Below are 72,089 nucleotides of genomic sequence, written 5' to 3'. Positions count from 1 at the left end.
TTGGAATGAATGGTGAAAAAAAACGTAGGGATCTTACAATTTCAGAGGCGTTTTTGTAGAAATACTACGTCTCAAGTTGTGGACCAACGTAGGTATTACACGTTTAGATGTGAGACTGGGTTGGATAGTCATACATATTACTCTTCAAAATGAGCAAGATCAGTCAAAAATCCGCCATAAATCTAAATCAGGGGTGCCCAACCAGTCGATCGCGATCGACCGGTCGATCGCGGGGAGATTCCCAGTCGATCGCGAGATGTGTCTAAAAATAGAACAACAATATTCAGTTTTATCGTTAATGTCCTATAACATAATCTTCCTGTGCCAGAATAATGCACTTGGCAGGCGTGACCCCATGTGTCGGGGCGTGGCTGGTGGGCAGTGCACTAGTTCGCTAACGTTGTCCAGTCCGTGTCAACACACAGGAGTGACAGTCCGCACACACACAAGACCGCAATTATGGCAGAAGCAAAAAAGCCCAAAATATATCATTTTCACTCCGAGTGGAAGGATGATTATTTTTGTATCTATTCCAATTCAAAGTCCATCTGTCTCATCTGCAATGCGAGCGTGGCTTTACCGAAGAAGGGTAATTTAGGAGTGGCATTTCAAAACAGTGCACAAACGCTACGAGACGGAATTCCCTCCTAATTCTGCCCTACGCTCCCAAAAGGGGAGGGGCCTGAAAGGAAGGCTAAATGCACAGCAGTCCATTTTCACCAGGCCCAACAACAAGAGCAAGTCTGCTACCAGAGCATCTTAACGTGTCAGTCACGTTCTTGCGAAACACATGAAGTCTTTCAAAGACGGCGAAGTTGTGAAAGAAGCATTCCTGGAGGCTGCCGACGCGCTTTTTGGGGACAGTAAAAATAACAGCAGCATTTCAACAGGTTTTTGATATGATAAAAACTCAAGTTAGATACCGTTATTAATCAGCTGTAAATTTGAGTTTGTTTGAACTTATTAATTATAATTATTGTACACAATGGTATAAGAATGCAAACTTAAATTGATTATAGTCTATCATCAATTCAGGTTAAGAAACTAGTGTTGCTTGAATCCTATTTTAAAGGCATTTCTTTTTATAATCTACTAAAATGCAACATGTTTGATTCTATTAATTTTGTCTTTTTTATTGTGTAGCTTCAGATCTGAGTTGTCTTATTAGTAAGCCTAATTTATACTTTTGTAGCAACACTATTTTTTATATAATGGCAGTTTTATACAAGTAGAAGTGTGTATTTACCTGGTAGTAGGCTGTCAGTAATGGCTACGCCTCTCTATTTGGACTGGTAGATCTCGGCAGACTGGCAACTTTAAAAGTAGCTCTCGGTTCAAAAAAGGTTGGGCACCCCTGATCTAAATGGAAATAAATGCTCATGCCTCATTGGATAGGTTCAAACTTGCTAAGATCAACAGAAATGTGTAACTTTCTAACAGAAATTAACGAAATTGTGAACACATGCTCTGGGGTCGAGTATAAAATGAGATCTCATGTATCGTGGTGATTTAATAATGTGGACGCGGCCTATTACGTTTTATGACTTTACCATGATCTAGAATACGCTACAAACGCTAAACTGCGTACACACATCACAACTCATGACCTTTAATAGAACGTACAGAAAATGTGTACATTTGTTTTGAATAACATTAGAAACGGGCAAAAGCAAACAAATACCAACTCTTTCTAGAGAGGAGGTCGGAAATACAAAATAATTCAGATGGAATTTCAATGAAAATGAAAAATCTGTAGCTCAAACGACAAGCTGTGGGACATCTGAGAGGAGGGGTATTAATGTGTCCTGTGATGTTCTTGTTGTGATGAGCATGGTGTTGTGTGAAGGTGGAGGCTCTGCTATGGATCAGTGTGAGGACAGAGAGGAGGGAGCCCCCCCTCTCTGTGTGGACATGACAGCCAGACCAAAGCTCAGACGTGAGATCTCCAACTGTCCATGACTCTTCTCCATGTCACAGCTCAGCACTCATTATTCACTCAAAGCTCTGTGTGTTGTGTTTCAGCCCAGAGGACACACACTCTGCTGGACTTGGACCTGGACCTGGACCTGGACCTGGACCGGAACCTGAACCTGGATCTGGACCTGGACCTGAACCTGAACCTGGACCTGAACCTGGACCTTTGAAAAACAAAGAAAGTATTTTTTGCATAAACCCATGTTATTTCAGATGTAAGATTATTTAATATTTGTGTTGGTATCTTTTGGATCTCTGCAGGGAGAAAATATGGCGACACTGAAAAAGATCCTCTTCAGAACTTTAGAACAATTGGGGAAAGAGGACTTTCAAGAATTCAAGTGGCACCTGCAGCAGGAGGTCCTAGGATTTGAAGGAATCCCAAAGAGTCGACTAGAGGATGCATGTCGGACACAAACTGTGGACCACATGTTTCTGAACTACGGCATTAACACTATTAAAGTGACCAGAAACGTTTTGAAAGAGATTAATCAGAATCTTCTGGAGGAGAAATTATCAGAAATTCCATCAGAACCGACAGGTAGGTCATTAGTTAAAAAGGATTGTTACAAACAGGGAACCTGAGTTCAGATAAATCACAATGATAACATGGATTGGATGTGTCCTCCTGATATACCACACAGAGAAACACCACCTGTACATGGTGTCAGGGTTCAGGTTCCCCCACGACCCTGAAAGCTCAGTGGTCAGGGTCAATAGTTTCTAGCAGGGTCACTTTTTAGATCAGCTACTAAAAAGCAACCCTATTAGGCAGACCAGGTCCTCATCCTGCAGTCAGGCACTGGGGTCTACCAACCCAGTCTCACAAAAAAACGTGTTATAACTACGTTGGTCCACAACGTAGGACGTAGTATTTCTACAAAAACGCCTCTGAAATTGTAAGATCCCTACATTTTTTTCACCATTCATTCCAATGGCTGGCGTCTATGTCACGTGATCTTCAACTTTCTCCCTGCAGAAAAAAAAAACATGGCCGAGCTTCGCTTTATTCTCAGTGGAAAATGCCTATTTTAATAATAATAATAATAATAATCCTTATATTTATTATAGCGCTTTATCAAAGACTCTCAAAGCGCTTTACAAATACACATTAAACATACAGATCATACATGTAATGGTCATCTACTGTGGACAATACCCACAGGAGCAAATTCGGGTGAAGTGTCTTGCCCAACGACACAACGGCCTGACGCAGTGGGGCGGGAGCAAGTTTCGAACTGGAGTTCCCCAACGCCCCCTTGATCTGATGATCAAACGCACAGACCACTGCGCCACTCCGCCATTTTAAAGTTAGTTTGGCCATTAAAAAGCGTTTTGATGTCATTTGATGCGAGAAATATGAGTTGTAGTTCTAAAAGACGTTTTCGTATTTCCCATAATAAGAAGTGGCCAGTATTAAACTGTGTACGTCCCTGGAGGTTTAGGGGATAGGAAACACTCAAATGTAAAACATATAATTAATAAATAGGTGAAAATGGCTTGTGCCCATAATGGGCATTACCCACACGCCAGCTAAGGTCAGAAGAGCTTTATTTAACAGCTGGTATTATGTCTGTGACCCCTCCTGTTGTTCATTGATAAGCCTGAAACATGCACTTGTCAAGGTTCAGAGGCACATTTTGCAAATATGGCAGTAGCCATCGATCATCTTAAGATAAGATATACTTTATTGATCCCAAGTTGGAAACATTTGCGTTACATCAGCATGTGTATACAGAGTTGGAAATATGCAGTGGTGTTTATTTGTAAATCATTTAGTATAATCACACAAATTCTGTGTTTTATATTTAATAATTCTGTGTTCTTATTTATTGAATGTTCAATACCTGACAAGGCCGGAGATGAAAAACTTTGGTCGCAGGTTCCTCAACAGTGCATTACAAGACATCTATCAATATGTGTGTACCTCCACCATTAAACTGTCATATTCTGCACATTTCTTACACTATCTACATACATCTTATATAAGAGTATAATACATATGTATAATATCAGTTAAAATAAGTGCTTCAACATAGTTAACATTGCTGGAGGTATGCACAAAGTTTTACATTCATTGCATAACTACACAGTTTGTGTATTATGTCAATAAACCTTAGAAAATCTTGAAATCTTGAAAGGGATGTGCAAAATAGTCATTATATACAGTCTTTAATTAACTATTAGTAGAGAATAACGAGTAATGAATATACTTTATAGGGATCCTATTAATATCTAATAATAAAAATAATGAAATTCAATAACATGCTTTAACCACTAGGTGTCCCTTTATATCAGCTGTGCACCTTTATGGTGTAAATACAGCCTATCTACCAATTGGATCAAATATAAAAGTCAGCCGAATTAGTGTTGATACTGCAAGGAGACGTATTGTGTGAAAAGAAATGTGAGATATTGTTTAATGGCTGATATATTTAAGATCCACGTCACGTTTTCAGTTTTGGCGGCAGTTCCTCATGTTTGTCTAGAAGTCTTCTCATCAGGGCTCTATAAATAGAGAACTACGGCAGATATGTAATATTTAATGCAGCCGAACCGTGTATTACAATGCCGTTATGTGATGACCTCCAAAGAGAAAAGCAAGCACACTCGGAATAAAGTGTTTTCGGTCTGTTTCCGGTATTTGTTTATGACGATGTGATGTGAGATGTGAGACTGGAATTGCACAGGGGGAAAATAACGTACCTCAATGGCCCTGAAGCTCAGTGTTCAGGGTCAATAGTTCTAGCAGGGTCACTTTTTAGATCAACTACTTGAAGAAAAAAAGCAACCCTATTAGGCAGACCAGGTCATCATCCTGCAGTCAGGCACTGGGGTCTACACACCACTGGGTCTAAGGGTCCAATCAATGCCAGTTGGGTTGTAGGTGAAGGAGAGGAACATGGTATACAAACTTCAAACAACCGTCACCCCTCTGCTGGGGACGGATCCGGTGCCGGCTGTGGGAGGTGGAGCAGGACCAACACTAGACAAAGTTGGGCTCACCTCTACACATTGAACCAGCTCTGGAAAGAAACTCCTGGATAGGGATTAGACTCTTTCCTTTTCCAGAGTTACCCAGGTCACCTTTGAGGTTCATTGAGATGAAAGCTGTCCCTGTTCTCTCTGCCGATGCATCGACCAACAGTTCAGAGTAACTTGCTCTCTTGCAGTCTCTGGGTCAGGGCACCAGCTGGGGATACGTTCAGTAGTTAGGCTGGGGCTCCACATTTGCAAGGAGGGGTCAATAGAGTTTTCCATCCACCCTGTCTTATGGACGAAGGGAAAGATTATTACTGTGACCCCCAGGGCGTCTTGTTGATATTAGGCTATTGCAGGATTATGCAGTATTGGGCCAATTACTAAGAGCAATCCACTTCCTGTATAACTGGAGTGAGAGCTGAGTCCACATCCTCAGAGGTCGATCTGCCAGGGTCGTGCCTCGTCTTCCGGCAGCAGGAATAAGAGTCGTCAGGTTTAAGGCCATGGTTCTCTGGGGACCACAGATTGTTTATTCTGGTTTCAAAAATATTTTTTTTCAAGGGCACATTTTTGGAAAGCAACAAGATGCAGTGTCTTGATCCAAGGAAAATAATCTACTGTCTTGTCAGAAATGTGTACAATTATGAACCAAACTTGTGATGGTTATTTTATATTAATTGTAGTATTGTCTCAATTGAGAGATTTCTTTTTCCGTTCATTCAGCGCTTCATTCAGAGATTCTCACTCAGTGCCAAGGGAACCTCAAATTCAACCTGAAGAAAAAAATTGAGAAAATCATAAAAACGGGTAATTCAAGACCTCTAAATGAAATCTACACAGAGATCTACATCACCATGGGAGAAACAACAGCTGAAGAGCATGAGATCAGACAGATTGAAACAGCATCCAGGAAACCAGACAGACCAGAAACAACCATCAGACAAGAAGACCTCTTTAAAGCCTCACCTGGAAGAGATGCACGACTCAGAGTGTTGACAAAGGGAGTGGCTGGCATCGGGAAAACAGTCTTAACACAGAAGTTCACTCTGGACTGGGCTGAAGGCAAAGCCAACCAGGACATCCAGTTCACATTTCCCTTACCTTTCAGAGAGCTGAATAGGCTGAAGAAAAAATTACAGCTTGGTGGAACTTGTTCATCTCTTCTTCTCTGAAACCAGAGAAGCAGGAATCTGCAGGTTTGATCAGTTCTCGGTTTTGTTCATCTTTGACGGTCTGGATGAGTGTCGACTTCCTCTGGACTTCCTCAACACTGAGATCCTGACTGATGTCACAGAGTCCACCTCAGTGGATGTGCTGCTGACAAACCTCATCAGGGGGAAGCTGCTTCCCTCTGCTCGCCTCTGGATAACCACACGACCTGCAGCAGCCAATCAGATCCCTCCTGAGTGTGTGGACATGGTGACAGAGGTCCGAGGGTTCACTGACCCACAGAAGGAGGATTACTTCAGGAAGAGATTCAGAGATCAGGAGCTGGCCAGCACCATCATCTCCCACATCAAGACCTCACGAAGCCTTCACATCATGTGCCACATCCCAGTCTTCTGCTGGATCTCTGCTTCAGTTCTGGAGAAAGTGTTGAAAACCAGAGAGGGAGGAGAGCTGCCCAAGACCCTGACTGAGATGTACATCCACTTCCTGGTGGTTCAGTCCAAAGTGAAGAACGTCAAGTATCGTGGAAAAAGGGAAACAGATTTCCACTGGAGTCCAGAGAGCAGGAAGATGATGGAGGCTCTGGGAAAACTGGCCTTTGAGCAGCTGCAGAAAGGCAACCTGATCTTCTATGAGTCCGACCTGACAGAGTGTGACATCGATATCACAGAAGCCTCAGTGTACTCAGGAGTGTTCACACAGGTCTTTAGAGAGGAGGGTGAACTGTACAAGGACACGGTGTTCTGCTTTGTCCATCTGAGCGTTCAGGAGTTTCTGGCTGCTCTTCATGTCCATCTGACCTTCATCAACTCTGGAGTCAACCTGCTGCCAGAAGAATCAACAACCTCCAGGCTGCTTAAAGTGTTCAGAGACAACCATCAACTTAAACATCTCTACCAGAGTGCTGTGGACCAGGCCTTACAGAGTCCAAACGGACACCTGGACTTGTTCCTTCGCTTCCTCCTGGGTCTCTCCCTGCAGACCAATCAGAAACTCCTACATGGCCTGCTGAAAGAAACAGGAAGTAACTCAGAGATCAACCAGAAAACAGTTGAGTACATCAAGAAGAAGATAAGAAAGAACCCGTCTCCGGAGAGAAGCATCAACCTGTTCCACTGTCTGAATGAACTGAATGATAGTTCTCTAGAGGAGCAGATCCAACAGTCCCTGAGATCAGGAAGTCTCTCCACAGATAATCTGTCTCCTGCTCAGTGGTCAGCTCTGGTCTTCATCTTACTGACATCAGGAAAAGACCTGGACGTCTTTGACCTGAATAAATACTCTGCTTCAGAGAAGGCTCTTCTGAGGCTGCTGCCAGTGGTCAAAGCCTCCAGGAAAGCTCTGTAAGTGGAGATACAAACAACATTGATCAGTTTCAAAAATGATAAATAAAATAAATTGTGTTCAATGCTAATCCTTCCCCAGGCTGAGTGGCTGTAAGCTGTCAGAGAGAAGCTGTGCAACTCTGTCCTCAGTCCTCAGCTCCCAGTCCTCTAGTCTGAGAGAGCTGGACCTGAGTGACAACGACCTGCAGGATTCAGGAGTGAAGCTGCTGTCTGCTGGACTGGAGAGTCCACACTGCGAACTGGAGACTCTCAGGTCAGGATTCTGAATTTTATTTTCAGGCAGTTCAACTTTTAATCCTTTTTATCCAGCCTCAGGTTCATGTTAATAAAGTTTGTCGACATCTGTATCTTCATGCTGACATAACACTGAGTTTACTGTATTCCCTGGTTCCAGTCTGGCAGGCTGTCTGGTTACAGAGGAAGGCTGTGTTTCTCTGGCTTCAGCTCTGAGCTCCAACCCCTCCCATCTGAGAGAGCTGGACCTGAGCTACAATCATCCAGGAGACTCAGGAGAGAAGCTGCTGTCTGCTGGACTGGAGGATCCACTCTGGAGACTGAAGACACTCAGGTATGGACAGACAGACTGAAGGTGTCTCTAATATTTCAAATGTCTTGTTCTTCCTCTCATTTATGACACAGTTATTGACATTATATTTCTTTCAGTTTTTACACCCTCGTTGACGGCTGAGTCCACTCTACTCTTTAACGGACAGCGGTTCAGTTTGGATAGTTCTGACTGAGTTCGGCTAATGGCTAACAGAGCTAAACTCACAGCCGGACTCAGATTCTCTGTTCAGACGTTACAGGCTTACAACACAATCTGCCAGTTATGTGTTATAATTGTATCTTGATTATTTACTGGCCTGCTTTGACCGATGATCAGCATATTACCTAGTCGCTGATGGGAAACCACAATTTACTTTTTGTGATTCTTTATTACGTAAACTGATGATCGACACGTCCAGGTACGCATCCTTTTTTCTCCTCATAATGCCATCATGAACATCACATTCATGTTGATATCAGCAGGAGGAGAGCTGGTAAACTAAGCCGTTAGCCGTTAGCCGTTAGCCTTTGACTGTAAGCAGGTAGCTGTTAGCAGTTAGCACTTAGCTGTTAGCAGTTGAATGTGTACGGGATGCCTGTAGATCGTGTAAGTTTTCTCGAGTCCAGGAGGAAATTAAAAAGAGACAATGGAGTCTCGGAAAGTTTTAAAAAAGGGTAGCCTACTTTAATTCAGTACGTGGTGCTGGACCAACCCAGTCTCACTGGCATTTCGTGTTATAGTCACAACATGTAATCTATTGATTCGTGTTCACCAACACGATTTTTCCCCCTTTTTTTTCGTGTCACACAGAACCATTTTAAAAGCAATGTATTTCTACTGATAATGTGTTTCGTGCCTGCAGCATGTCTTTTTGTCCGTTCGGGTCTTGGAAGACCGGAAGCTGTGGGGTTCATAAAAACATGTTCTTACTCAATATCAAGCCACGATTATTGATTTTATTTTAAATCGTATAATGTCTGACTTTTTTTGTCGTCCGTGAGGAAAATAAATGGCTCAGAGCCTCAGGATACTGAAATCTGTATTTTTTAAAATATTTTTTTCCTTCTAATTTGTTATTATTTTCTGAATAACACACTGTTATTTACTCACCAATAACACACAATTATCCTTGCTTTTATTTATTTGTTTAATTCCATAATCTCGGGCTTTTTTGGCGTCTCCGTCAGGAAACTGAATTTCAAAATAAAAATAACCGGAAACAGACGTAGGCCTATAAGGGACATTTCGAGCTTCATTGCGATACACAGCCACTGAAACTGATTACCCAAGATCCTCAGCTATGGTTTAAGCTCGCTGATTGGATGTTTTAGCTGCCAATAATACCAATAGAAATACATTGCTTTTAAAAAATCGTTCTGTGTGACACGAAAAAAAGGGGAAAATCGTGTTGGTGAACACGAATCAATAGATTACATGTTGTGACTATAACACGAAATGCCGTGAGACTGGGTTGGCTGGCATACACAGAGCATGTACAGAAAGAGAGAGAGACGAGAAAATCCGTGAGCCTCTGTACGATGGACTGGCTCCTCCTCTCCACTGGCTGCTTCGATGGGCCGGCTTCCTTCCTCCGTGATTATTTATTCGCAACATACAAGAAGATAGGCTTTGTGTGTTCATTGTATAAACTCCACATGCCTTTCCTCCTCCTACTTTCAAACCGGAAATGCCGGAAATGTAACATCCGGTTTCACCTTCAAATGTATTTCATTCATTTAATATTCACGTATCAAATTGATTTTTAATTTTCTTACATGCCTCACTGCACATTATCCCGTTTATTACACAGCTACATGATAAAAAACGTACTACTCGACTCCCCGATATTACACGACGAATAGCCTACGCCTTTTTTTTACGAGTGGGAAAAAAGTCTGTCATTCAGGGCAGCATGCACTACACTATTTATAATCCAGGGGTGGTATTGCGCCTAAAAGCTGTTTGCCAGCCGCCCTTAAACAACACATGAAGAACAAGAAGAAACAACAACAAACGAACAAAATACAAGAAGAGAAAAGTTAGTATGGCGAGTTCACACAACACACAGGAGCTAGAACCACCTGCTTCTTTTAAATCCAGCTGTGTGGGAACATGTCGGGTTCCCTTGTGGACTACAATAACGATGGAGTGCGAGTGGTGGATCGGACGAGGACGGTGTGTCGCCGTTGTTCGATAGCGGTTGCGGTATGCTAATGGAAACACAAGCCAAACATGCTAAATCATATCAGAAGGCATCACCCAGATTGGCCAATCACCGGATCCCAAAGACAGCAGCAGTTCAGCAGCTGATCCCCGCTGTTTTTAAGAAGCCAAGAGACATGAGAGCCGAGAGACCAAAATAAATAACGGAAGCTTTTGGCATATGTTTTTCAACGACTTCGCGCTCTTGAAACACTTTCTTATTATTTATGATGTAAGATTTTCAAGACATTCTTTTTAGTTTTACAGCTTATTGAACCTTTTAGTTTGACATCAGCCATTATAGATAATCTGGCCATCTGAGTGTTTGTGGTTTGTTTTTAACTGTCTAATAAAGTTAATTATTCAAAATGTCAGAGTTCCTTATTTTTAAACTGAAACTTGCACTACTGTTCAAAAATAAATAACAAACCCTGGAATTATGCATTTGGGACTTTTTTTTTTCTTTTTCTTGTTGTACCGAACCCGAACCGAACTGTGACCCCCAAAACCGAGGTACGAACCGAACCGTGACTTCTGTGAACCACCCGATATGAATTCAGATGATTTGATTGACTTTAAAATGATGGTCATGGTGACGGTGACGTCACCATACCGAATGGCAGCCTAGTCTAGCTTCTCCCCCGGTAAGAGATTCATTTCGCCTCGTTTTAATTGCTAAATAAGAATGTCTCCGTTAAAATTACAAATAGTTAACGGGGCGAAGATGGGAAGAAAGGATGGACAAAGAAAAACATTGGCTCAGAGTCTACCAATGAAGAAAATACAACGAAACAACTCGCCTGCACAGGTTGATGATGAGGAAGCTAGCGCAGAGCAACATGTGGCTAGCTTAGCTAAAGTTCTGGAGGAGATACGGACTTCTGCAAAGACACAAACAACAAATAAACTAAATCAAATCCGAGCTTACCAACGTCCAACGTTAAAATAGCGGAGGCAGAAATGAGAATTGAAAACGTGGAAGGTGCTGAGCAAGATGATAAGGTAATGAATCGGCACGAAAATAAACTGACTGACGAAGAAGGAAGATCCCGACGGGAGAATATAAGGATTTATAATGTGAGGGAGCGGAGGGGTCATCTATGGTTGACTTTGTGAAGAGTTTACCTTACAAGAGTACTTGAGATCCTGCCACCACGGAAGCTCGGCATTGAAAGAGCGCACCGGGCGCTCGTACCGAGGGCCTCCGGAGACAGAGAGGACAAGCCGCGTCAATAAACTATCAAGTTTTCTCCGATACTCAACAAAAGACGATATTATACGCAAGCCATGGGGGAAAAGGTGTCTTTGAACGGGAGACAGATATTTTTCGACCAAGATTACCCACCAGCTATATTGCAAAAACGTAAAGTCTACTCCGAGGCAAAGCGAGTGCTAAGGCAGAGAAATATTCGCTTCCAGAACCCCGTTCCCTGCTAAACTACGAGTATTTGGGAGAACGGGACGAGGCTGCTACCAGACTGCTGGTGGAAGCATCCAGAGACATGAAGGGACAGAGGACAGCGTCACCATTGATCACACCGAGAGAGAGGCTGAGCAGCTGTCCGCCTGGGAGACGGTTGGGAGGAGAGGAGCGAGGGAGGAGGAATATCAGGGAGAAACTTTTTTCAGGAGTCAAGTCCCATCCGCCTGAAGACATTAGGAATACATACCCATTGATATGGCACACAACATCCATCAAGTATTTGGGCATTAACATCCCTAAAGATCTTTCAAAAGTATTCAAATGCAATTTCCTACCTGTGGAGAACATAATGAAGGAAGATATAGCAAGATGGAACCTAATTCCTTTCTTTAATATTTCTTCAATAATTGAATCTATTAAAATCAATATACTACCTAGATTATTATATCTATTCCAAACCCTACCTATAGAGATCAACCAAACTCAATTTAAGGAATGGGAAACATTTATATCAAGATATATATGGCAAGGTAAAAGACCGAGGGTTCGTCTCAATACTTTACAACTGGCCACAGAAGAAGGGGGGTGGGGTTGACCCTCTCAGAGATTACCAGATTGGGGGACCAAGTCATTGTTTTGCAAGTCCGAGTCAAGTCTCAAGTCTTTGCGCTCAAGTCCAAATCAAGTCTCAAGTCAGGATAGGCAAGTTTCAAGTCAAGTCCAAGTCTAAACTTTGACAAAACGAGTCTTAAACAAGTCATTATGTGCTTTTCACCAAATGTAATGACATCTATCAACAGAATAATACTTAATAATCAAAACTGCTCTTTATTAGTCACATTCATAATTTATAATCCATTTTCTCTCTGCTGGTAAAGTAACGTGTGTTTTTCTATTTAACCTCTTAAACCCGGCCCCCCCCGATACCGGGCGGAAAAAACACGTCACTGCAGGAGACAGCGTCTGGGGGCTTCTTAATATTTAAAAACCTATGAATGTCTTATACTCAAATAACGGGAAAAAACTCAGCAACCTGATGATATGAGCCATTTTTACTGAAACAAAACACAAGTCTCACAAGAAGCGTTAGCATTAGCCCTTAGTGAAAACAGGCTGATGCTACTTTCCGGTGCTAACTAGCAAAAACGATCTTTAAAACTTAATATGTTCTGCACAAACTACATATCAGCTGAAAGCTGATACTCCACAGATTATTTTGATATAAGTATCAACACTGTAGGACACAAACTCACTGAGCGAGCAGCCAGGACAGAGCAAGAAAAACAACAACAGTGTTCTAAACCATAACAATAATGATGTCTTACCGTTGCTGTTTTGTGAATCAAAAGTCGTGTTCAAGGGAATAAAAACGCTGCTCAAGGTTAATCCAATGTCTCTTAGTCACTTTAGAATTGTTCCTGATAATCCATCATTACATTCATGGCCGCATCGTAGGTATAAAGTTTTGCAGTCGGGGGCTTAGGCTTTCTCACGTGCTGTTTACGCAAGCCTCTCTCTCCTTGAAGTAAGTGTAAAGCGGGATTTACTAACCCCCCCTCGATTCTATTGGCTCCAACGTTTCAAAAAAGGTTGTCAATCACCCAAATCGACCAATGGGTTCCAGAGATAGGATCCTGCGTAGTGTGGTGACACGCTATTGGACATAATTCACCTTGCTTATTGTGTTGCCACACGGACCCTTTAGTGGGGAACACCTGTAGCTTTAGCTGCCATTCTGCTATGCTCATCAGGCAGAGCAGTGCATGTGTTAACCTCTCTGAAAGTAATGGATAATAAGATTGGAAACTCCATTCTTAATACACCGCCTCCGACTCTCTTTTCACGGCACTACACTGGTGACCCTGACTTTCCGAGAAAGTTTCCGGAAAATTAACGAACATGGCTGAGCGCGATGTTTTCATAAAGCTGCCGGAATTCTGGGAGCAGCACGACGCGGAGGCATGGTTCGCACACGTGGAGGCACATTTCGCCTGCCGACAGGTCCGTGACGGGGACCTAAAAATACTACCATGTGGTGTAGGCAGCGCTGGGGAGCTCCACGTCGTCCCAGGTTGGTGGGATTCATCGCAGCCCCCCCACATCATGGCAAATATGAGGCGATTAAGGCCCTTCTCCTTAAGACATTTAGCTTATCTGCTAAGGAGAGGGACCGCCAGATACTTGACATTCAAGGCCTAGGAGACAGCAAGCCATCCCAGCTAATGGAGACAATGCTAAATCTGCTAGGGGGGGGAGATCCCCGGATTTTATTCACGGAGATTTTCCTGCGTCACTTGCCTCCCCCGGGGTAGCAGACGGCGCTGGCCAACACGCCTGTCACGGAAGCCCCGTGCTTTGGCTGAGGGAAGCGGATCGTTTTTTCCTGGCTACGCAACAGCCCGGGGCAGAGACGTTAGCCGCGACGCTCAGCGGCCCACCGGCAGGTCAAGAAAGCGTGGCGGAGGCCGGACACGGCTGTGGCTAGCCGGCGTGGAGACGCCGGAGAGTGCGTTTACCACGCACGTTTCGGGACAAGGGCGAAGAGATGCATCGCTCCGTGCAGCTACAAACCCCCGGGAAACGGAGGGGCCGGCGCTCAGTAGTGGCTCTGAGCGTCGGCGGCACGTGCAGGCTCCTCTTCGTCAGCGACAAGCGTTTCGGGGAGCCTGTTTCTGTGTGACACGGGCGCTTCAACGGAGCGTAGTTCCAGCGTCGAGTGAAGACGTCGCCCGTGGGGGGCCACGGACCGCGATTGACGACGGCTAACGGCAGTCCCATTCGCACGTACGGCGTTGAGGCCTATGTGTTGTGCATCGGGAGGACAGCGTTTTCAGCTGGGATTTTTGTGACAGCGGACATTTCTTTTCCCCTCCTCGGAGCGGATTTTTTGTGTGCTCATGGACTCTTAGTGGACGTTAAGAATAGGCGTTTGGTTGATGCCTTAACGTTTTCTTCCCTCGTGTGCACACTTGGCAGCGCAGCGTACGACGGGCTGTCAGGCTCGCTGTCAGGTGCAGACACGTTTCTCAGACTGTTGGCCGAGTTTCCAGACCTGTCGCTACCCACCTTCTCTGCGCTTACCACTAAGCATGGCGTGGAACACCACGTCACTACGGGGGGCCTCCTGTCTACGCCAGGGCCCGGCGGTTGAACCCTTCTAAGCTGGCTGTAGCGAGGGCGGAGTTCGCAACCATGGAGCGCCTGGGCATTGTCCGCCACTCCGACAGTCCTTGGGCTTCCCCCCTGCACGTCGTTTCCCAAATTGAACGGCGGGTTCCGCCCGTGATGGGATTACCGCCGACTCAACGACGCCACTACGCCTGACCGCTATCCGGTGCCGCACATTCAGGACTTTTCGGCGCATCTGGCCGGTACGGGGGTGTTTTCCAAGGTGGACCTGGTGCGTGGATACCACCAGGTGCCCATGCACCCCCTGGACATTCCCAAGACAGCAGTGATAACGCCTTTTGAACTTTTTGAGTTCCTGCGGATGCCTTTTGGACTCAAGAATGCCGCTCAGACGTTCCAGCGCCTGATGGATTCGGTGCTGCGGGACCTGCCGTTTGTGTTTGTTTACCTCAACGACATACTCGTCGCCAGCGCTTCAGTGCAGGAGCACCTGTCCCACCTCCGAGCCCTTTTCACACGGCTCAACGAACACGGATTAATCATCAATCCTGCAAAGTGCCAGTTCGGGGTGGGGCACCGCGTCACCAAGGGCGGTGCGACACCTCTGCCAGCGAAGGTGGAGGCTGTTGCGGCGTTTCCTCGCCCGCTCACAGCCCGGTCGCTCCGTGAGTTTCTGGGGATGGTGACTGACTACACGTTTCATCATCGCCCGGGCCGCACACATCATCATGCGGCCGCTGTATGAAGCGTTGAAAGGCAAGACCCCCGTCCAGGAGATCGACTGGACAGCAGAGGCGGACGGTGCTTTTGCTGAGGTCAAGACCGCGTTGGCTCAGGCGGCTTTGCTGGCACACCCATCATCTACGGCTCCCATCTCCATCACCACGGACGTCAGACTACGCGGTCGGCGCAGTGCACGAGCAGTGGGTGGAGGGCACTTGGCAGCCGCTCGCCTTTTTCAGCCGCCAGCTGACGCCAAGAGAACGCAAATACAGCGCCTTTGACCGGGAGCTCCTCGGACTTTATTTGGCCGTGCGGCACTTCCGTTTCATGCTGGAAGGCCGTGAATTTACGGCGTTTGTCGACCACAAGCCGCTCACCTTCGCCATGTCAAAAGTGGCGGAGCCTTGGTCGGCACGTCAGCAGCGGCAGCTGTCCTACATATCGGAGTTCACTACGGACATTAAGCACGTGGCTGGCAAGTCGAACCTGGTTGCTGATTGCCTCTCCAGGGTCGTCATCGGTGCCGTCCAGTTGGGCCTGGACTATACTCGCATGGCGGCAGACCAGGTCACAGATCCCGGCGTCCAGGCCCTGAAGGTGGAGAGCGCGGGGCTGCGCTTGGAGGACGTGGTGTTCGGCGACGCGGGCATTACTCTCCTGTGTGACGTCTCTACGGGCCTGGCGCGGCCTATCGTCCCTGCCAGCTGGAGGCGTCCTGTGTTCGAGGCTGTGCACGGCCTGTCACACCCCGGCGTTAACCTTCGGTCCGTTTGGTAGTGGCGAAGTTCGTTTGGCAAGGACTGAAAAGGGACGTGAGGACTTGGGCCAGGGAGTGCGTGGCTTGTCAACGCGCTAAGGTGCACCGCCACACGAAGGCCCCGTTGGAGCGTTTCCTGGTGCCTGAGAGGAGGTTGATCACGTCAACATTGACCTGGTTGGTCCGTTGCCTTCCTCTCAGGGGTTTTCCTACCTCCTCACCATGGTGGACAGAATGACCCGTTGGCCGGAGGCGGTTCCGCTCGTTTCGACATCAGCCGCAGACGTTGCCCGGGCCTTCATTGCAACGTGGGTGTGTCGTTTGTGGCACCCCGTCAGACATTTCCTCAGACAGGGGCTCTCAGTTCACGTCCGAGCTCTGGAACGCTGTGGCAGGCGGTTTGGGGGTTAAGTTGCACAGGACTACCGCTTACCACCCTCAGGCTAACGGCCTCTGCGAGCGCTTTCATCGCTCCATGAAGGCGGCCCTCAAGGCCGGCCTTACGGACGGTAACTGGGTCGACAAGCCGCCCTGGGTGATGCTGGGCCTGAGGACCGCACCTAAGGAAGATCTGCAGTGTTCTACAGCGGAGATGGTCTACGGTCAGCCGCTGAGAGTTCCGGGGGATTTCCTCCCAAATGCATCGGCTCCCTGGTCGGCGTCGGCCCAGCGGGCTTTCCTGCGTGACGCCACTGAGGCCTTTGTTCCGATCCCTACTACTCAGCACGGTACTCAGGTGTCCCAGGTTCCCGCAGAGCTCCGCTCGGCGGAGCACGTGTTCATCCGGCACGATGCGCACAGAGGCCCCCTGCCCCCTTATGATGGGCCTTTCCGGGTCTTGGAGCACGGGGACAAGCACCTGGTGGTCGACCTGGGTGGCAAGGCTGAGCACGTCTCGGTGGCCCGGGGTGAAGGCTGCTCACCTGGACTTGGACCAGCCTGTGGTGCTGGCTCGACCTCCGCGACGGGGCCGCCCCCCGGCCTCATCCCTGTCACGGATTTAAGACCTGTTGTTCCGGTCCCTCCCTTCCGGGGGCCGCACAGGCGGGAGTCACTTTTCCGACTCCCGTGCTCAGGAGTCGTGGGGTCGGCGTGTCGTTCCTCCCCGCCATGCTGATTTTGTTTATGTGTGAATTCTGGGGGGGCTTGTGTGGTGACACGTTATTGGACATAATTCACCTTGATTATTGTGTGCCACACGGACCCTTTAGTGGGGAACACCTGTAGCTTTAGCTGCCATTCCTGCTAGCTCATCAGGCAGAGCAGTGCATGTGTTAACCTCTTGAAAGTAATGGATAATAAAGATTGGAACTCCATTCTTAATACACCGCCTCCGACTTCTTTTCACGGCACTACAGTAGTATGAATAATGCCAGCAGCGGCTGCTTTACGCACAGACGGAGCAGAAGCAGCCGCACAACCGCTCCAGCACAGCAGCAACGAACACAGCGAACAGAGAACACAGCGAACAGAGAACACAGCGAACAGAGAACACAGCGAACAGAGAACACAGCGAACAGAGAACACAGAGAACACAGCGAACAGAGACAACAGCAGGAAACCCTGATTAGGAACTTCAGGAAAGGTATGTACTCTCTCTGTTTGTATCTATTAGTTGTGTATTTGGTGTAATCTATAGTAATTCCACACTAAATACAAAATGGACGCCGCTTTGTTGTTGTAGCGTTATCGTTCCGTGAGAAACTAAAACAATGGCAACATCATGTTGGTGAACGTATAAATAGATTAATTGTATTTCGTGACTATAACACGGCAGTATATAAATAAAGCTGTATTGTATATCAACCCAGTATATATATATATATATATACTGTTATTCCACACACGCCAAATGGATGTTTTGTAGTTCTACAGACATTGACTATTAGCAGATTATAAATAAAGCTGTATTGTATATCAGTATATATATATATATATATATATATATATATATATATATATATATATATATACTATAGCGTGTGTGAAATAACAGTAACATATATATATATATAATATATATATATATATATATACATATAGTATAACATATATATATGTATACTGTTATTTCACACACGCTAAATGGAGGAATTATTTCTGATTTGAGTACATTTTTGAAAGAATAATCCAGTGAAGTAATCAAAGTTTTTTCCACATTTGTTTTCACAGTGATGAAGACAAGTATTAAATGGCTTCTGGATCACAGCCATCAACATCTGCCTCATCCGAGCTACGACGTGCATCAGATCAGCATACAGTTGCCCCAGAGCCATCAACATCCAAGCTACGCCGCCGGACGTCTGCACCAGTACTAACTCAGCCTCCCTCTGCATCTTCTGATTCAGTGGACAGACTGTCAGGAGGAAAGTGAAACGGGCTGGTGTGTGGAAGACTAAGGTTGTTACCGTTCCTGACGCTGTGGTGGACTACAACAGAAGCATGGGCTGCGTGGATGTGTCCGATGCTTTGATTGGGTACTACAGTGTTCACCACAAAACCATGAAATGGTACAAGACCTTTTTTTTACCATTTTCTGGACATTGCAGTGGTGAACAGCTTCCTTCTCCACAAGGAGCTGCACAAGATGAGGGGTGACCCCGGCAGGACGAAGCCACACACCCAGAAGTCCTTCAGGGAGCAGCTTGCTGCAGACATGAGGGGTGAAGTCCCTGCAGCACCACCACCACCACCCCCCCCCCCCATCATCACTCGTATGCATTCCCAAGTATTATGGGGAAGATGCCACCGCGCTCAGGAGGTGCTCTGATGCTGGCAACACAACGGTGAAGACCTATCTACTGCACTAAGTGCCTGGTGCCTCAATTCAAAAACACTAAACACATTCAGGTTGTGTACATTTTTTCTTTTTTGCCAGTATTTACAAAAAAAATGCTGTGGTGTTACGGTTTTAGTGTCGTTTTTTAGTGTTATTTTTTAAATAAATCTGCTCAAGACAAGAGACAAGTGTATCCTATGTTTCTAATTGTTATTGTGTAAGTAAACCTTCCTAGAAGTGTTAGTCGGGTGATAAACATGTAAGGGTTTTTTTTTTTAAAACATTGTATTTGGATGGAATGATTACCTAGTTATAATAAAATGATTTTTACAGTATGGTACCTAAAAAAGGTCAAATGGCACTGATGGTATCCAAATGTGCCCAAATGTAAGGTCAGTCCGCCTGGACTACTTTTAGCTAAACTCTCTAAAAAGGTCAAATTTAACTTGTTTTGCCTCAATCTTGATACAGGGTACTTATTATATTTATACTTTGGATTCCTAAAGCTTTTAGTCTACTATCCCATCATTCAAGGTTGGTTTCACTATAAGTAATGGTTTTTTTTAGGCGGGGGTAAGAATTTACCTTTTTTACTATGTTCCATCTGAATTTACTCTGACTGAGAAATATCTATATTGATTCTGACACTTCTACATCCAACTCACAGATGTAACCTTGCTTTGATAAAATAAATTATTCATATAACCCTTTTAGAAGTTAAGTTATAGTCATTTGTTTTGGGCATAGCATTTTCGAGCCTGAAACCTTAAAAACAGGCTCAGGGCTTAAGAGGTTAAGAGGGATCAGTAAGGTAAGGCTACCGTGACGGTTTGATTCAGAAGGAGTTTAATGTATAAGATCCCTGATGTTGAGGTAACCAGAATGTTTATTTCCACTGTGTACAACATGTTGTAAGGGACCCACAATCTATCTTTATGCAAGGGATAATGTGCAGCCAGGCGTCTCTATAGAGAACACCTGAATCTAGGTCCCTCTGCAGGTGGTACTTTAAGTATATTTTGATGATAATACTTTTGTACTTTTACTTGTAACATTTTAATGCAGGACTTTTTATTGTAACCAAGTATTCCTACACTCTGGTACTTTTACTCAAGTACAAGATCTGAACTTCTCCCACCTCTGACAATAAATCCTGAGTGGCTACCAAAAGGAAAAACCCCTGCTCTGAAGGTTATTTCATTTTACAAATCCTGCACTCAGCTTTGCTTTCTCCAGTATCATTGAAAAGCAGCAGACGCTGCTTCTTTTTTCGGTTTTCGCTCATTTCTTGACTTTTTCCGACGCGCTTGCATTTAAATCCGTCTCCCTGTCGCTCTGTGCAGCTGGCCTGTACCACACACATGCTGTGCCCTCCACCCTTCTTTCACATAATGGTATGATCCTAGTGTGTCCTCGCATATGATTGGCCGCATGGTGGCCCAGCTAATAAAGACCCGCCCCTGCCTGCAAGGATTCTCAGCAAGAGTAGGAGCGGCTGAAGTTTCTGCTCTCCCGACGGGAGTGCTCTTCTAGCGGCAGCTCGCGATGGGTGTTGGAGACCTCTGAATTAAATGATCACGTCACCTCAAGTCAGAAGGCTCAAGTCCAAGTCAAGTCCCGAGTCATTGGTGTTCAAGTCGAATCGCAAGTGTTTTGTGATTTTGTCAAGTCGAGTCTCAAGTCATCAAATTGGTGACTCGAGTCTGACTCGAGTCCAAGTCATGTGACTCGAGTCCACACCTCTGGAGATTACTATTTCACAACACAGATAAGAACAATGATATGCTGGTGTAACCAGGGCTCGAAATTCACTTTTTTCCTCAGTGTCCCACAACTGTCCCGAATTCTACTTTGTATTGTCCCGGATATAACCAGCAGTGTCCCAAATTTAAATGTGTATCGTCGCCCCCCCAATTATGCAGAATACATATAATTTGATACTTTTTTGTCACTTAATCATCACACCATAGACTCTGGTCCACCATGTAAGTTTAAAATATTGTTCTTTTAAACATATGAATATTAGTCTGATCTGTTGCCTCTCCTAGAGTAGAAGGGAAGAGAGTGTTTTAAGACATGTTTTCTATTGTTTCTCAATATCCAGACTAATTTATCATTGTCATGTCAAACATTGAAGAATTCTGATTTGTATTTTTCAATTCAATATGGTATGGCTGTATGGTCTCTGTGTTTTATGATCGGAACCCTCATCTGGCAATACAAGTGGTATGAATGACAGAAGTTCCATAATACAGTTTAATAAATGTATCTGTTTCAGTTCTAATTACAAGTTATCCTCACAAGTCAGTAGTACTATAGGAATATAAATTGATCTTCTATCTTCATTCATGAATGTCAATCATCTTGCTCTCACTCATTCACCCCCCCCCCCCCCCACCCCACACAACACCCCCCCCCCCCCCCCCCCCCCCCCCCCCCCCCCCCCCCCCCCCCCCCCCCCCCCCGGCACAAAACAACTGGAACATTACTTCTCTCTTACATGACACATTATTCTCATACCAGAGTTGATTCTTGACAAACTAAAATTACCTTGCGACCGCCCTTCTAATCGTCCCCCAATTGACTGACGTTCTTGACCCCAAAAAACTAAAAACACTAAAAAACGATGAAAAGCTAAATGATTAGCTAAATGCCTTACGTTTTTGCAGCTAAAGATTCTAGCCTGGTCACTGACTGGCTGACAAAGAAAATACAAAAATTATCGGCTACACCTCTTATTCTGATCAACTGTATTTCACATCATTTTCACAAACTTCAAAGAACATGACACCGCATTTTAGGACGTTTGTATGCATTGTAAGGCACACTTCAGTAGCTAGCGTTAGTTAGCGCTAGCTAACATTGACACTTAAGACAACTAACTTACCACAGTGGAAGACGATGCATCATGACCAGGACTTGGGATGTTTTCGTTTCGGGAGTCGGCAGAATTGGGGCTTGCATCAGGGGCTGTTTATTCAACCACCTCAGCATTTCTTTCTACTTTTTGTAACTGTCGTGACCGTTGCATTGGCGCGAGTCTAGCAGCAGTCAGCAGCAGAGTGGATGACGGAGAATGCATTCTATGATTGACAGCCCAATGACTTTGCAAATAACACCCATTTTGAAGTTTACTTTTAATTTTTTTTTCACTGTCCCAAAATAGTCCCAGACCAAATAGATTTGTGTCCCAGTAGGAATTGTTATGGTCCCCGGGACATCGGGACATCGTTAATTGCGAGCCCTGGGTGTAACCCAGCATATGATGCTCAATGGAAACATATAGAAGAGAGGGTGTACTCCCATAGGCAAATATAGCTGACAATAACCTACACAATTTCATAAACATTATAGAAAATGAAATGTTCTCTTAAAATGTGGAAAACAATAATAAAGAATATAAATTGGAGAATGATACTATCTTTCTCAAAATGGTGTGCATATGACTCGGATGTCATGCCTAACAGATTGGACACTAGATTTAGGGACTGGGCTCTAAAAGGTCTAACACTCTGTGCAAGCTGATGAAAGGGGGAGCATTGCTCAGTTTGGATACCCTTAAAGAGAAATACACTTTGGAGAAACAGGACTTTTATCAATACCTTCAGGTACGGCATTATGTTTATTTGAAAGTGGAAAAAGTGTAGGTTTGATAGAAATGTTGAGGAAAGCGTATAACACAGATGTTAACGGTAGAACCATATCATGTGAATACTAAGGATTGACAAACCTTAAAAAACACTCAACTACTTACATAATACAGAAGTGGGAGCAGGAAGGAGGGATACATATATCTGGAGAAGAATGGGTAACAATGTGGAGATATCAATGGAAATGTACCAGCTGGCAGAACTGGAGGGAATATACCTGGAAGAACCTGATAGGATATTGTATTCCCCCTCTCAGAAGTCCCACTATGAGAGGACCCCCCTATATGTTGGAGGAACTGTGGTGACCAGAATGCAAACCACTTCCATGTATTCTGGGACTGTCCAGGTATCAAAGACTACAGGAAGGAGATACACAACGCCTTACAAGACATTTTCAAAGACATGATACCTCTAGAGATCAAGATTTTACACTTTGTGAATTTGAGAAAGGACAAATACTCATTGAACATTCTGCTGGTTGCTGCTAAAAAGGCATTAACCAGGAGTTATCGAAGCATAGCCCGACTCTAAATGGATGGATGGACATCTCAATGGATATTTACAATATGGGAAAGATAACAGCATCTGTCAATCATACATTGGTCAATTTACTCCAACCTGTGAGAAATGGACTCACTTTGTAAAGCCCTAAAGGCCTGACTTAGTTTTCACAGATCCAGAACTCTGCTGTAAAGAAATGTCTAATTCCTAATTTAGTGGGAATGCTGATACAGCATTCCTACTTCTTCTACGCACAAAATTCTTTGTTATTCTTGGTTATTTTGTCCGTCTTCTTCTCCTACATTCCACATCAAAACGTTCAGCTCGGTCGGGAATTGAGTGTTATTACTTTTCTTATTCATAACTTTTCATTAATTCCTGAGATATATCCCATAATTCATCACATTTTTAACATTGAAGTCAATGGAGAAACTCTTCAGACTTGAAACATCTTCATGCGACTTTATCTGCTAACTGTTCCTTCATACTTTCACTCAGAAACCTCATTCCAACTTTAAATGTTACACATCTTTCTGACATTATTCATATTAAACTACTTTTTAAATCAGATTCATACTTTTAGAAATATTAAACATTGTTCAGACCTTGGTAAAGAGGCCTTCTTCAGATGTTAACATCTGTGTGTATTGTGCAGCTCGTTAAGGCTAGAGTGCGTGATCTCAAGAGTGGAGGACAGCTTGAAATTCACCTTCATATATTTTTTTAAACCTGCCATGATAATTTTTCATGAGAAACGTAGGAAAACATCTCGTAGCTTGAAAAATAATTAAACAAAATGCCTCTTGAGGGCATGAAGTGACAAAAAACTTTCAACATGTCTTCATTAAACTCCATTGTAAATTCAAGCCGATCTTTACGCACACCTTTAGTTAATTTGCCAAAAAGGCCTCATTATTAACCCGAAAGTACACAAAAAGCACACTTTAGATAATCAAGTTTCTTGAGATGCTTCACGCGTTGAAATTTTACCGATATCTGTTACAGTTCTTCAACAAAACGTTCAGATGTAAGAGGTTTATCTCTCATTCAGAACAATGGAAAGACTCTCCTCTGACTGATCACCATGGAAACCTTTGATCTCTGGACATGCACAGCTGTCGTCGTTAGCTCAAATATAAACACCTGTGTCATGGAACACGATGATGTCATAACTCCAACTGACATGCTCAGAGCAGCAGACTTCAGATAATGGTTAACACAGCTCCACCAAATCTGATGTTACGTAATGTGGTGTTACTATGGCAACGCATCCCTCGCCATAAAACATCAGCAGACTTCAGATAGAGGTTAACACAGCTCCACCAAATCTGATGTTACGTAATGTGGTGTTAATATCCCTCGCCATAATGCAGAGTTCAGATAATGGTTAATGGTGATGCCCTCAACAGCTCTACGTTAATTATCGGGTGTCTTCATATGCCGTTTCCATGCAAACGCATCCCTGCACAATGTCGCTGTAACTCCAATTGACATGGTCCGATCACCCCCAAAACTTCGCTTGTATATCACCGGTCCATGCCTCAACAGCTCTACGCCAAATCTGAGATCTCACCATATGCCGTTTCCATGGAAACACATCCCTAACCATAAAACACGATGTTGTCGTAACGTCTATGAAAAGGGTCAAAACAGCAGCAGACTTCAGATAATGGTTAATGCTCCAGCCCTCAACATGTCTATGTGCCAATAGTGAGTTTTCTCCCTCGCAATAAAACACGATATTTCTATAACTCCTATAAAAAAATTCAAAAAGTGCTCAAACTTCACAGGTGTGCTAACAGTCCAGCCATGAACACATCTACGGGACAGTTTTGAGATTTTTTCAAATGCCGTTGCCATGGCAACGCAATGCTTGCCATGAAAACACGGTTTTCTCATAACTTCAGTGAAAATGCTTGGTTACGATGCAGCCATCAACACATCTAAGCGTATTATGGGGTGTCATCAAATGCCGTTGCCATGGCGACAGATAATTCGCCATCAAGTTAGTTCAAAAGATTGCAGTTCAAATATTCTGCTGCTTTTCCAAGCCTTTTCACTTTCTTTTCTTCTCTCATCACACATTCAAGCCCCCAGTGTTCATGTATCATTTCAATCTAAATTCTTCACTTTCTTCTTATACAGTACATTTCAGCATAGCAGTTTAGTGTCAGCTTTTCAGCATAAAGCATTCCCACGAGCAATTTCTGCAGTAATTGCATTCTCTAGTTGCTCACTGTTGTTCTTTTTGTGTCATCATGTGTATATTGCCAAAAAGAACTATGAACAGATGTATGTCCTTCCTGTAAAGATGCAATGTACAATATGCTGTGACAATGTTTGACACTAAATGCCAATAAAAGTAAATAACAATCAAAAAGCTTCCTCTAAGAAGGTACGGTACCAGCAGCTAGGACTCATGTTGGATAGAACATCATCCTGACTGTGTTTCTTCCTCCAGGCTGGACCATGGTGGAGAGCAGAGGCTAAAACCAGGTCTGAGGAAGTGTAAGTGTGGATCAGTCAGCTTCTCTCTAAAGACAAAGATGATGGGGGTGGTATTTATTCATTAAAACATGAGTGGCATGCATCGCCTTTAAACTTTATAATAATAATAATAATAATAATACATGACACTTATATAGCGCTATTATAGAAAGGATCACTAACAGAGAGTAAAGCCTTCAGGTGGGTCTGATGATAAACCAGCCTGTCCTCCTACAAAAAACAACCATGATTGTTCATGCCCTTATTACAACCCAGAGACACGTTTTAAAGTGTATGTTGTTTCTCACACGACCACTAGAGGTGCTCTAGTGGTCGTGTGAGAAACAACATGCTCCCGGCCCGTGCATTGCAAACGCTCCGGAGGGACGTTTATTCACAAATAACCCTCTCTGGAAAATCCTAAATTGTGGAATAGTTTGGCCATTAAAATGCTTTTTGATTCGATTTCTGGCGAGAAGTGTATATTGTACTCTTAGAATCCACGTCCAGTGGATGTGTAGGATCTATAGTTTGATAGATATACGATGATGATTTGAGATCTTGCCAGGATAACGTGTGCAGCTTCCATGTAAAGTTAGCGTGGGTGAAAACAGTTTTTCCGGTCTCGAAGTTTTCATAATGAAACCGGATATATTCCCCTCACTGTCAAATGATTACACAGTGATATCTGCATTACTCATCCACTAAGAAACATCAGTTTATCCTTGTTAATTACACAATATTGATTGGTTTAAATTGTGTACAATGCTTTTGTGTTTTTAACCTTTGATTCAGAGAAACAAATAGTTTTTTAGGAGTTAAGACACTACAGTTTCCGAAGACACTACACTACCCAGAATCCCCAGCTATTGTTTGGGACTACAACATCCGCCTTGCTTTACAAACCCCGTGATTAGTCATCAAGCCCTGTGATTGGATGTTGGAGTGGCAGTGCGACAAGGTTACGCTGAGCGTCAAACAGCTCTATGAAATGGAATGGAACCACGGCAGACTTTCCAAAACTGGAATTGGACGGGTCCAGCCCAGGCCCCCCCCCCCCCAAGACTACACATGCTGGCTATTGTGTGTTTCGCAACATGTTCTCTATGGCACGTCTCTACTGGGAATTGTAGTTTTATAAGACGTTTTCGTATGTCCCACTATTAGAAGTTGCCAGTATTAAACTGTGTACACCCTGGAGGTTTAGGGGATACGAAACACATTGGTGTTATCACATTTAAAACATTTAATTAATAAATGGGTGAAAATTGCTTGTGTCCATAATGGGCACCCACATGACAGCTAAGGTCAGAATAACTTTATTTAACAGCTGGTATTATGTCTGTGACCCCTCCTGTTGTTCATTGATAAGCCTGAAACATGCACTTGTCAAGGTTCAGAGGCACATTTTGCAAATATGGCAGTAGCCATCGATCATCTTAAGATAAGATATACTTTATTGATCCCAAGTTGGGAAATGTTTTTGTTACAGCAGCATACTACTTTGTTCTACTCCACTACAATTCAGAGGTTAACCTGGTATTTTTACTCCACTACATTTATTTTAGTTACTTTGCAGATTCTGATTAATGTGAAATATAAACAACCCTTAAATCAGACTTTAGTTACACCTGAGTCAAATTCAGGGAAGGTGATTGTCAAGTGCCAAAATAAACTATGCAATATATTGGACGTTAAGTACTTTGTCAGACTTCATATTTATCTGTGGATAACCCCAACGTTTTTTTCTTATTCAAAAGAAGACCTTAACTTAAAGTATTCTTTAATGTTTAAATAAAGCCTTATTAGTTTGTCTGTTTTGCACATCCTCCTGTTAATATCTTTGGACGTCCTGCACTAAACTGTTTTATTGTAGAGATCACTACAGTATCTTCTTGATATTTTCTATTCTATATATCTATCATGCCTTCTACTTTCCCCACATTTTGTATGTAGGCTACTCTTAATATTTAAATGTTTTCATCAAATAAAACGTATTCAACAACAACATTCAATAACGTGCTTTAACCACTAGGCGGCGTGGGTTAAAAAACCAGTGGTGTAGTTAATAAAACATATCACACACATGACTATTAACTTTATTGTGAAATCAAAACAGAACGGTAAAGGAAAATACAGTTCCAGTCTCTCGATGTGAAGCTTATGCATTGTACCATGAACCTGTATAGACCTGTAACAGTCAACTGCATGAGGAGTTGGAAAGGTAGTAAATAATATCTTTAAAAACTACAAACAAATCCCTTTCTATCAGCTGTGCACCGTTATGGTGTAAATACAGCCTATCTACCGATTGGATCAAATATAAAAGTCAGCCGAATTAGTGTTGATACTGCAAGGAGACGTATTGTGTGAAAAGAAATAGAAGATGTTGTTTAATTGCTGATATATTTATGATCCACGTCACGTATTCAGTTTTGGCGGCAGTTCCTCATGTTTGTCTAGAAGTCTTCTGATCAGAGCTCTATAAATAGAGAACTACGGCAGATATGTAATATTTAATGCAGCCGAACCGTGTATTACAATGCCGGTATGTGATGACTTCCAAAGAGAAAAGCAAGCACACTCGGAATAAAGTATTATTTTTCCAAAAAAAAAATCCGATTTCATATCGAATAAACACCATATCCCAACATGCATTGCGGCTAAAACAATCGATGTTTTAGCCTATCAAAACCTCTGAAAAAAGAAAGGTGTCTCTCAGAATCGAAAGAGAAAAACCTATGGGAAAAACACAAAAGCATTGTACACAATTTAAACCGATAAATGTCGTATAATTAACTAGGATAAACTGATGTTTTTAGTGGATGAGTACTGCAGATATCACTGATATCATTTGATCATTGGTTTTATTCTGAAAACCTCGAGACCGGAAATACTGTTTTCAACCCGTAACTTTACATGGACCTTAAAGAACTCATTATACCCTACTGTCTTACTAGGGCATTGCGTTCCAAGAATGCAGGGTTGTTGGTTGTTCCTAGAGTCTCTAAAAGTACAATGGGAGCCAGAGCCTTTTCTTATCAAGCTCCACATTTGTGGAATCAGCTTCCAGTTTGTGTTCGGGCGGCAGACACCCTATCCGTTTTTAAGAGTGCGCTTAAGACCTTCCTTTTTGATAAAGCTTATAGTTAGGGCTGATTAGATCCAGCCCCTAGTTTAGCTGATATAGGCTTAGTTTGTCAGGGGACATCTTACTTCTTCCTTCTCTCTGTCTATACCTGTGTACTCTCATGTTCCCATTAACCCAGCTTCCCCAAATGTCTTTCTTTTTGGTGTCTATATACGCCGGGATCCGGAGTCATGGATGATCCTGCGCTCCTCTGTCCTGGATCGCGAGCCCTGGATCTTGAGTCGTGGCTGTGGTCCTGGATCATAGGCCCTGGATGGATATCCTCGTGGATTCATCTTCCTATTATACACACATGCATTTCCAAACATTTGGACTACCTATGTTGCAAATGTATTATCTTTTCAATTTACACACGGCATCTATTGCACGTCTGTCCGTCCTGGGAGAGGGATCCCTCCTCTGTTGCTCTCCCTGAGGTTTCTCCCATTTTTCCCTTTAAACTGTGGGTTTCTCCGGAAGTTTTTTCCTTGTACGATGTAAGGGTCTAAGGACAGAGGGTCTAAGGACAGAGGGTGTCGTATTGTCATACTGATATTTTGTACAAACTGTAAAGTCCACTGAGACAAATGTAACATTTGTGATATTGGGCTATATAAATAAACATTGATTGATTGATTGATGGAGGCTGCCGCATACCTCAAATCATCTTCGTAATATCTATCAAACTATAGATCCTACATATCGACTGGACGTGGATTCTAAAAGTACAATATACACTTCTCGCTAGAAATCTAATGAAAAAGCGTTTTAATGGACAAACTATCCTACAATTTAGGATTTTACAGAGAGGGTTATTTGTGAATAAACTACCATCTGTAACGTTTGCATTCAACGGGAGCACTAGAGGGCGAAAACTTTAAAACGTAATTATAGGACGTTTTAAGCGCTTGAACAAACAACATATTTGGTCGTAATAAGGGCCCGAACAATCGGCCTATTTGGTCGTATGAGTTGGAGGACTTGTTGTGATAAACTGTTGTCTGTGTCTCTCATCAGATTCCTGTGAACTCACCCTGGACTCAAACACAGCACACAGAGAACTCAAACTGTCTGAGGACAACAGGAAGGTGACACGGGTGGGAGAGGAGCCATATCCTGATCATCCAGAGAGGTTTGACTTCTGGAAACAGCTGATGTGTAGAGAAGTTCTGACTGGTCGCTGTTACTGGGAGGTCGAGTGGAGAGGAGGGGTTTGTATATCAGTGACTTACAGAGGAATCAGGAGGAGAGGAGAGAGAGAGGACTGTAGGTTTGGACAGAATGATCAGTCCTGGAGTCTGAGCTGCTCTGATAGAGGTTACTCTGTCTGGCACAATAAGAGAGAAACACTCATCTCCTCCTCCTCCTCCTCCTCCTCCTCCTCCTCCTCCTCCTCCTCCTCCTCCTCCTCCTCCTCCTCCTTCTCCTCCTTCTTCTCCTCCTCCTTCTCCCCCTCTCGTAGAGTAGCAGTGTATCTGGATCATCCTGCTGGCTCTCTCTCCTTCTACAGAGTCTCCTCTGACAGACTGACCCACCTCCACACCATCAGAACCACATTCACTGAACCTCTCTACACTGGGTTTGGGTTATGGTTAGTGTCAGGTGTCTCCTCAGCGTCTCTGTGTCCTCTGTAGGAGGAGATCACTTCCTGTCCTGGGTTTAAGGGTTGGTGTTTTAAATCTGGCTCACTGATTGTGTCTTTACTGTCAGAAGTATTTTTATCAGAGAGGCTTTTATTCTGAAGGCTGTGTCCTGAGAGAGTCTTTTATTCTGAAGGCTGTGTCCTCAGAGAGTCTTTTATTCTGAAGGCTGTGTCCTCAGAGAGTCTTTTATTCTGAAGGCTGTGTCCCCAGAGGCTTTTATTCTGAAGGCTGTGTCCCGAGAGAGACTTTTATTCTGAAGGCTGTGTCCTCAGAGAGTCTTTTATTCTGAAGGCTGTGTCCTCAGAGAGACTTTTATTCTGAAGGCTGTGTCCTCAGAGAGTCTTTTATTCTGAAGGCTGTGTCCCGAGAGAGACTTTTATTCTGAAGGCTGTGTCCCCAGAGTCTTTTATTCTGAAGGCTGTGTCCCCAGAGTCTTTTATTCTGAAGGCTGTGTCCTCAGAGTCTTTTATTCTGAAGGCTGTGTCCTCAGAGAGTCTTTTATTCTGAAGGCTGTGTCCCCAGAGAGTCTTTTATTCTGAAGGCTGTGTCCTCAGAGAGTCTTTTATTCTGAAGGCTGTGTCCTCAGAGAGTCTTTTATTCTGAAGGCTGTGTCCCCAGAGAGTCTTTTATTCTGAAGGCTGTGTCCCCAGAGAGTCTTTTATTCTGAAGGCTGTGTCCCCAGAGAGTCTTTTATTCTGAAGGCTGTGTCCCGAGAGAGTCTTTTATTCTGAAGGCTGTGTCCCAAGAGAGTCTTTTATTCTGAAGGCTGTGTCCTCAGAGAGTCTTTTATTCTGAAGGCTGTGTCCTCAGATAGTCTTTTATTCTGAAGGCTGTGTCCCCAGAGAGTCTTTTATTCTGAAGGCTGTGTCCCCAGAGAGTCTTTTATTCTGAAGGCTGTGTCCCGAGAGAGACTTTTATTCTGAAGGCTGTGTCCTCAGAGTCTTTTATTCTGAAGGCTGTGTCCCCAGAGAGTCTTTTATTCTGAAGGCTGTGTCCCCAGCGAGTCTTTTATTCTGAAGGCTGTGTCCCGAGAGAGTCTTTTATTCTGAAGGCTGTGTCCCAAGAGAGTCTTTTATTCTGAAGGCTGTGTCCTCAGAGAGTCTTTTATTCTGAAGGCTGTGTCCTCAGAGAGTCTTTTATTCTGAAGGCTGTGTCCTCAGAGAGTCTTTTATTCTGAAGGCTGTGTCCCCAGAGAGTCTTTTATTCTGAAGGCTGTGTCCTCAGAGAGTCTTTTATTCTGAAGGCTGTGTCCCCAGAGAGTCTTTTATTCTGAAGGCTGTGTCCCCAGAGAGTCTTTTATTCTGAAGGCTGTGTCCCCAGAGAGTCTTTTATTCTGAAGGCTGTGTCCCGAGAGAGTCTTTTATTCTGAAGGCTGTGTCCTCAGAGAGTCTTTTATTCTGAAGGCTGTGTCCTCAGAGAGTCTTTTATTCTGAAGGCTGTGTCCTCAGAGTCTTTTATTCTGAAGGCTGTGTCCTCAGTCTTTTATTCTGAAGGCTGTGTCCCGAGAGAGTCTTTTATTCTGAAGGCTGTGTCCCCAGCGAGTCTTTTATTCTGAAGGCTGTGTCCCGAGAGAGTCTTTTATTCTGAAGGCTGTGTCCCAAGAGAGTCTTTTATTCTGAAGGCTGTGTCCTCAGAGAGTCTTTTATTCTGAAGGCTGTGTCCTCAGAGAGTCTTTTATTCTGAAGGCTGTGTCCTCAGAGAGTCTTTTATTCTGAAGGCTGTGTCCCGAGAGAGTCTTTTATTCTGAAGGCTGTGTCCCAAGAGAGTCTTTTATTCTGAAGGCTGTGTCCTCAGAGTATTTTATTCTGAAGGCTGTGTCCCAAGAGAGTCTTTTATTCTGAAGGCTGTGTCCTCAGAGTATTTTATTCTGAAGGCTGTGTCCTCAGAGTATTTTATTCTGAAGGCTGTGTCCCCAGAGAGGCTTTTATTCTGAAGGCTGTGTCCTCAGAGAGTCTTTTATTCTGAAGGCTGTGTCCCCAGAGAGTCTTTTATTCTGAAGGCTGTGTCCCCAGAGAGGCTTTTATTGGGTGATCAATGTCTCCTTATCAGTTCAGTTATAAGTTGGACAAATGAATCAAAAGTAGGTAAAAAATTGATTCTTGAAAATGCTTTAAGAAAAACAACAGCCTTCATCTCAGCTCTCCAGAGGGTTTACTTTATTGAGTTAGCAGCTCATTCCTTCAAACAGAAACTTCAGTGATTATAATGAGAGGAGATAGAAAGAAAGGTGGGCACACATGAATACCGTGATATATATATTTGTACATATATATTGAAGTAGTACAATATATGATAAGTTTAATTTGTGGGCCATATTTCATTATACTGTCTGAATTAGCTGAGGGCTGAAAGTGTTGTTTAATGTTTAATAAAATGCCGGCTAAGTCAACTTCAGATTGTGTTCCTTCTACGTTTTCCTCCTCATTGAAAATAACCTTCTACATACATCATGTGATCGTGTATTGAGTGTTACAGAGCAACGTGTTTCTTTGTAAAGGCGCTACATTTATTATTAATCTGCAAGAGAGCGAACTGGCTCCTTGAGCAAAACCTCACTATTTTTAAAGTTAGTTTACTCATTTATCTGTGACTTTAATTTCGGCAAATTACAGTCTTGCTATGGCAGTGACACATGGCCGGTCTTTGTGGGGTACTGTTTGGGCTAAAGAACGTATTTTGAGGTGATGGAAGTCTGACGCTGGGCCTACATTTGAGATGAGGCTGAGGGAGTTGGGTGAGATCCTCTACCTGGAGAAACTTAGATTCCAGACTGCAGGAAGGGGAGAGTGTTTGATAAGGCCTGGGCTCCGGTGCTGAGACACTTCAGAGGTCTGGGTGAGGGATGAATGATCAATAATGTTAACCCTGTAACCATGTGTTCTTTGTCCTGATGTGCTCTCTTGGGTTGCTCTCTTGTTTCTAGCATGAATATTGCATTTCTTATTATCTCGTGTTTTAAAAACCACCAACAGCCTGATTGTACTAGTATGTTCTGAATCCGCTGTTTTGTTGTTATGGGAAATGTAAAATATGATTGCTTTGTTATACCAATGTGGTTCCTCCAGCCATTTTCTGCAATAAAAATATTCTTTAACAAAAAGGTCATTACAGAGTTTCTTTCGGCCATTTTGTAAATGAGTTCTTGAGGTTTTTTCATAAATGTCTTTGAACCTGTGGGCCACCGTACACCAGAGCTATAGAGGAGACACTGCAGATAACACTTTAAAACAAAAAGCAACAGATAAGTTGTTGGATATTGATAATGAAGAGTCATTATTTATATATATATATATATACCTTTAAAATATCTGAATATATTTGAGTTGATGTCGTGATATAGGGATTTAAGAAACACTGATGGAGGTTTTCTTTCAGTTTCCTGACGTTGAAAAAGCCAAACAACTGAAGCATTGATCAGTACCAATGACCCACAGCTCCTCTCTGCTCCAGAGGGTTTACAATGTCAGGAAGGAAGAAAGAAACGATGCAAACATTCAAATGAATCAACAGGAAGTCGGAGACAGTCGTTAAAAATGAGTTGTTTTTATAGCAATAATGCAAAGTCATATTTCCCCTCATTAATGATGCAGACACAGGATCAGAACAACTGAACATTACAATCATGTGTTTTCACTTCAGGACGACAGCGGGAAATAAAACAGATATTTCTATCTGAACTTGTGGATTTCATCTCTTGGACATTCAGTCTGACGTCCTCAGATCTTCAGCATGAAAGCTCTCACACAAACATCCTCAGAGTCTCCATCAAGTGGCACAGCACTGAAAACATGCACTCTGTGGCCAAAAGCACGTGCACACCAAACTGCACTTTAAACGGGATGCTCATTCAGTTTGGATGTTTTTTCTTTAGTGACCTCGTCCAGCAGAAAAGAACTAAATAAATACATCTGATTAATCACGACATGATTACCAGGAAAGAGGGGGATCAGAACCACCAAACAAATCATATGTATCTTTACATCTCAAGCCATCCTCTTCCTCTTGGGAATGCTGCATTGCTTTTAGGATTTCAAAACATACTTAAATCTGTTTAAGTGGAAAAAAGTCAGACTTAAATCTCAGAATTACTGAAGCTGAAGCGAGGAAGCTCAACAAAAAAAAAATCATAAATGATGTTGGTAATCTTTCGCGCTCGATAAAAGTATTCTAACGTTCAGACAATTCAATCTGCTTTTCTCTCCGTATCGTACTTTGTTTTATTAAAGTGAATATCTTTGGACATTTGAAGACCACACACACACACACACACAGTTTTCATATGAGAAGGATTATGTCACAAGCAGAACATTTAATAAAACATGAACTAAAAGCTGATTAAGATCATTCTCTCTCCTCGTTGTTGTTTCAGTAGAAAATAAAAAACCAAGTGACAACTTTTTTTTCACATTAAAAATAATTTCAAATCATGAGTAACGCAGGTGAGTCTGTTGGCTTCTCTGTAGACACTCACTCTCTCTCACACACACACACACACACACACTCCGTCACACTCTCTCACCCTCTCAAAGGAAAATGGCGGCTGTCGTCGGGCAGATAAGGCAGAAACCCCGCAGCAGCGTCCTCTCAGCTGCTTCTTGGAGATTAATACTTAAAAATAGAAAAAAGTGACGTGTTTTAATAAAAACTCTTTGTGGGCGCCTGGTTCTGGTTCTGGTTCTCAGTGTCAGTTAGAAACCGATAGTCTCTGAAGAAAAAGCTCAGTGGAACTCCACGAACTCCTCCAGGGTTTTGGGGATCTGGTTGCGGTACGTGATGCGATGCCTCCGCACCGCGCGCGCCGCCAGGCACTTCAGACTCATCTTCATCTGCGTCTTCAGCAGGATCTCCGACACGCCCGTGGTGCTTTTGTCCAGCGGCGTCTTTAAAGACAAAGTCAACTTTAGTGTCAAAATACAAGCAAGATCATTTCTGACGTGAATCTGAAGAAACATTGAAAAAGTCAGCATTTTGAGAAAAAGTCTCACGAGTGCCTCTTTTTTTCACTTCTCCCCGGTTCTGTTGATTATAATTTTTTTGGCTATTTCACCCGGTTCCTTCTACCGGGACACTGCCCCCCCGACGGCCTGTGTCCAGCCCCCCCCCCACTCATCCACATATAACGGATTTTGACACATTGTTGCATTTTTCTCCTCCTCTCACTGATCGAATGGCAACGCGACCCACCATCAGAGGGCCTCCGCCGGCCTGGCCTAGTGCCGGTGCTCTGGCGGTCGGTTCCTCCGAACTGCAGGTTCGACTCTGATGGCCGGGAAGGTGTGCTGCGTTGGGGTGGGGGACTTCCCCCACTCTGTGTGTCTCTTCCTACCCGGGCCGGCCAATATGAAGCGTGACCAAGACGCACCGTCTGACTCAGGGGTCCCACCACGGGTCCCACCACGGGTCCCGCAGCGGGGTGGAGGTTCCGGGTTGGAACCCCCCACGATGACTCAGACTCGACTTGTACATTGACGCTCCGACTTGGACTCGAGCAAGTTTTCTCTGGAGTCTGATGTCCTCTATCCTGGCGTGTGCCATAAATCAAATCAAAATATTCCAATTACTTGTTGTGACGGGGTTCTATTTGTCCGTTCACAAACACTGGCCTAGTCGGTTGGGTTACGCTCCAAAAAAACTTTATTCTTAACAGCAACAAAAAAATAACGAAACAGCACACCTTAAACAAACAAAATAAAAGACCAAAACAGGCCGTCCATCACTCATCAGAGTAAACATGCTCTGGGTTGCCTTCTCTGCAACCAACTCCCAAACATGTCCCAGCTGTTGCCTTCATTGCAACATTCCTCCGAGTCCCTCTCCAGGGCCAAAACCGTCCATTTTGAGCCAATAGCCCCTCCCACAGGCTGTATCTCTGTTTCTTATCTATATCTAACAGAACTGCTCGGGTCTTGATCGATTGAGTGGGGAAGTTCATGAGATCTTTCTAGAGGGTTATCAAGAATAACTTTTCTCCAATGACCTTTCCCCTCTCTATCTGTGTCTGTGTATTCTCTTGTTCCGATTAACCCAGCCAAATCTTTGTTCTTGTTTTGTATCTATGTCTACGCCGGGATCCGGAGTCGAGGCTGCTCCTCTTGCTGTGGTCCTGTGTCTTGGATCCTCTATCCTGAGTTCTGGATTAAGTCGTGGACTTCGGGTCGTGGCTGAACCTGTCTCTGCGGTCCTGCCTTGGGTCTCGTCATGCTGCTTCCCTGATGGCTTCCACAGGATTGTTGACATCCTCGTGGATTCATCTTCTTATTACAGACACATGCATTTCCTAACATTCGGTCTATATGCTGTAAAATGTATTATCTCTTGGATTTACACACGGCATCTATTGCACGTCTGTCCGTCCTGGGAGAGGGATCCCTCCTCTGTTGCTCTCCCTGAGGTTTCTCCCATGTTCCCTTTAAACTGTGGGTTTTCTCTGGAAGTTTTTCCCTGTACGATGTGAGGGTCAAAGGATAGAGGGTCTGAGGACAGAGGGTCTGAGGACAGAGGGTCTGAGGTCTCTCTCTCAGAGAATAGTGCAGTGTAAAGTCAGGCAAATGCTTTGATAAAGAGATAGACATTTTTAAAAGGCAGCCAAAACGTATTGGCTTCCCTAATATTGTTGGTTTTGGGGCGTAGTTTACAAAGGCTGCATCACCGATCTTCTTATGACTCTTTCTGGTGACCTCTAATAGACCTGCATCTAATGATCGCAGTGTTCTGGCGGGTGTGTAGTTTATTAGAGAGTCAGCAATGTAGCTGGGTCCTTGTCCATTTAGAGCTTTGTATATGAGGAGAAGCACCTTCAAATCAATTCTGAAAGTTACAGGAAGCCAGTGTAGAGTAGCTAAGACAGGACTAACGTGTTTCCTCCTTTTGGTATTCGTCAGTAGTTAGGCTGCAGAGTTTTGAATGAGCTGGAGTCTTCCAAGAGCTTTCTTGGGGAGACCAGTGAATAGTGCATTGCAGTAGTCTAGATATAAAAGCATGAATTAGCTTCTCTGCATCATTTTGATTTATGAATGGTCTTACCTTCGCTATGTTTCTGAGATGAAAGAAAGCTATTTTGGTCACTTTGTTTAAATGGGAGTTGAAGTCTGAGTCCAGGATGACACCAAGCCTTGTCACCTCCGGTTTAATCCAAGTGGTTAAACTTCCTAGATTATTTGTTAGCATCTCTCTTTTTGAGATAATAATAATGTATTATTATTATTATTAGGCCTATGTGTTGGACATGTGTGGTTGGACTGTGTCTCACAGGCAGTGTAACATCAGAGGAGACTGGGCCAATTGTACATTCTCAAACTGCACCACTTAGAACTAACTAAACAATGCAGAGATTATTTTGATATCATTGTATTCAATAACCGTAAGAAATTAAACCGTATGAAGTGATTTGTAAATAGGAATACAGATTTGACTTAATCTTTTCATAAATATATTTTTCTCCCAGTTTGTCATGGGACTTATTTTGACCCTCTCAAAGAACCGGAATCGAGAACCGAAAATAACCGGAATCGAAAAGCAGAACCGGAATCGTTCAAATCCAAACGATACCCAACCCTTTGTGTGATGCAGTAAAATCTCACCGCTCACTTACGTTAGCGCTGTCGGAAAAACTGTGGGAAAATGTAAAATACGATGGCGAAGAAGAAGATTCCAGTGGCCCCAATTTTTGTCCATTCTGGACAAGTGAAAAATGTATTCGGACAAGTACATTACCAAACTCACTTGTCCATGGACAAGTACTCTCTAAACACTTTTTCTCACACTGGGTTCCTTTTTAGGAAGAGAGCAGGAAATGTTTGGTGTGTGTGTGTGTCGGCTGTTAGTGGCGGAGTCGGTCACTCATGTGATCCGCTCCGTCACTTGTGTTTAGACTCTCTTTGCACTATTTCTATTTACCTGCACTATTGTAACTGTCTGTTTGATTGTGTTGCTCTGTTGGAGGAGCCTAAGATGTTCATTGATATATCTGTAGCTATAATGTATGCATGCAATGTTTATCAATTTGACACTGCTTAAGTTTGTATAGTATTTTTTTGTATTATTGTTTAACCCAGTGGTTCCCAAACTTTTTCAGTCGGGCCCCCCTTGGGAAATTGGAAATATTTTCGGGACCCCCCCCAACCCGGTTCCCATCTATATTGGTAGGATTTATCGTATATTGTTGTAAAAACATGACATTTTCTCTGCTAATAATAAGATCTAAAGATCCAACTATAATTATATTTTCTTATGGATTACACTTGAACAAACGTGCTTGTAAGATACTGTGAATTAATTTGGCCTAATTCAAACTGGTTGGCCTTCTTCCCCGAGTAGATTTTTAAATTCAAATTTCTTTAAGGAAAATATATGAACTAACTACTATTTCTACTGCAGGTAGCAAACGATCACATCACGTTACCATTCCTATTCCACTCATCAATGACTTGTGTGTGCTTGCTGTCCCTCGCAGATCTTCTCACAGCGGGGCTGCTGTTTTGAGACACTCTCAGTTCATTCTCAATGTTCAGCTTTGATCTGCATTTCGTTTTGATGACAGCAGAAAAAGCCGATCTCACACAAGTAGGATGTTGCAAAAGGCAGCGTTCTGCCCACAGCTCTCTGACCAATGAGATATTTACGAGCAGTGTTTGTTTACAATTGAATAATAATAATAATAATAATTAGGGATGCACGATATTGGTTTTTTGAAACCGATACCTTCCTGCTTCTCAAGACCGATATCGATAATAATATAATATATATATATATATTAAATGTACCTGTAGTTTTTGCACACCTGGTGGTAAAACAAAGACTAGTAGTGAGCAAATGACGTGAGCGTTACTACTATGAACAAAACAAAGCCAAGAACAGTTTTGACTCTCGTCAAGCGCCATCATTTCTATGATGAAGTTAGAGATCGTTTTAGCCCTGGGGTCGTCTCTGGCAAACTTCTTGCCTTTTCCAAAAGCCTCGTGGATAGGTAAAAGCCCCGGTGCCTTTGCAGCTGGCTTTGGATTCGCCGCTAGTTTAGCAGCGCAGGCGTCTTCGTACGCTTTTAACACACCATCGTAGCGATGGCGATGTTTCAGGTGACTAATCAGGTTGGAAGTATTATAGCTCGTTGCCTTTTTCCCTCCTCGTGGAACTTCTGCATTTGTTAATACAAATAGCAAGCGAACTATCTAACTCTGAAGCTTTGAAATAGTCCCATACCACCGGCGACATGTTTGTTTACTGTCCTGGCTTCACGGCCGCACACCATTTACGTCACAGCCAGGCATGAGTTAGGAAGCGCTGGATTTGTGAAGAACTCCCCTCTTCCTAAACCACTAATACCACAGTACTGGCAAAACGGGAGGAGCCGAGTGAAAAACAAGCGCCCCTCATCCCAATCCACCCACCGCAGTATTTCTTTTTTTCTACCCAAAACATATATTGTATATTATCGGCGCTATTAATACTGGTATCGGGATGACGTCATAATTCCTAATATCGGACCGATAATTATCGGGCACCACTAATAATACATTTGATTTATATAGGTGCACTTTAAAATCAACGTCCTCTCAAGGAGCTTCACAAAGCTAAAAGGAGAAAATAATAAAATCTTCCCGCGACCCCCCTGCAGTACCTCCGCGACCCACCAGGGGTCATGCCCCACAGTTTGAAAACCACTGGTTTAACACATTCGAAACAAATCAACATCTTGAATAAGGAAAGATACGTATATATTTACCTTCTTCTGCTTGTTGGTCATGTCGGTGTGCGCGCCCGCCTCCACCAGGCTGATGATGATGGCGTGCAGCGTGAGGAAGTCGCTGATTGGCCGGTTGTACTGAACGATGACGTGCAGCGGCGTGTTTCCCTCGTGGTCCACGGCGTTCACCGGCGCGCCGCAATCCAGCAGCAGCTTCGTGACCTGAGCGCTCGGGAAACTGCACACGTCGTTGGTGTGGAAGTCGTCCACCGGCGTGCTGGAGCTGATGGCGAGATGAAGCAAAGACGCGCCGTCACGAGAACGCGGGTCCATCTGGATCAGGTCGTAGATGTGCTTGTTGATGCGCGCGCGATCCTGCTCGCCACAGTTGGTCTTCGTAGTAATGCAGACAAGGTACAGGAAGGTGAACACGTTGGACTCGTAGTTGTCCAGCGCCGACGGTAGTTCTGCCTCGGTGGCGGTTTCAACCCTCGCCATGCTGCGTTGGATCTCCAGCACGCTGCAACTCAACACCTGCTCCACGCTCGGCGCAACAACGCGCTCTTTCAGATGCACCATCTGCGAGAACACCTGCGCGAAGCGAAGCAGGTCTTTGTGCGTGTTGCGGTTGCCTTTCTGCCGCAACCTCAACGCGTGAAGCCACAGTTTGATGCACTGCTCGAACTCCATGTTGTCGGCGTAGACGGCGCCGCGGTAGATGATCGGATGAGACACGTCGATGTTATCGGAGCCGAGAACGCGCTCTCGTATCATCAAACCCTCCATGTGCAGCGCATCTCGATCCACTCTGATGGCTTCCAGATCCGACATCGTACGACACTCGGTTCGCCCACCGTACGCCTCGATGGCAGGAAGAAGCTCCTTCGCGATAACGTTGTTTGGATGGCGATGCCTCTCCATCATCGCCATGTGCAGGTAGTGATACGTCCTCTGGATATCGTAGTTCTCGCGGTCGTTGGCAAAGGAAGCGCCGAGTAGCTCCAACGCTTCGATGCGACTCTTTGCATCGCAATCGGCGTGTTCCAGCAACAACTCCACGACCTCCGCTTTGCAACTTTCCGCCGCTACTTTCAGAGGAGTCATACCATGCCCGTTCACCACCATGTTGGCATGGCATCGCACCAACTCCTTCACGATCTCAAGGTGCCCCGCTTCTGCCGCGAAATGCAAAGCAGTCGCCCCACAGTGCGCCTTGGCGTTGGGATCGGCGCCGCGTTCAAGCAGGAACTGGACGACATCAGCGTGCCCTTTGTACGCGGCGATCATCAGGCAGGTGTTGTTGTACTTGTTGGTGATTCGGATGTCGGCGTTGTGCTCCACCAGGAAGCGCACGATGTCCAGGCGTCCGTCGAAGCAGGCGGCGCGTAGAGGCGTGGAGTTGGTGATGGTGGTGTGGTTCACGTTGGCGCGGTGGCTCAGGAGGAGGCGGACCACGTCAAAGTGTCCGGCACCCGCAGCGCACCACAGGGCCGTCGCTCCGTCGATCACGTAGCTGTTAGAGAGAGAAGAAGAGCGGGAACTCAGAAAACTGACTCATCTTCACACTGAAAACAGAGAAGAAGAAGAGAGGAGCAACCGTCTGATTGGTCTCTGGTTTTATTTAACATCTTAAGGAAGAATATGTAGTTTCCTTAAACCTTAATTGTTTTTATGATTCGTCTTGGTGGTTTGCAGGAACTCAGAAAACTGATTCATCTTCACAATATATAGAAATGTTATTGATTGGGATAAACCCCTTGAGATGCACCATCTCGTTTCCAAGGGGGTCCCGACAAAAGCAACAACTTACAGACAGACATAAACAAAAAGACAAGCCACATACAGTCTGTCAAGTGAAATGAAAACAGACAAAAGCAACCGTCTGATGTGCTTCTGATTTTAACATAAAACATCTAAAGGAAGAATAGTTCTGTCTCGCTACACCTCAAGTGTTTTTATGATTGGTCATTGTTTCAGTATTTTTGTAAACAAAGACATTTACGTCCAAAATAACTTGTATATTTTGGAAAAGCTCAAATCAAAGAATTATCACTAAACACAGAGGAAACTTTCTTTAGCCTGTCTCGTGACGTCACAGTGTGTGTGAGTGTGAGTGTGAGTGTGTGTGTGTGTGTGTGTGTGTGTGTGTGAGAGAGAGAGTGAGTGAGAGTGTGAGTGTGAGAGAGAGAGTGTGAGAGAGAGAGTGTGAGAGTGAGTGTGAGTGTGAGTGTGAGAGTGAGTGTGTGTGTGTGTGTGTGTGTGTGTGTGTGTGTGTGTGTGTGTGTGTGTGTGTGTGTGTGAGAGAGTGTGAGCGTGAGAGAGAGTGTGAGAGTGAGTGTGAGTGTGAGAGTGAGTGTGCGTGTGAGAGTGTGTGTGAGTGTGAGAGTGTGTGTGTGAGAGAGAGAGAGAGAGAGTGTGAGTGTGAGTGTGTGTGTGTGTGTGTGTGTGTGGTGTGTGTGTGTGTGTGTGTGTGGGTGTGTGTGTGTGTGTGTGTGTGTGTGTGGTGTGTGTGTGTGTGTGAGAGAGAGAGAGTGTCTACAGAGAAGCCAACAGACTCACCTGCGTTACTCATGATTTGAAATTATTTTTAATGTGAAAAAAAAAGTTGTCACTTGGTTTTTTATTTTCTACTGAAACAACAACGAGGAGAGAGAATGATCTTAATCAGCTTTTAGTTCATGTTTTATTAAATGTTCTGCTTGTGACATAATCCTTCTCATATGAAAACTGTGTGTGTGTGTGTGTGTGTGTGTGTGTGTGTGTGTGTGTGTGTGTGTGTGTGTGTGTGTGTGTGTGTGTGTGTGTGTGAAGCAGGAAAAACCAGCTCCCAGTTTCAGTTCAGAGGAGAGACCGGTTTCTGTCGTGAGGCTGACGTGAAACAAAACCTAACTCAGGGAAATATGAACGTTCGTTGTTTTTACACGTGACTAAATGTTCTGAACACACCGATGCTTCTTCTGGAACAAAATCATTTCCTAAATTGGGATCAAATAGAGTGTTTATATAAAACGTATATTTCTTATATATAAAAATCATATTATGTATTTTTAATAATGGCTTTTGATTAAGTTTTAAGATTGAATCATTCACACAATATGTTTAAAACATGGCATTTTTTTTATTTTAGCATTTTACGAGTCATTTGTCTTTTAGTCTCTATTGGATTTTAATTTAAGTATCTGTTGTTATTTTAATTTGTTATTTGCATATCTGTTTTAATTGTATTTTTAGTGGCTGCTTTAATTGTTGTTAGTGTCTGTTGGATTTTAAATGTCGTTTCATTTTGTATCTTAGAAGTGTGCTGTCTTTTTTGGGGAGGGGGGGGGGAATCTTGTCTGTTAACATTTGTATTATTTAAATGTTCTCTTTAATCTGCTTTATTTGAACGTGTGTCTCTACATCTCATATGTAGACTCTTTTACATGAAGCCCTCACAAACAGTTAGACATGTTTTAACACAAAGTAGTCCCTCTCACCCGTCGAACCGCACGGTGCCGGTCTGCTCCGTGTTGACCCGGTAGTGATCCACCAGCAGCCGGACCACCTTGTCGTGTCCGTTCCGGGCCGCGATGATGAGCGGAGTGGACCTCTGGCCGGCCACCTGGGTCACATGGCTCAGCAGGAACCGCACCTCCTCCTCCGGGTGGTTGTGCAGCAGCGCGGCCAGCGTCAGGACCCGGCCTTCGCTGGCCGCCTTGAACACGTACCCGGCCAAAGGCTCCATGTGGACCCGGTACACAGCAGCCAGGTCCCCGGTTCCAGCAGCAGCCTGATCCCCGTCCGCAGCGAGGAGCCTCCCATTAAAGAGTCCAAACCCGGCCCGGTGCACACATGAAAAATCCACCTTCTCCGTAATGCAAGGAAAAAAAAAAAATCAGGGTTCGAGGGGCGTTTTTACAACTCACGGGTCCGATTCTAAGTGATCTTTTTCGGGTTGGTTTTCTCGAAGAGCCGCTGATAGCCGGTTAGCTTAGCGTGCTAAAGTTAGCGAGCTAACAAACTAACAAAATACACCTATGTAATGCAAAAAAAAAATAATCACGGTTCGAGAGGCGTTTTTACAACTCAAGGGTCCGATTCTGAGCGATAAATTCCGGGTTGGTTCTCTCCGGGAGCCGCTGATAGCCGGTTAGCTTAGCGTGCTAATGTTAGCGAGCTAACAGACTAACCAACGGCCGCTTTTTGAACTCCACCGTCTGTTCGGAATCAAACTGACGCCGTGTTGTTGGTGGTAAAAGAGAGTCTCGTGGAGAAGTTTCTGGATTAAAACTCAACACGAAGGAAGATTTTAAACAAAAACAAGCTCTTTCACCTTCTGTGAAACTAGTCCTGTACCGGAAGTTAGCGTTCAACTTAAAAATAGCTCCGACGGGAACTGTCTCCGGATGATATAAGTTCCCTTAGACGGACTTCCTCTTCTGTTTAAAAACTACAAAAAACTGCAATGACTACAAAAGGTACAAAGAGGAATTACAATCCTGAAATAATGTTAGTAAAAATAAATACAAATATCTTAATTCAAACAATAGTAACACACAAAAGCGTTTAAAATCGTCACTTTGAATGCAGAACTTTTGGTTAATTTACTCAAATCTGAACCAGACAAAATAACGAAATATTCTGACACTTTAAGAAGATTTTAAGATGAATTCTCCAATTAATATTAGCAGCATAAACATTACTTATGTCCTAAAGTAGTGCTTTTTCCCGTAATAATAACGTTAGACAGACAGCCCTTTAAAACGCCACCGTCTGTTCAGATTAAACTGGAGCCGTGTTAAAGGAAGTAAAAGAGACTCAGCTGGAGATTAAAACTCAAACCGAGTGGATGATTTGAAACACAAACGAGCTCTTTCACCTTCTGTGAAACTAGTGTTATATAGGAAGGTGCCGTTCAACTTAAAAATAGCTCCGACGGGATCTCACTCCAGATGATTTAAGTTCCCATACACGGACTTCCTCTGTGTGTTTTTTTAACAGCACAGCACTTTATTGAACAGTGACAATGACTACAGAGGTGCACGATGGAATACAAACCCAGAAATAATAGTTAGGGCCACATGAGAAAACATATTTTGGATGTCACGAAGGGTAACGGGAGTTAATTTGTTTGTATTTACAAAATTAACAAAGTACAAATAAAAGGAAAACTTTAAAATCGTAATTTTTTATGCAGAACTTGAGTAAAAGTAGAAGTACTCAGATCTTGTACTTTAGTAAAAGTAGAAGTACTCAGATCTTGTTCTTAGTAAAAGTAGAAGTACCCAGATATTGTACTTGAGTAAAAGTAGAAGTACTCAGATCTTGTAGTTGAGTAAAAGTAGAACTCAGATCTTGTTCTTAGTAAAAGTAGAAGTACTCAGATCTTGTGCTTGAGTAAAAGTAGAAGTACTCAGATCTGGTACTTCAGTAAAAGTAGAAGTACTCAGATCTTGTACTTGAGTAGAAGTACTCAGATCTTGTACTTGAGTAAAAGTAGAAGTACTCAGATCTGGTACTTGAGTAAAAGTAGAAGTACTCAGATCTTGTACTTGTGTAAAAGTAGAAGTACTCAGATCTTGTACTTGAGTAAAAGTAGAAGTACTCAGATCTTGTACTTGAGTAAAAGTAGAAGTACTCAGATCTGGTACTTGAGTAAAAGTAGAAGTACTCAGATCTTGTACTTGAGTAAAAGTAGAAGTACTCAGATATTGTACTTGAGTAAAAGTAGAAGTACCCAGATATTGTACTTGAGTAAAAGTAGAAGTACTCAGATCTTGTAGTTGAGTAAAAGTAGAACTCAGATCTTGTTCTTAGTAAAAGTAGAAGTACTCAGATCTTGTACTTGAGTAAAAGTAGAAGTACTCAGATCTGGTACTTGAGTAAAAGTAGAAGTACTCAGATCTTGTACTTGAGTAGAAGTACTCAGACCTTGTACTTGAGTAAAAGTAGAAGTACTCAGATCTGGTACTTGAGTAAAAGTAGAAGTACTCAGATCTTGTACTTGTGTAAAAGTAGAAGTACTCAGATCTTGTACTTGAGTAAAAGTAGAAGTACTCAGATCTTGTACTTGAGTAAAAGTAGAAGTACTCAGATCTGGTACTTGAGTAAAAGTAGAAGTACTCAGATCTTGTACTTGAGTAAAAGTAGAAGTACTCAGATATTGTACTTGAGTAAAAGTAGAAGTACCCAGATATTGTACTTGAGTAAAAGTAGAAGTACTCAGATCTTGTAGTTGAGTAAAAGTAGAACTCAGATCTTGTTCTTAGTAAAAGTAGAAGTACTCAGATCTTGTACTTGAGTAAAAGTAGAAGTACTCAGATCTGGTACTTGAGTAAAAGTAGAAGTACTCAGATCTTGTACTTGAGTAGAAGTACTCAGATCTTGTACTTGAGTAAAAGTAGAAGTACTCAGATCTGGTACTTGAGTAAAAGTAGAAGTACTCTGATCTTGTACTTGAGTAAAAGTAGAAGTACTCAGATCTTGTACTTAAGTAACAGTAGAAGTACTCAGATCTTGTGCTTGAGTAAAAGTAGAAGTACTCAGATCTGGTACTTCAGTAAAAGTAGAAGTACTCAGATCTTGTACTTGAGTAGAAGTACTCAGATCTTGTACTTGAGTAAAAGTAGAAGTACTCAGATCTGGTACTTGAGTAAAAGTAGAAGTACTCAGATCTTGTACTTGTGTAAAAGTAGAAGTACTCAGATCTTGTACTTGAGTAAAAGTAGAAGTACTCAGATCTTGTACTTGAGTAAAAGTAGAAGTACTCAGATCTGGTACTTGAGTAAAAGTAGAAGTACTCAGATCTTGTACTTGAGTAAAAGTAGAAGTACTCAGATATTGTACTTGAGTAAAAGTAGAAGTACCCAGATATTGTACTTGAGTAAAAGTAGAAGTACTCAGATCTTGTAGTTGAGTAAAAGTAGAACTCAGATCTTGTTCTTAGTAAAAGTAGAAGTACTCAGATCTTGTACTTGAGTAAAAGTAGAAGTACTCAGATCTGGTACTTGAGTAAAAGTAGAAGTACTCAGATCTTGTACTTGAGTAGAAGTACTCAGATCTTGTACTTGAGTAAAAGTAGAAGTACTCAGATCTGGTACTTGAGTAAAAGTAGAAGTACTCAGATCTTGTACTTGTGTAAAAGTAGAAGTACTCAGATCTTGTACTTGAGTAAAAGTAGAAGTACTCAGATCTTGTACTTGAGTAAAAGTAGAAGTACTCAGATCTGGTACTTGAGTAAAAGTAGAAGTACTCAGATCTTGTACTTGAGTAAAAGTAGAAGTACTCAGATATTGTACTTGAGTAAAAGTAGAAGTACCCAGATATTGTACTTGAGTAAAAGTAGAAGTACTCAGATCTTGTAGTTGAGTAAAAGTAGAACTCAGATCTTGTTCTTAGTAAAAGTAGAAGTACTCAGATCTTGTACTTGAGTAAAAGTAGAAGTACTCAGATCTGGTACTTGAGTAAAAGTAGAAGTACTCAGATCTTGTACTTGAGTAGAAGTACTCAGATCTTGTACTTGAGTAAAAGTAGAAGTACTCAGATCTGGTACTTGAGTAAAAGTAGAAGTACTCTGATCTTGTACTTGAGTAAAAGTAGAAGTACTCAGATCTTGTACTTTAGTAAAAGTAGAAGTACTCAGATCTTGTACTTGAGTAAAAGTAGAAGTACTCAGATCTTGTACTTGAGTAAAAGTAGAAGTACTCAGATCTTGTACTTGAGTAAAAGTAGAAGTACCAGAGTGTAGGAATACTCTGTTACAGTAAAAGCATTCAAAATGTTCCTCAAGTGAAAGTATAAAGTATTCTCATCAAAATATAGTGAAAGACAGTGAAAAGTAGTCGTTGTGCAGATTGGTCCATTTCAGAATAATATATATGATATGTTTTATAATGATTGATCATGAAAGTGTTCTCAAAGCTGGTGAAGGTGCAGCTAGTTTGAAGTACTTTGTATACTGCAGGGTAGCTGGTGGATTTACTCCAGGTGGAACTAAAGTCTGATTCAACACTTGGTTAGATTTCACATCATTCATCCAGATCTGTGAAGTAACTAAAGGTATTAAATACATGTAGTGGAGGAAAAGTACACCATGTACCTCTGAACTAGGGTAGAAGCACACAGTAGCATAACATGGAAATACTCAAGTAAAGTACCTCAACAATGTACTTATGTTACAGTACTTGAGTAAATGTATTTAGTTACTTAACACCTCAGTTGTTGGATCTTTTAGGATGTTTTGCAGATTCCCCTAAATAAAGGTTTTGAATGCAGGATGGTTTCAGTGATTGAATCATCCAGGTGTTCCTGATCAGTGAAACTCATCGTTTCCTGACTGTTGTTTAAACCAGATTAAATCTCTCCAGTAAAACATCGGGGGGTTTATACAGATTACGGCTTTATCTGCACGCAGATTACCTGCAGTTTAACTGAGAGGAGGCTGTTTCTTATCATCAAACCATTCACTTTCTTTCAGTCCAGGGACAACAGCTTCAGGGAGGAAACGCTGGGAAGAAGAGGATCTATTTATCATTTGATCTGGAAGCTAATTAGGATACATGATGGAGGAGTGGAGGTCATCATCTCTGCTGACCACCTGATGTTTCTCTCACTGCTTAAATACTGTGATATTGTTTAAATCATATAATATGCAGTCGTTCACCAGGAAGAGGAAGAACCCGGCTCTGCTTGCAGCGACGCTCATGGGCAGGTTTGTCAAATTCAACTTTATTTTCTTGAAGATTAATTTAAAATGTCTTCCTAGCTATTTTACTGTGCTTGAAAGTGTTGCTTCCATACAACTTGTGCTGCTGGCTCCCGTCTTTGAGCGGCGCCCTGCTGCTGTGTCTCTGGCTGGTGTGTTAGTGTGAATATCCTGCTCACATAATGCATGCTGAATGAAAGTGAAAGCAGCAGCTGGACATTAGCACTCCTGCGCTGGATGTGTGACACAGAGGATCAGAGCAGATTAACGCTGCAGGAAATCCACTTTCTCAGAGTTTAGGGGTTTTTGGAGGCGAGCATACATCAGGTCACGACTGCCTGCAGTACTCTCGGATGGAAGTTACACTTTGATCCAGACAGAAATATCTTCTAACTTTGGGATGTGATGAAATGTTTTTACATTCAAGCAGCAACATCCAGGTCTGAAGCCAAAGTGCCTTAAACCCATTATTCTCTCTAAGTCTGATTGTATAGAAGTCTATGAGAAAAGGCCCCTTATTGTCACTTGATTTATTAGCTCAGATTGTGTAGAAGTCTATGAGAAATAAGCCGGTACTTCTCTCGATCTATCACCTCAGTAAACAGTTTCCTGATAAGTTTATGTCTTAATATCTAATAATAAGTCTTCTTCAATACGGCTTGATGGCCATAAAGTACATAATGGTCTCTTTCAGATTCAAAGTATGTGGGAGCTACCTCTGATTGACTGGTTGCGACCACGCTGTCCCACAACTTTAACACTTTCACAGTTTATGTATTCACTTTCAGACCTATGTTCTATGTCTGTGCGCTGCGGCTAACCGCTTAGCTTAGCATCCTTTGTTAGCTGTTGGTGCCGTGGTTTGTGTGTGTCTCTCTCCCCCTCTCCCCCTGAGTGTCTCCCTCCAGGTGCAGCCGCTCCCTCAGGTGCTCCCAATCCCCAATCAGGGCCTCCATAAAGGACTTGAGGAAGGCTGCAGCTTCCTTCTCCTGTGAGCTGCATGGATGGCAGTGGGTGGTCTGTGCAGCAGTGTAGTATTTTGTTGTCTATGTTGGACGTGCAATTTGTAGAAGTTCTGAGTAGTGTCTTGGTTTACTGTTGTCGCTTTCTTTTATGAGAAAGTTGTTTTGGTTTGTCGTGAGTTTGCATTTCAAATTGGCTGGCGAGGCTCTTTACTTTCTTTGACTAATTCAAACATCACTTTGTGGCTTCACGGATCAGTTGCCTCTCCCTAGTCCAGGAGGGAACGGAACATAGGGCTCTAAATCACCTCTGGATTGGTATTCTCAGGTTAATCAATCAATCTGGCACTAATGTACATTCCCAAAGATATTGAAGTTATTTTGTATATTTTAATTGTGGTGTTTTTATCTTAATGTGTTTAAATGTGTCTTGATTGTGTCTGTATATATATATATATATATATATATTGTTAACTGTGATGGTTATTCTCGCGTCCAGGAAAGAGAAGCTTAAAAGGGAGACTAAATGGAGTCTCTGAGATGTTTTCAAATTGGTACTTTAATTAATAAAAAGGCGTGGTACAGTCACAAACAGGATATTGTCCGACAGAAAAGCAGCTGTCTCTGGCCCTCGCTAGCAGAGAAAAGGGGGGCCGAACCGCTCAGGTGCTGCTCTTATATAGCTTCTGTAGGCTCCTCCCTTCGGGCCGGCCCTCCACATCTTAATGTCCGTTGTTACGTTTAAACAGAGGATTCAGGCATTGTACATTAACGTTGTAGTTAATATTCTAAAAAATACAGAAAATACTTCACGGCTGGTTTGGTTTCTGGTCATTCCGGATGTTGTCACATCTTACCCACGTCTGTAAACAATAACTTTATTCAAATAAACTATACCTTCATTTAATATTCAGCAATAATAATACATCTATAGTTGCAGTGTTAAAATCAGTAGGTTTCGGTGTGCATCACTCCATGTCATTTCGCTACTAAATTAACCTCTATAAGAAATGGTAAACTAGCCACATGCTAACCGGAGATGAAGGATTTTCAGAATAAAAGCTTAACTGGTTGTGCACAATAATTTTCTGGTTTTTCAGTATAAAACAGCATTTAAACTGAAGGTACATTTAAGGTACATTATGCCATCAAAACATTGATTTTAATTTCTAACAATCCCTCCTTACACACCTAAAAGGTGTGTATAATACTGAAATCAATGAGTTCTTCATCTGAACTCTGCACAGTACATAACTCATATCAAAAACATACAATCAAAATGGAATGGTTCGAATATCCTCAACTTTACAAAAATACAAAAATACTTTGACTGTGTTCAAACATAAAAGTTTTCCCTTGTGCATAACTTCTAGTGTTAACATTCAATATGGTTCTTCAAAATAGCAGGAATGGCTTGGTATCAGAACATTTCTTCCTCCCTCCTTTCACAGAAACCGTTCTTATAGTACGCTCAGTGTTAAAGCACTTGTTTTTTACAAAGTGAAAATAAACTATTCATTTTAGAATTGTAATGATTCGAAAATACATGAAATCTACCATATAGAACAGTGAAAAATAATAAAAATGAAATAAACTATCTTGTACCAGTGTAATGTAATAATAAAACAAAAAATACACTATCTTGGAATAGTATAGAGTAATTAAAAATAAAAATACACTATCTTGGAATAGTATAGAGTAATTAAAAATAAAAATACACTATCTTGGAATAGTATAGAGTTCAGTGAAATGGATTCACTCCATTTTAGCATTTTATTTTGCTCACTTCTTCAGATGATTTCATCATTTAAAGAGTCACATCGGCTGGACATTCATTGAACAACCTCATCTCTGAACATCCATATCGTTTAACATCATTCAAACTAACTCATAATTTTCATCAACATCTGTATTGGGGTGGGCCGTCTTGTTCTACTAGCATTTGTAACTGTCTCCTCATGAGAAATGTACCCTCCCTCCTTTCATACCATTTAAGGTATGAAAGTAATATGTTCTCTAGAAGAGGCCGTCGTGATCAATCGGTATTTTAGGACATGGAATGAGTGCTACATTTAGGCCTCCCCTGGGCGCCCCTATGCTATCCTTTTACCCTGGAGCCTAAACTCCCCCTGGGACTGGTCTCTTAGCCCTACTGGCTTTGGGGTGGTCTGTTCTAATACAGTGATAAAGTCCCTGAAATGGTGTGAAAACCGGTGGAATATCAATAACTCATTATACTAATTTATTTTCATTCTGGTCTACTTAAATAACTATGCTAACCCCCTTTAACAGTGTGTGGAACCTTGGGTGCTCTAACAAGGACTTCAAAAACAGAAGTCATTTAATGGTTTGTAGTTCAATTCAGGAATTTTCACTCATGGCAGATATGTTTCTCCTTTTAAATAACATCTCTAAATGTCAGGTCATCACTGATTAAATGGAGGAGCATTAGGAGGTGGTGGCACTTGTCTTTTAAAACTCATACTCTGGTGCCGTGCGCTCCCTCTGAAGCTGCAAGTAAGATTTAAAACATCTGCAGGGTGGGTTGAGCAACCCCTTCTCCCTGAACGATATTTATTGTTGAAAATATGCACCATTAAAATGAGTGATCCAAGGCCCCGCATGTATTACTCCCAATTATACTAGTTTTTTCAAAATTAAAATCTTCAATCGCTCTTTGCCTAGTGTCTTTTAAAACTCTACATCTTGGACGAGAAACAAATGTTGTTTCCACCTTAACAGTTCTCCTATGGTAATAACCATGCTACAATGGTGAAACCAATACTCTAGATTGGAATACTTTCTTTGGCTTGGTTCCAGCTCTACCTTTAACATTTTCCATTCAAATAAAGATTTGCCTGCTATCTATATTGTAACAAATTAAATCTTCCCCAAATTCTCACATGAATAAGAATCTCTATAAGAATAATTTGTTTATTTTATGAAAAGATTGAATAATATGTTCTACCCTCCGTGTGTTTTTAGGATTATTTTCTAATAAGTGTGTTTATGTGTAAACTCACTCACTCCTGTGTTCCTTCTCTCCCCCTCTGGTCGTCGAGCCACGACCCCCTCACGTTCTGCTGGCCCATGCCAACTCCTCTGGTTCTGTCTCCTCCTCCATCCTGTCTTCTCCTCAGTCCATCCGCACTTGGATCTTCCCGCTGTAATTCTTTCAGTGGCCCAACTGCTTTGCATTTCATCTCCTCCTTTTCAGTCTCTACGCTGTTGCATGGAGTGGTGTATTCTGCTCTCATGTCCCACACTCCGCTATTGTGCCAAATCTCGCGGCTCAGTTTTGAACTTCATGTCCTGTTTGAGGGACCGATGAGTTTGCCTCTTTGTCAGCATGCTGGTTTGGTTCTGGATGCCTCAGGTGGAGATGGTTCTGGATGCCTCAGGTGGAGATGGTTCTGGATGCTTCAGGTGGAGATGGTTCTGGATGCCTCAGGTCGTTGTTGGTTCAGCTCGGGTAGTCTGTCTGTTTGATGGAGGAGGAGGAGTCTCCTGTGGTGAGGTCATTTGTCTGAAGATGGGGTCGTAGCAGTCTGACAGGCAGAGAGAGAGAGAGAGAGATCTCGGGCCGCATTACCTATAGCTAATTCTAACACACTGAGGTAAAATATATCCAATCCTTTCCACTCTATTTTCCTAATCTTACTATCTGTCTTAGATGTTAAATGTCATCTAAACCCAATTAATGTCTACTAATGGTTGTGCCATATCCCTAAACATTGTTTCCACCCACTGTAACATGGCTACTTCAAATAACTCTTTCAGGAAACCATTTTCTTCTATAAATTAAAAATACCTACATGTTTCAAGCACCACATATTTCACACACTATAAAAGAACGTCCCCATATTTTCTCCATTACTTTAAATCTCACTGTTATTTAGAACATAAGTAACTTTTGTGACTGCACATATCTGCAATGTCGCCACAATCTGCTGGGGAATTTTGTTCATAGAGTTTGTACGTACAAAGCTGTACTTGTGGGTTAGTAGCCTGTTTCTACTGTAATCATTTTTCTATAATTGTGCTCTGGTCACCGGTTGGTTGTCCATAAACTTAACAGGGGTGTTTCTGGCACAGACTAAAACATGGATCCAGTGTATTTTTAGATTCCCCTAATCTGTAAATTCACCTACATATCCCAATCACTTAAACCCATCTCATCATTTGATACAATAACTGCATATATGGGGGGGTGAATCATCTTGATTGTAATCGCCTCACCTTTGGGACCGAGTATTTCTAACTCCTCCTCTTGTTGCTCAGCTGATCTTTTGGCTCTAGGGATAAGTGAAACTCTCTGAAACACAGCTGGAGTTTTGTTAGTGATGTGGGCATTCTCTATGAGTGGACTAATGGATCCATGTCTTACTTGATATTGTACTCCCCATCCAACCAGAAAGGTGCCAAGTGTAATGAGCACAATCAACAATGCTATTCTGACTGGTATCCCTAGGGGACCCCACAATAGCTCTGGCTTTGTTCTTGACATCATCTCTATTTTCTCCCTTGGTGTCAGTTACAGAATTTAAATAATGAGTACTATAATAACGTATACAAAAATTGGACTCTTTTTCAGATGTAAAACAAAAATAGGTTTTCACTTTAGTGTACTATCTATACAAATCTATAGACAATTCGTCTTTTGAGCTGTTTCTATCTTTATCTTATTTCTATTTATTGTTTTGTTCCAGCTCTGCCAAATCAGTCCTAACTCCCAATAATGTTCTGGAAGTTGCCAGTGAAGGGTGACAATGTGTGAGGTGGTGTCAATTTGCTCCTTTTTCTTTACCTTTAAACCGGAGCGCGTGTGAAGTTCGTTACAACTTCTCACTGTTCCGTCCACCGGGGATCAGCTCACTGTCTTTTGTGAACTTTCACCCTCACCCAATCACCTGGCAGAACAGGAGTCTCTTCTGGTGTCTCGTCTGGTATCTCTGTAGCTTTCTTAGCCTGTGTAGACAAAACTTGGATTATATTACTCAGAGTTCTGACATATTCATTACTTTTATTCGTCTAATATCTAAAACTGGACCACTCCCTCCTTGGAGGAGGCCCAAGCGTCGGCATACCTTTTGTCGTTATGAGACCTATTGTTAACTACATTTTATTATTCATTAACTACAACGTCACTGAAATCAACATATCTGTATAATCATGACACTCCCTCCTTTGAGCAGAACATGCTCAATTAATATTGCAATGATTACCCTATTCTGAACAAGACATGTAAAACCCATAACATTGCACTAAATAAATATAACTTCTCCGTGTACCCATAAGGCGTACAAAATATCGTATGATGTATGTTTTCTGCTGGTATAAAAACATATTCACTCAAATCTGCCATTAGCACAAAAATGGTTTACATGTTGCAATAATGGCTTTTGTCCTGGTATTATGCATCATTGTTGCTGCGAAAAACAATACCCCTGGTGTCGCTAATGCGTCTCAATAATTCTAGGATTAGAGGATTGTTTGATACTGCTGAACAAAGATATGATAAAATAATATTTATCTAAACTAGAGGGAAACATACGAACCATTCTCACAGAGGGTGACATGCAGGAGAACATGAAGGGCTGGTGGCCCTCTCTCAAAATGAGATAGTGCCTTACGCACTACACTATAAATCAGTAAAATTACTCAAGAATAAATAAATAAAAACTGATTCTTTAAACTGTTGTTAAAACCCTACAACTTCTTCATCCAAGCTCTCAATCAGTGTTATGTTATTTAATCTGCAGCTCATTGCCTTAAAACAGATACTTCAGACCGATTATAAAATTGTGTTTGAGAAAAATGTAATCTGACTCCATAAATCACATAATTGTTTGACTAAAAAACTACACTTCCACTAACAATAAATGAAGTTCCCCTTTAAACACAGCCCCGGTCTTCTGACGGGGTCTATCTATGTACTGGCTGGAAAATGTTGTGCCAGTCTCTGTCGCTCTGTCACTGTTCTCCCGCTAACAGTCACTCTCTAGTTCTGCTGGGTTCTTGTTGACTTCTTCACTGGTTTGAGACAAGCGACCCTATCGGACACCTCCCTTTGTAGCCAGACTTCACCACAGCAGAAGCGAGTTTCTGTTTTTAGGTCTCAACAGCTCAGTCAGGTGTATCGCCGCCCCTTGAACTGCAGTCGGTGTAAACAGGAGGATTTGGTATGGATCCTCCGTCTTGGGCGAGTACTAGGTTTCCGTCTTCATATTTTTGGGTGGAAACCCCATCGTCTTGACCTCACTAGCTGTGTGGACACAATAGTTTTCTGTGTGGGGGAACAACATCACTCGTAATCTCTTTCCTTCTCATAATTACAAAAATAGTCTGCTAAATGTTCTATTCTGTGGATGCTTTATGTGTAAATGCAAATGCTACTCTCGATTCTGTTTTTACATTAAACATTAAACCTCTCCCTTCTGTGGTGACATATATGGCTCAATGTAGCTGGATTTCAAAATACCCTTGTGCTGAAGATGCATCACCTGGTGGTCTGGCCCTCTGAGCTTCCTCATTGTTGTGGTTGATACCAGGGTGTCAGTGGCATTTGGGTCATGTTTGGCAATGCTGTTCGTCTTTGACATCCCTGAGACCCCCTGCTTCTGTCGTAATCATGGAAACCTCCCCCAGGGTAACTACATGGAGGGCCATTGTTTGGTGCATGTTGCCTTAGTAGTTGCGGGCAATCTCTGGTCCAATGGCCCATTTAGTTGCAATGGTAACATCCCTCAAACCGTAAACGTCTTCTGCCTGTGCCTCCTTGGAAACCTCCTGGTTGTTGGTTCTGCATCTGATTCTCTGGCACTATCTGAGATTTAACTGTTTGAGGTGTCTGCTCTGCATTCTCTGGTTCTTCCTGAGCTTGAATTGTTGGAGGTGTCTGCCCTGCCTTCTCTGGAAGTTTCCCCTCCCTTCTCCTTGTCTTGTTCCTACAAGCTACGGTGTCTTGTTTTTTCTGCTATGTCTTCCCTCACTGGCGGGTCTGCTACTCGGACCACATGTATGCTGTGTGCCAATAGGCTGGCATATTCCAGATGGAGTATCAGACTTGTAACTCTTATAAATCTTTCTTCATCTTCACTCCAGATAGTTCTTTTAATTGGAAAGGTTAAAGCATCTGATCAGATTATTACCCTTTCCTTGATATCTGCGGTTGAGCCTGGCTCTGCGTCTAGTCTCAATTTAGTTTCTTTTGGTGACATGTTCTCTAACTATTCGAATGAATATTATTAAGTTATCAAAGATTGAAACACTAATCCTCCGACTAGCACCTTCGTTCCTGATAAATAATATCCTATGTCATCCGAACTTAACTTTAAATCTGGGTAGGTTTTTTTTTTTTTTTTTTTTTTTTAAGAATGTTTTTTTTTTTTTTTTATGATTTAAGTTTTTTTTTTTTGTTGTTGTAAAATATTAATAAATTAAAAGATACATTTTTTTTGAAATGTTAAAATAAAAATTGTACAGTGTATCGTTTTTGACTTTGAGATAAGAAAATCGAAGTCTTGTGAAAATCTAAATCTACTGTGTACAGTGCATACTGAAATGTATGGAACTATGTAAATGTCATAATTTGTGTTAGATTTAATCAATTGGTGTATTCTACAGTCTAGTTTGAAAGTCTATGATGTAAAGTTTCTCATATGTTAATTAGAAACCACTTTGTAATTCTGTCCCGGCGAATGTGTTCATCAATAACACTCAAAATTAAGCTTCAAAATGTTATAATATCTTTGTAATAATTCTGTATTACCAGCAGAGTGCGCTGTTGTAATTTCCAGCTTAATCCACTAGGGATAGCTGTTGCAAAACTGACCTCTTTTTAACAAGAAGAAGCTTATTTCCTTAAAAATGGGAAGAAAATGTGAATATGGTTAAACAACACAGCACATAACCGCCAAAACACACTTGCAAACAAGAATATCTCAAATAAACCGCCAATACACACTTGCAAACAAGAATATCTCAAATAAACCGCCAATACGCACTTGCAAACAACAATATTTTCAAAACCAGACTCCTACAAATACCAAACTTCCCACGGTAAGATAACCTGTCTATTTTATAGTTCCAACTTCTGCCAATAAATATGATTTGTCCTTCTCAATATGGAGTGCCTAGCCTCATGTGAGTGGGACTGTGTGTCAAAACAAACAGAGTACTTTCAATTAGCATTTCACGAAATGGCGGCTGCCGTGTGGCTTATTTTCAGCATGAGGACAAGACAAGATGGCAACTGATTTTCCAACCTTTGACCTGAAGAACAAAGGGATTTGAAAACACCTCGTGGCTCTCAGAGGGGAGTTTAAATAATGGCGGGGTGTAATCTTGTCAAGAAAATTGAACACAAAACAACACTGCAGTTTAAAATAACATTTCTATCTAGTTTACTATGAAAAAAATGGGCTTTATCTTATTGATATCATCACTTAAAGTTAGGAACCCTTACGCATAAGCTATAAACCTATCTACGTATTATTTGACTTTATAGTCCACTATTGGTCAACTGCTGCCATTTCGACACGCTAGGTGGGAGTATTATGGTAACTTATCAGCGACTATTAAATGACCGTCGTCAATTTAACGTAATGCTGTTGTAACTCCACATCTCGTATTCCACCCGCAATATCTTGGTTGAAACTAGAACAGTTATGACCACTGATAAAGCTTACACCTTAATCAAGCCTTTCCTCAAAAGGACTTTTTTAAAACAGTTCTCAACTGTTTTCGACTAGCACTGTCTTCAGTTACTCAACCCTAAGTTGATTCGCTATGCCTTGTTTGTTTCAATTACTTGATCCTTAATCAATTCGCTATGTCCCATAGATCTTAACAATAATCGTTAAATGGACTTATATATCCTTACGTCATAGGCTAATTTAACTACTGACGTAACAAGGGACACCTACATGAAAACACAACAAGACACCTACCCAAAGTACAATGGCCACACACATTTATATTTTAAAATACTACACACACAAATTAATAGCATGCAGGGTTAGATATAAGAAAAAAAGAAATTGGAACTCACCCTGATTGTGAAAATGCAACGCCATGTGTTATGGAATTCTTATTGTTATAAATTTGGTTGTTTTAACATTAAATACACAGCTATTTTCAGGATCCGCTGGCCTCCGTCCAACACAAACCTATTTTGTACTGCATAAACTATGAAGAATTTGATTTAACAGGTTTCCTCTTACCAAGTATTCGAGCTCGTTGTGTCGAACGGAAGCCGCGTCTCCGGAAAACAGCTGGTTGTGTAGTCTCTTTTGTCCAACGAGAATCACGTCGCGGAGCACCAATTGTTAACTGTGATGGTTATTCTCGCGTCCAGGAAAGAGAAGCTTAAAAAGGAGACTAAATGGAGTCTCTGAGATGTTTTCAAATTGGTACTTTAATTAATAAAAAGGCGTGGTACAGTCACAAACAGGATATTGTCCGACAGAAAAGCAGCTGTCTCTGGCCCTCGCTAGCAGAGAAAAGGGGGCCGAACCGCTCAGGTGCTGCTCTTATATAGCTTCTGTAGGCTCCTCCCTTCGGGCCGGCCCTCCACATCTTAATGTCCGTTGTTACGTTTAAACAGAGGATTCAGGCATTGTACATTAACGTTGTAGTTAATATTCTAAAAAATACAGAAAATACTTCACGGCTGGTTTGGTTTCTGGTCATTCCGGATGTTGTCACATCTTACCCACGTCTGTAAACAATAACTTTATTCAAATAAACTATACCTTCATTTAATATTCAGCAATAATAATACATCTATAGTTGCAGTGTTAAAATCAGTAGGTTTCGGGTGTGCATCACTCCATGTCATTTCGCTACTAAATTAACCTCTATAAGAAAATGGTAAACTAGCCACATGCTAACCGGAGATGAAGGATTTTCAGAATAAAAGCTTAACTGGTTGTGCACAATAATTTTCTGGTTTTTCAGTATAAAACAGCATTTAAACTGAAGGTACATTTAAGGTACATTATGCCATCAAAACATTGATTTTAATTTCTAACAATATATATATATATATATATATATATTAGGATATACATTTTTTATATATGTATTGGGGATTGTGGGAAACGGTATTTCGATCCCTCTGTCTGAAAGATTGATAATAAAGTTGTCTTCATGGGGTTATATATGTCTCTATTTGTGTGAACATAATGATTTGTAAATGTAAAACACCACAAATGCATTCAAACGATTTGAAACTCACAAACAAAATTGGAAATGTAAAACGGATCTGCAAATACGCAAAATGTTTTCACAAATAAAATAAGATCTGTGAATATAATTATTTTACAAATAAACAAAAGGAATTTGTGAGTCTCTCTCTAACATTGACAACTTTCGATCAGGCATTTGTGAATCCATTTTGTATTTGTCGACCAAACATATGTTTGTGGATCTCAAATATCTGCTTGTGGATCTTTCTTTTACACACACGACATTGAGACGACATTTCCGCCGGTCTCGGATCAAATCTACTCGTAACTCGGTTATTTTTTCGGAAACCACGTGATGGCCTGTTGATCATTTTAATATTCACTCAAATATTATTGAGACATATATAACCCCATATAACTTAAATATGCAAGGAACAGTCAGAGGTGATACAATCTGTCCTGTTCTGTGTTCTGCAGCCGGGCGTCCGGTTCTGAAGAGGTTCTGCCGCGGCCTCGCTTCCAGCTGGACCTGTGGCTCGGCTTCATCCTCCACAGCTGGATCCTGGACATCGGCCGGCCATTTGTCACGGTATCGGTATTTCTTGTTTGACTGAATAACTGCACATCCTTTTAGAAGGTTAGGAGTGGTGTAATCCTAAAACCGTGAACGTGAAGTCATGTGACCGTGCTGTAGTTCCTTTATAGCCCAACATTAGCCACCTTTAGCTTAGCGGTGGTGACGTGAAGTCATGTGACCGTGCTGTAGTTCCCTTATAGCCCAACATTAGCCTCCTTTAGCTTAGCGGTGGTGACGTGAAGTCATGTGACCGTGCTGTAGTTCCCTTATAGCCCAACATTAGCCTCCTTTAGCTTAGCGGTGGTGACGTGAAGTCATGTGACCGTGCTGTAGTTCCCTTATAGCCCAACATTAGCCTCCTTTAGCTTAGCATGTATTGTCTTTTATTGTGATTGTAGTAATGTGTTATATGTGATTGTAGTAGTAATTACATGTACAGCACTTTGGCTCGACCAAAAATCGCTTTTAAATGTGCTTTATAAATAAACTTTGATTTGATTAGCGGTGGTGACCTGAAGTCATGTGACCTTGCTGTAGTTCCTTTATAGTAAATTCAACATTAGATTCGTGGTTGTTTTGGAAAGAGCTTTGTCCATCATTTCCGCCTCACTAAATTGGCGATTCTTTTGGCTCATTTTTTAACCTTCCTCTTGGATTCACGCTCACAATCTGACGTCTTTAGATACGTTTTTGTGGAACCTGAGGCCAAAATCGTCCCGTACTGCAAAGTGAAATGAAAAGAGAAAATCCATGCAAAAGGCCTAAATCTGCCTGTTCAGTTATTCAGTTCAAGTAGATCTACTTTTTTTATTTGAGCTTAATCAGTTAAGATTGTCATTGCAGTTTGAAAATGTCATAAAATATTATTTTTTTGACATCTCTAAATTAGAATCTGCTTCATCCCTCTATCCTGGAACTTTTTAATTTCCACTAAACTTCCTTTTCTGAAATATCCTTCACAATTTTATCTTCAGCAGCCCTGACACAGCCTGCCTTTAAACTGATAGAAATCTGAGTTGAGAGGTTTTTAGGGAGATTATAAACTTTGATTTCTCTTGCAGCTCGTCCTCCCTGCAGATCTGTTTCCTCTGAACCGGCCCTCTGCTGCAGAATATCTCCACTTCCTGTTCAACATCTGCACACCGCTCATTCTGCTGAAAGTAACCCACACACAGTAAAACACAACATGGAGGAGTACATCATTATTATGCCTCTTACAGGCTGCATTACTAAACCATTCACAATGATCAATTAAGCAGCAACTAAAGAGCCAACGATTTGAATTTTGAATTGTACTATTGACAAAGGGTTTTAAAAGGTGGTGTTAGTACTTTTATAAATACTTCATCCACAGAGTATTACAAACACAGTAAATTTACACAGAGTAATACACACAGAATAATACACACAAAGTATTACAAACAGGGTATTACACACATAGTATTACACACTAATACACAACAAGTATTACACACAAAATAATACACGTGGAGTAAAAACACAGAGTAAAAAACAAACAACAATACACACTATTCAAGACAGAGTAGTACACACTAGTACACACTAGTACACACTAATACGTTATTTTTCCCTGCAGATGATTGAGCGCACCCCCCGGTCGTTGCCCCCCCTCGCCGTACACCTGGGCGTTATTGCTGTTGCCATGGGAACCAGCCTACACCTGGTGACGGACGCCATCACGCGACGGCTCGTGCTGATTGGCTACCAGCTGCACCTGTCCGTCAGAGATAACCCAATCATGGAGGAGCTCCGCCCCCCCGCCCTGGTGGGTTAGAATACATTAAAATGTATGATGTTTATTTATTTGTAATCATTTTCTAAACGTACATTGTTTTTTTTTATTTTCACAGATCGATGCTTTTGAGCTCCTCTGTTTCTTTGACGACACCATTGGTCATCTGATGTGGTGAGCAGGAGAGGACTCTTTAAAGTAGAGACACTACATACTGATATACACCTGAACATCAGCAGGAGAGGACTCTTTAAAGTAGAGACACTACATACTGATACACACCTGAACATCAGCAGGAGAGGACTCTTTAAAGTAGAGACACTAGATACTGATATACACCTGAACATCAGCAGGAGAGGACTCTTTAAAGTAGAGACACTACATACTGATATACACCTGAACATCAGCAGGAGAGGACTCTTTAAAGTAGAGACACTATACTGATATACACCTGAACATCAGCAGGAGAGGACTCTTTAAAGTAGAGACACCACATACTGATATACACCTGAACATCAGCAGGAGAGGACTCTTTAAAGTAGACACCACATACTGATATACACCTGAACATCAGCAGGAGAGGACTCTTTAAAGTAGAGACACTACATCCTGATATACACCTGAACATCAGCAGGAGAGGACTCTTTAAAGTAGAGACACTACATACTGATATACACCTGCACATCAGCAGGAGAGGACTCTTTAAAGTAGAGACACTACATACTGATATACACCTGAACATCAGCAGGAGAGAACTCTTTAAAGTAGAGACACTACATACTGATATACACCTGAACATCAGCAGGAGAGGACTCTTTAAAGTAGAGACACTACATACTGATATACACCTGAACATCAGCAGGAGAGGACTCTTTAAAGTAGAGACACTACATACTGATATACACCTGAACATCAGCAGGAGAGGACTCTTTAAAGTAGACACACCACATACTGATATACACCTGAACATCAGCAGGAGAGGACTCTTTAAAGTAGAGACACTACATACTGATATACACCTGAACATCAGCAGGAGAGGACTCTTTAAAGTAGAGACACTACATACTGATATACACCTGAACATCAGCAGGAGAGGACTCTTTAAAGTAGAGACACTACATACTGATATACAGCTGAACATCAGCAGGAGAGGACTCTTTAAAGTAGAGACACTACATACTGATATACACCTGAACATCAGCAGGAGAGGACTCTTTAAAGTAGAGACCATACATACTGATATACACCTGAACATCAGCAGGAGAGGACTCTTTAAAGTAGAGACACTACATACTGATATACACCTGAACATCAGCAGGAGAGGACTCTTTAAAGTAGAGACACTACATACTGATATACACCTGAACATCAGCAGGAGAGGACTCTTTAAAGTAGAGACACTACATACTGATATACACCTGAACATCAGCAGGAGAGGACTCTTTAAAGTAGAGACACTACATACTGATATACACCTGAACATCAGCAGGAGAGGACTCTTTAAAGTAGAGACACTACATACTGATATACACCTGAACATCAGCAGGAGAGGACTCTTTAAAGTAGAGACACTACATACTGATATACACCTGAACATCAGCAGGAGAGGGACTCTTTAAAGTAGAGACCATACATACTGATATACACCTGAACATCAGCAGGAGAGGACTCTTTAAAGTAGAGACACTACATACTGATATACACCTGAACATCAGCAGGAGAGGACTCTTTAAAGTAGAGACACTACATACTGATATACACCTGAACATCAGCAGGAGAGGACTCTTTAAAGTAGAGACACTACACACTGATATATACACCTGAACATCAGCAGGAGAGGACTCTTTAAAGTAGAGACACTACATACTGATATACACCTGATCATCAGCAGGAGAGGACTCTTTAAAGTAGAGACACTACATGCTGATATACACCTGAACATCAGCAGGAGAGGACTCTTTAAAGTAGAGACACTACATACTGATATACACCTGAACATCAGCAGGAGAGGACTCTTTAAAGTAGAGACACTACATACTGATATACACCTGATCATCAGCAGGAGAGGACTCTTTAAAGTAGAGACACTACATGCTGATATACACCTGAACATCAGCAGGAGAGGACTCTTTAAAGTAGAGACACTACATACTGATATACACCTGAACATCAGCAGGAGAGGACTCTTTAAAGTAGAGACACTACATACTGATATACACCTGAACATCAGCAGGAGAGGACTCTTTAAAGTAGAGACACTACATACTGATATACACCTGAACATCAGCAGGAGAGGACTCTTTAAAGTAGAGACACTACATACTGATATACACCTGAACATCAGCAGGAGAGGACTCTTTAAAGTAGAGACACTACATACTGATATACACCTGAACATCAGCAGGAGAGGACTCTTTAAAGTAGAGACACTACATACTGATATACACCTGAACATCAGCAGGAGAGGACTCTTTAAAGTAGAGACACTACATACTGATATACACCTGAACATCAGCAGGAGAGGACTCTTTAAAGTAGAGACACTACATACTGATATACACCTGAACATCAGCAGGAGAGGACTCTTTAAAGTAGAGACACTACATACTGATATACACCTGAACATCAGCAGGAGAGGACTCTTTAAAGTAGAGACACTACATACTGATATACACCTGAACATCAGCAGGAGAGGACTCTTTAAAGTAGAGACACTACATACTGATATACACCTGAACATCAGCAGGAGAGGACTCTTTAAAGTAGAGACACTACATACTGATATACACCTGAACATCAGCAGGAGAGGACTCTTTAAAGTAGAGACACTACATACTGATATACACCTGAACATCAGCAGGAGATGACTCTTTAAAGTAGAGACACTACATACTGATATACACCTGAACATCAGCAGGAGAGGACTCTTTAAAGTAGAGACACTACATACTGATATACACCTGAACATCAGCAGGAGAGGACTCTTTAAAGTAGAGACACTACATACTGATATACACCTGAACATCAGCAGGAGAGGACTCTTTAAAGTAGAGACACTACATACTGATATACACCTGAACATCAGCAGGAGAGGACTCTTTAAAGTAGAGACACTACATACTGATATACACCTGAACATCAGCAGGAGAGGACTCTTTAAAGTAGAGACACTACATACTGATATACACCTGAACATCAGCAGGAGAGGACTCTTTAAAGTAGAGACACTACATACTGATATACACCTGAACATCAGCAGGAGAGGACTCTTTAAAGTAGAGACACTACATACTGATATACACCTGAACATCAGCAGGAGAGGACTCTTTAAAGTAGAGACACTACATACTGATATACACCTGAACATCAGCAGGAGAGGACTCTTTAAAGTAGAGACACTACATACTGATATACAGCAGTCATTTACAATTACAAATGTCATGCACTGCTTGCCTCACTCTTCCCTCTCTTTAATGAGGACTTTACCCACGGTCTGTGATTAATGATGTTTCACATGCAGATCCATCAATATAAGCCGTGCAGCATTTTCTTTCCCCTGATTATCCCTTCTGTCCTTTATCTGTGTCCTGCAGGTGTGTTCCCTTCTTCCTCGCCCTCTTCCTCTTCTTCAGTGGTTGTTTCCATCACAGGACACAGGAGGACAAGATGCCGCCGACAGCCTGGATGCTGCTTTTACCGAGCGCTACTTACTACTGGTGAGACTGTAATTAAAATTAATTTGAGATTTTTTGTTATTTTGCTTTTATAACATGTCTTCTTTTAAACGCTGCAAATACGAAACGCTGCACAGCTGGAGACCAGGGGACACTAAAGAGTGACGCACACAGCTGGAGACCAGGGGACACTAAAGAGTGATGCACACAGCTGGGAGACCAGGGGACAATAAAGAGTGACGCACACAGCTGGGAGACCAGGGGACACTAAAGAGTGACGCACACAGCTGGAGACCAGGGGACACTAAAGAGTGACACACACAGCTGGGAGACCCAGGGGACACTAAAGAGTGACGCACACAGCTGGGAGACCAGGGGACACTAAAGAGTGACGCACACAGCTGGGAGACCAGGGGACACTAAAGAGTGATGCACACAGCTGGGAGACCAGGGGACACTAAAGAGTGATGCACACAGCTGGGAGACCAGGGGACACTAAAGAGTGACGCACACAGCTGGGAGACCAGGGGACACTAAAGAGTGACGCACACAGCTGGGAGACCAGGGGACACTAAAGAGTGATGCACACAGCTGGGAGACCAGGGGACACTAAAGAGTGACGCACACAGCTGGGAGACCAGGGGACACTAAAGAGTGATGCACACAGCTGGGAGACCAGGGGACACTAAAGAGTGACGCACACAGCTGGGAGACCAGGGGACACTAAAGAGTGATGCACACAGCTGGGAGACCAGGGGACACTAAAGAGTGACGCACACAGCTGGAGACCAGGGGGACACTAAAGAGTGACACACACAGCTGGGAGACCAGGGGACACTAAAGAGTGACGCACACAGCTGGGAGACCAGGGGACACTAAAGAGTGACGCACACAGCTGGGAGACCAGGGGACACTAAAGAGTGATGCACACAGCTGGGAGACCAGGGGACACTAAAGAGTGATGCACACAGCTGGGAGACCAGGGGACACTAAAGAGTGACGCACACAGCTGGGAGACCAGGGGACACTAAAGAGTGACGCACACAGCTGGGAGACCAGGGGACACTAAAGAGTGATGCACACAGCTGGGAGACCAGGGGACACTAAAGAGTGACGCACACAGCTGGGAGACCAGGGGACACTAAAGAGTGATGCACACAGCTGGGAGACCAGGGGACACTAAAGAGTGACGCACACAGCTGGAGACCAGGGGACACTAAAGAGTGACACACACAGCTGGGAGACCAGGGGACACTAAAGAGTGACGCACACAGCTGGGAGACCAGGGGACACTAAAGAGTGATGCACACAGCTGGGAGACCATGGGACACTAAAGAGTGATGCACACAGCTGGAGACTAGGGGACACTAAAGAGTGACGCACACAGCTGATGACCAGGGGACACTAAAGAGTGACGCACACAGCTGGGAGACCAGGTGACACTAAAGAGTGACGCACACAGCTGGGAGACCAGGGGACACTAAAGAGTGACACACACTGCTGGGAGACCAGGGGACACTAAAGAGTGACACACACTGCTGGGAGACCAGGGGACACTAAAGAGTGGCGCACACAGCTGGGAGACCAGGGGACACTAAAGAGTGGCGCACACAGCTGGGAGACCAGGGGACACTAAAGAGTGACGCACACAGCTGGGAGACCAGGGGACACTAAAGAGTGGCGCACACAGCTGGGAGACCAGGGGACACTAAAGAGTGACGCACACAGCTGGGAGACCAGGGGACACTAAAGAGTGACACACACTGCTGGGAGACCAGGGGACACTAAAGAGTGACACACACTGCTGGGAGACCAGGGGACACTAAAGAGTGGCGCACACAGCTGGGAGACCAGGGGACACTAAAGAGTGGCGCACACAGCTGGGAGACCAGGGGACACTAAAGAGTGACGCACACAGCTGGGAGACCAGGGGACACTAAAGAGTGGCGCACACAGCTGGGAGACAAGGGGACACTAAAGAGTGACGCACACAGCTGGGAGACAAGGGGACACTAAAGAGTGACGCACACAGCTGGGAGACCAGGGGACACTAAAGAGTGACACACACAGCTGGGAGACCAGGGGACACTAAAGAGTGACGCACACAGCTGGGAGACAAGGGGACACTAAAGAGTGACGCACACACAGCTAGGGAGACCAGGTGACACTAAAGAGTGACGCACACACAGCTAGGGAGACAAGGGGACACTAAAGAGTGACGCACACAGCTGGGAGACAAGGGGACACTAAAGAGTGACGCACACAGCTGGGAGACTTGGGGACACTAAAGAGTGACACACACACAGCTAGGGAGACCAGGTGACACTAAAGAGTGACGCACACAGCTGGGACACCAGGGGACACTAAAGAGTGACGCACACAGCTGGAAGATCAGGGGACACTAAAAAGTGACACACACATCATCATTCAATTAATTTAAAGACATTTATTAGATGTCTGTCCTGTCTCTGTCATAGTGTGTGTGTGTGTGTGTGTGTGTGTGTGTGTGTGTAATAATTGATCAGCTGGCTCTCAGGTGTTTCTCATTACTTACATTAATGAGGCCACGCTGACTCCTCTCAGGTTCCTGATGGCTGAGGGTCAGACCTTCATCCTCTTCATCTTCACCTTCTTTGCCATGACGGCCACCGTGATGCACCAGAGGAGGCGGGGCTTAGTGCCAGACGCCAACGGCCTCTTCATGCTCTACAGGTGCGCTTAAAGGTCTCCTGTCACGCAAAATGCACTTCTTGATGTCTTTAATAAACATGTGTCCCCGGTGTGTCAGGAGACTCACAGAGAGGGTTTCATAGTGATGTCACTATGTCTCAGAAGTAAACAAAGGAGACCAGTTCATGTAGCGCCGATTCAACTGAAACCACTGAGGAGCTCCTTTTCTCTGTTTCTAAATGCTTGTTAACTTTAAGGTACAATCACAGTATTAAGGCGGAAGTGTGTGTGTGTGTGTGTGTGTGTGTGTGTGTGTGTGTGTGTGTGTGTGTGTGTGTGTGTGTGTGTGTGTGTGTGTGTAGTTTCTCTGCAGCTCTGCTCCTGCTCCTGCTCTGGGTTTCCTGTCTGTGGAGCGATGGCGTTCTGAGGAGGAAACACCGCGGACTCATCTACATCCCCCAGCCTCGCGCCGTCTACACACTGCACACACAACACACACACACCTAACAAGACACACACACACGCACACACACACACACACACACAACACACACACACACACACACACAAACACACACACACACACACACACACCACACACACACACACACACACAACAACACACACACACACCACAACAACACACACACCTAACAAGATACACACACACCACGCACACAGACACACACGCGCACACCCACACACACACACACACACACCACACACACACACACCACACCACACACACACACACACACACACACACACACACCTAACAAGAGACACACACACACTCTCTGTTTCTGGCTACCTGTTTTCTCCTCGTTGATTGCCCTGCCTTCGCCCTGCCTTCGCCCTGCCTTCGCCCTGCCTTCGCCCTGCCTTCTCCCTGCCTTCGCGCTGCCTTCGCCTTGCCTTCGCCCTGCCTTCGCCCTGCCTTCGCCCTGCCTTCTCCCTGCCTTCGCCTTGCCTTCGCCCTGCCTTCGCCTTGCCTTCGCCCTGCCTTCTCCCTGCCTTCTCCCTGCCTTCGCCTTGCCTTCGCCCTGCCTTCGCCCTGCCTTCGCCCTGCCTTCGCCCTGCCTTCGCCCTGCCTTCGCCCTGCCTTCGCCTTGCCTTCGCCCTGCCTTCGCCTTGCCTTCGCCCTGCCTTCTCCCTGCCTTCGCCTTGCCTTCGCCCTGCCTTCGCCCTGCCTTCGCCTTGCCTTCGCCCTGCCTTCTCCCTGCCTTCGCCCTTGCCTTCGCCCTGCCTTCTCCCTGCCTTCGCCCTGCCTTCGCCCTGCCTTCTCCCTGCCTTCGCCCTGCCTTCGCCCTGCCTTCGCCCTGCCTTCGCCCTGCCTTCGCCCTGCCTTCGCCCTGCCTTCGCCCTGCCTTCTCCCTGCCTTCGCCCTGCCTTCTCCCTGCCTTTCTCCGCTGCCTTCCGCCCTGCCTTCTCCCTGCCCTTCGCCTTGCCTTCGCCTTGCCTTCGCCTTGCCTTCGCCCTGCCTTCGCCCTGCCTTCGCCCTGCCTTCGCCCTGCCTTCTCCCTGCCTTCGCCCTGCCTTCGCCCTGCCTTCGCCCTGCCTTCGCCCTGCCTTCGCCCTGCCTTCGCCCCTGCCTTCTCCCTGCCTTCGCCCTGCCTTCGCCCTGCCTTCTCCCTGCCTTCTCCCTGCCTTCGCCCTGCCTTCTCCCTGCCTTCGCCCTGCCTTCGCCCTGCCTTCGCCTTGCCTTCGCCCTGCCTTCTCCCTGCCTTCGCCCTGCCTTCTCCCTGCCTTCGCCCTGCCTTCTCCCTGCCTTCGCCCTGCCTTCGCCCTGCCTTCGCCCTGCCTTCGCCCTGCCTTCGCCCTGCCTTTCTGCTTGCCTTCGCCCTGCCTTCTCCCTGCCTTCGCCCTGCCTTCACCCTGCCTTCTCCCTGCCTTCGCCTTGCCTTCGCCCTGCCTTCTCCCTGCCTTCGCCCTGCCTTCGCCCTGCCTTCTCCCTGCATTCGCCCTGCCTTCACCCTGCCTTCTCCCTGCCTTCGCCTTGCCTTCGCCCTGCCTTCGCCCTGCCTTCTCCCTGCCTTCTCCCTGCCTTCGCCCTGCCTTCGCCCTGCCTTCGCCCCTCTGTGGTTTTGGGAGCTTTTGTTTCAGATGTATTTAATTAAAAGCTTGCATTATACTATACTTGCTTTCTCTTTTGCTGCGTCTAAGGCCCAACTCCTGCCCACTGTAAATCCTGATTTCATATATTATTGCACCAATGACCTTGACTTCAAGTGGACCCATCATGCTATATTTGAAACATATATTGTAGGGCCATACCTCTATAAAACATGGCTGTGGAGTTTAAAAAAAAAATACCAAACAGATCATGCATTTTAGCCATGCCTCGTTTCGCTCTATTTGCTCTTTTCCAGCCCTGTTTTTGCAGGGGCTGATAGAGAGGCGAAGTCCCTCCCTTTCCGGTGGACCTCCATGGGACCTTATTTCTGAAAAATGATGTATTGAAGTCAATGGAGGGAGAAAGATTATCTTTCCATCCCGTTTGAATTGTGCCACGAATTACACATATGTGACCTGCTCTATCGAAATCAGTCGCATTGACCCGAAGACACAGGTTGAGTTGTATACACTGTTGGAAAGAGGAGATTCCTAGCTTTCTAATGATATCAGGATTGTTTTTGTTCTCCAAATATTAAGCGAAATATGTTACATTATATAATGACTGTCACCGAGTCCTCATTTTGAGAAAAAGGCCATCAAAGTTTTCTCTCTCTGGAATCCATCGATCTGATTGGTTATTAGCAAATGATCAAAATATGACGGAGGGAAGATATTTTCGTTTGGATTACTGGTCTGCGGGAAGCTCGAGAGTGTGTGTGTATACGTTGTTGGAGATTTGAAGGGATATCTGATCCGCTTTCAAATCTCCGCGCGTTCCTATGAAGCTGGTTATAATACAGGAAGGAATCCATATCTACAAAGTAACCGTTAACAATAATCTACTTTAATGGCAATATGACAATGCAATACAATCATTACAATACAACATGATATATTACAGTTATATTGCAATGCTTAAGGAGTAATGCGGCTACTCCTGCTCTAGTCCGCATACTACAGAGCTACTTTCACACCCGAGGGCAGCATGTGAAGAAGAGGCAAAACGCCAGGGATCCACCGGATATATACAGAGTAAGAAGGAGGGGTTTGGTGTTAGGTCAAGCTGGTCATCTTTTCAGGTCATCTCATTGGGAGACGCAACGCTGGCCAGCAGGAAACCACACAGGCTCACTTTACAACCAAAGGTCTCAAGGCCTGCATACCTACACCTCCCCCACAGAGCCATAAAAACCCGGTTTACTCCACCAGCCCAGAATGTTTATAGCCATTTGTAGTCCTACATTTATGAAAGGATAAAACAGAGAAATCAATATAAAACACAAACACAGGTATTGTTTGAACAGTATTCACTTAACTGCTACTATTGATAAGCACCAGAG

General features: G+C 43.2%; 3 protein-coding genes across 5 annotated transcripts in view; 2 read left to right on the top strand and 1 right to left on the bottom strand.

Moving 5' to 3' along the window:
• The window catches only part of LOC117532978 (NLR family CARD domain-containing protein 3-like), a 52,299-nt gene extending 21,664 nt beyond the window's left edge, over positions 1-30,635 (top strand). Inside the window, 6 exon segments of the mRNA XM_034196600.1 lie at positions 5,692-6,082; positions 6,084-7,469; positions 7,552-7,725; positions 7,867-8,040; positions 25,645-25,691; positions 29,818-30,635. Coding sequence (XP_034052491.1) covers positions 5,692-6,082; positions 6,084-7,469; positions 7,552-7,725; positions 7,867-8,040; positions 25,645-25,691; positions 29,818-30,434 — 2,789 coding nt within the window. The 3' untranslated portion in view covers positions 30,435-30,635.
• Positions 30,636-33,970: 3,335 nt separating this feature from the next.
• On the bottom strand, positions 33,971-44,996 carry fem1b (fem-1 homolog b). Its single transcript, XM_034196601.1, has 3 exons — positions 43,602-44,996; positions 40,165-41,638; positions 33,971-35,323 (listed from the first exon to the last, which is right to left on the bottom strand). Exons 1-3 carry the CDS (start codon positions 43,847-43,849, stop codon positions 35,162-35,164), a joined length of 1,884 nt encoding a protein of 627 aa, XP_034052492.1. The 5' UTR covers positions 43,850-44,996; the 3' UTR covers positions 33,971-35,161.
• Positions 44,997-45,049: 53 nt separating this feature from the next.
• Positions 45,050-69,202, top strand: LOC117532980 (ceroid-lipofuscinosis neuronal protein 6 homolog). Of its 3 annotated transcripts, none has more exons than XM_034196604.1 (9): positions 45,050-45,216; positions 48,581-48,814; positions 60,438-60,555; positions 61,599-61,697; positions 62,135-62,323; positions 62,409-62,464; positions 65,884-66,006; positions 68,548-68,688; positions 68,997-69,131. In XM_034196604.1, the coding sequence occupies exons 2-8, from the start codon at positions 48,753-48,755 to the stop codon at positions 68,684-68,686; spliced, it is 786 nt and encodes a 261-aa protein (XP_034052495.1). In that variant the 5' UTR covers positions 45,050-45,216; positions 48,581-48,752; the 3' UTR covers positions 68,687-68,688; positions 68,997-69,131. The 3 variants fall into 3 exon arrangements, with proteins under 3 accessions (XP_034052495.1, XP_034052493.1, XP_034052494.1); XM_034196602.1 differs by having other exon boundaries at positions 45,052-45,216; positions 68,548-68,676; positions 68,997-69,202; XM_034196603.1 differs by having other exon boundaries at positions 45,055-45,216; positions 60,438-60,549; positions 68,548-68,676; positions 68,997-69,202.
• Positions 69,203-72,089: the final 2,887 nt, after the last annotated feature.

Source organism: Gymnodraco acuticeps, unplaced genomic scaffold (genome assembly GCF_902827175.1).
Source record: "Gymnodraco acuticeps unplaced genomic scaffold, fGymAcu1.1, whole genome shotgun sequence".
Taxonomy (NCBI): Eukaryota; Metazoa; Chordata; class Actinopteri; order Perciformes; family Bathydraconidae; genus Gymnodraco; species Gymnodraco acuticeps.
This window is presented reverse-complemented; position numbering and strand designations above follow the sequence as displayed.

What these genes read in the sequence shown, in the direction of transcription:
- fem1b (XM_034196601.1), bottom strand. Translation starts at nt 43,849, where the DNA reads ATGGAGCCTTTGGCCGGGTACGTGTTCAAGGCGGCCAGCGAAGGCCGG. An exon ending in GGCACCGTGCGGTTCGACGG is followed by an intron (nt 41,639 to 43,601) that starts GTGAGAGGGACT and finishes TCTCTCTAACAG; the next exon opens with CTACGTGATCGACGGAGCGA. An exon ending in TGACCAACAAGCAGAAGAAG is followed by an intron (nt 35,324 to 40,164) that starts GTAAATATATAC and finishes TTGTCTTTAAAG; the next exon opens with ACGCCGCTGGACAAAAGCAC.
- LOC117532980 (XM_034196602.1), top strand. Translation starts at nt 48,753, where the DNA reads ATGCAGTCGTTCACCAGGAAGAGGAAGAACCCGGCTCTGCTTGCAGCG. An exon ending in GGCCATTTGTCACGGTATCG is followed by an intron (nt 60,556 to 61,598) that starts GTATTTCTTGTT and finishes TTTCTCTTGCAG; the next exon opens with CTCGTCCTCCCTGCAGATCT. An exon ending in ACCATTGGTCATCTGATGTG is followed by an intron (nt 62,465 to 65,883) that starts GTGAGCAGGAGA and finishes TGTGTCCTGCAG; the next exon opens with GTGTGTTCCCTTCTTCCTCG.